The sequence below is a fragment of the Silene latifolia genome, chromosome 1, assembly GCF_048544455.1.
Source record: "Silene latifolia isolate original U9 population chromosome 1, ASM4854445v1, whole genome shotgun sequence".
Classification (NCBI taxonomy): Eukaryota; Viridiplantae; Streptophyta; class Magnoliopsida; order Caryophyllales; family Caryophyllaceae; genus Silene; species Silene latifolia.
In genome coordinates, this window is record NC_133526.1 from 95,617,823 (window position 1) to 95,689,911 (window position 72,089).

Consider the following 72,089-nt stretch of genomic DNA (forward strand, 5'->3'; position numbering starts at 1 on the left):
GTTTAGCAATCTAGGTCTAAGGTCAAGCAAATAGATTTAAGGGGTAACGAACGTCACCTTTCGGTCCTTAATTCGCCCTAAAACACAAATAGCTTAGCTCTCGCCCTCACTACCGTGCCCTAATATATCGCTACGATTCTCACCATATCCAATCTTTCGATCTAGGACGAGGTTTACTAAGGTTTATAATCTAATTGCGTCGACTCAATTAAACTATAGCAATTAAATGTAGCGACAACAACATAAATCATACGAGCATTATCATAATAAATTGATTACTAATCTAACAAGATCATGGATCCCCTATTGTCTTAGCAAGAGAATTAGCAATGCATAATTAAAGAATAAAGCATAAAAGAATGGGAAGAAAATACCGAAATGAATTAAGAATAGAATAGAGTTTCAAGATCCGGAATAAGAAAGGGTCGAAACTGGAGAAGAGCTTCAGTCCCGTCTGTGTATCCCCCATGTGTTTGGCGTGCAAGCCTATTTATAACAAAATAATGACTTGCTAAACCTAAATAACAAAACAGGCCAAGCCCATCAAAGATTGTTGCTCGATCGAGCAAATGGGCTCTCGATCGAATAGAAATAGTTCTCGATCGAGCACTTCTCAGCGCGTAATTCCTGCTTCGCGCACTGAACTTCAAACGGCTGCCATTTCTTCGTTACTTGTCCGAATCAAGCGATTTTTGTGGCGTTGGAAAGCTAAGAGGATAAGCTTTCATCTATAATTCGAATCACCTGAATATCAGTTTTAGAACTCGAGATATGGCTCTTTGAATTAAGCACTCGTAATTTGGAGTTCTTATTTTGCTCGCCTAGCTTCTTTACTTCCGCGCGCATCTCAAATCAATAGTTCCCAAGCTGCAATTCAACTCATCTCCTAAATGCATGCCTAAGGACATGTTTTAGGCTTGATTTACTCCTTTCTGGCTCATACCTGCAAATATGACAAGAGAACCCAAAGTAGACTATTCGGGGCATATTCGTAGCAAATTACTACTAAAATAGCATAGAAATGTGTGCATAAATGGCCTATAAAGACTATGTAAAATGCACACATCAAACTTCCCCAAACCAAACCTTTGCTTGTCCTCAAGCAAGCTAAATGCAACTAACTAATGAGCTAAATGGAAAGGAACAAAAACTAGGACAAGCTGAAACCGTTTACTCAAACCGATTTAATGCAAAAGAGTCAACTACTAATAGCGCAATAACAAAGCAAACGAATTTATACATATCTCTTAAATAGTTGAACTTTTGACCTTGCAAGACTTTCAAAATTGGACTCTCCCGGGTCACTCTCTCTCAATTAAGCACAAGGTAAGCATTATATGTAAGAGAGAAAGAAAAATAGACGCTCACCTAAACTACGACCCACATAAACATGCATACAACTAATATGATAGACAATTCTAGCTACTGTACACATACATTCCAACCAAACGAGGTCCGTCACAGCCGAGAGCTTACAAAATTATGGTAAAGTGAGGCAATGGGTATGAATAGGCAAAACATTTTTTGGAAATGTGAAGGTATAGGTGATCAAGCTAGCACCCTAACAGAACCAAATGGAACATATCCATCTCTTATCCATCAAAATTAAGCAGAGGTGTTCTTCATTTGGCACAAAACTCATTGAAAATACTCCTCATATGATTATAATAAAGCATAGGAGTGAAACATCTTTCTCTTTTTTTTTTCTTTTTTTCTTTTTTCTTTTCTTTTTCGATTTTTTTTCTTCTTTTGATTTTTTTCATTTTTTCCTCCTTTCCTTCATAAATTACCAACTCCCACAACTTTAGATATAAGACCAAACTTGGCACAATAAATAATATACCACAAAACAATCTAAACTAGCTTGACAGGGCAGGCTAAATTTGGATGTAGTTAAGGGACAAAAGGCAAATTTGGCTAAATGTGGAGTTATATGGGTAAAAATGAAAGAAAAGGTAATGTAAGCATCTCCCTGCATGTGACACCAACCACTAACCCGAATGTATGTAGGCAATAAGCAATTGAATTTCATAAATGTGCAAATTGATGATACATGATATGCAAGGAGTACTACTCTCAATTCCTATATGAAACTGGTCATAGATGTCACCAGTTTATAAAGCTCTAAACCTCAGAAAGTTATTGTAGTTTGCCAAAATTTCAAGTCAAGTCTAATTGTTCAACATATTTAGAAACGAAATTCGAGAAATTGCTTTGAAAAATTACTAAAAGTCGTGAGAAATTTGCAAGGCTTAAGTGAAAACAATTCTAGCATAGAAATGTTCCATTCCGACACAACCTAAATGCAAAATTAAACGTGATTTTTTTTTTTGAATTTTTGTGAAATTTTTAAGTTTTTATGGGTTTAATAATTTTTCGAAATTAAGTGCAATGCATACGGAAATTCAAGAAATATGAATGCAAAACGAATGCAAATGCAGACTCAAAAGGATGCAAATACCCTCCTCAAACCAAAACAGACAATGTCCTCATTGTCTTCACAGCTAAGCAACAGCAGCAAAAAGGGAGATGGGGTACGCAAACCTAATGTTCCTAAAATACAGTAAATGAGATGGAAAAGCAAGGGAAGTCGGTACTCACAGGACGCCTTCCCCAAACCAGCATCAAACTAAGGAAGCGAGTAGCCAGCGTACTACTCAGTAAGCGCGCATGAGACAAAAGCATAGCAGAAGAGGTGGCTACGGCAACAGCAGGGTCCGTAGTCCTATTTGGTATTTTCTGGGCTAATATAAACAGATAGAAAATTAAGGAGGAGGGGGTGCACGAAATTTGGAAGTAACAAGAGGAGGAAATAAGGTGAAAAGAAATAAGAATAGTCGAAAACTCCCCTATCTTCTCGATCGAGATGTTCTTCCTCCATAATCCTCTCGATCGATTAACAAAGTTACTCGATCGAGCCTTCACTAAGGTCTGCTTCCTCGATCGACCAGAATGGCCTTTCGATCGAGGCCTTGACTTTCCAATTTCCCCTCGATCGAGTAAAAACTACTCGACCAAATCCTTTATCAGCTACCTGCAAAACTAAACACAAAAATACATCCAAATACCAAATAATTGTTTCAAGCAAAACATTGTCTAAAACTAATAGTCTAAGAAATGTCTAAAGAGCAAAAGAGGTTTTAAGTATAAAATTTATTCCGAATTGCACGAGGTTGCAAACCCGGCTTAATAATTAATGAAATAAACCGCCCCGCCTTGGGGCTTTTGACTGAACGCGGTTATCTCAGCCATTAATAGCTTCACTACCGTCCTCCATAGTACAGCAGCAATAAGACGCTGGCTCTTCACAGCATTTAGCACAACTCTTTTGACCCCTATTGCTTTCTTCTTTGGCGGGGTAGAATCTGTTGATCCCTTTTCCGAGTCCCAGCTTTTTAGACCTGTATAAGAAGAAATAGCGCGATTTTCCTCCAAATTGCTCCCGAGTTGGGGCGGAGGCGTCAATTCAAAAACAGCATATGAATCAACGGAAGGACTAAAACTAGTCGTACTAAGGTCAATAAAAGGAATGATAGTACCTTCTATTGGAGCGGTATGACCTTCGTTAGCCTTCACATCATTAATTGGGACAGAATCGGATAAATAACCATTGATGTCCGCAGCTACTGTGGTCGATCGAGAGGTTGCAGCACTCGATCGAGACTCTTCTTCACCTAATCTGCTCTATCGATCAGTGGTAGCAGGTCGATCGAACAACTTCTCCCCACCAGCAGTCGATCGAGAGCTTTGAGGAGCTCGATCGACCAATTTTTCTGCTGGTATTCCCTTGTCAAATATCGCAATGAAATAATCGTCCTCGGAGTCTGAGTCGTACACATCAAAGTCTGGCTCGATTGTTACTTGAGCGACCTGGTGCGTAAGACTCTCAATTGAGGCATTCCTCGTTTGTTCCACTTGAAGAGTGAGTGTCGCTAATAGCGATTTTAACTCATCGAACTCTTCATTGTTGACAGCGGGAGCGGGGGTTGGTTGCTGCGGTGAAAAAGGATAGGAGGGCTCTTGGAAGCCACTTTGATAGTACGGATGTGGCGTATAACTGCGCGGTGGGAGCGAGGCAAAATGACTTTGTTTATACTGTCGATAAGCATAAACATCGTCAAGATCTGCAAGGCAACAAATCGCATCGTGTCCCACGACACCACATCTCTTACAAAATACCTCCTGAAGCATCGCCAATAGAACCTGTCAGACCTATCAAACAACACTAGAGAAGGAATAAGAACTATCTCAGGAAATAAAATTCCCTGAGACGAAGGTGAAATAAACGAAACAAAAACAAACAAATAGGGCAATTGCCTCCCCGGCAACGGCGCCAAAATTTGATACCGTCGTTTTAGTATTAAAAATAATATTTATAAAACCAAATTACTAAAAGGTAGTAATAAGGGTCGATCCGCAGGGAGGCAAGATATCTGTTTTAACGGTTCGTTTATTCGGTCACAAGTGGGGGTTTTATATAATTGGTTTTCTAAACTACGAGTTCGAGAGAGTAAGAGAAAAGCAAGGGAAGAGGGATAGCTAAGACAGTTGGTTCACCATGATTAATCAGTTTAGCAATCTAGGTCTAAGATCAAGCAAATAGATTTAAGGGGTAACGAACGTCACCTTTCGGTCCTTAATTCGCCCTAAAACACAAATAGCTTAGCTCTCGCCCTCACTACCGTGCCCTAATGTATCGCTACGAGTCTCACCATATCCAATCTTTCGATCTAGGATGAGGTTTACTAAGGTTTATAATCTAATTGCGTCGACTCAATTAAACTATAGCAATTAAATGTAGCGACAACAACATAAATCATACGAGCATTATCATAATAAATTGATTACTAATCTAACAAGATCATGGATCCCCTATTGTCTTAGCAAGAGAATTAGCAATGCATAATTAAAGAATAAAGCATAAAAGAAGGGGAAGAAAATACCGAAATGAATTAAGAATAGAATAGAGTTTCAAGATCCGGAATAAGAAAGGGTCGAAACTGGAGAAGAGCTCCAGTCCCGTCTGTGTATCCCCCATGTGTTTGGCGTGCAAGCCTATTTATAACAAAATAATGACTTGCTAAACCTAAATAACAAAACAGGCCAAGCCCGTCAAAGATTGTTGCTCGATCGAGCAAATGGGCTCTCGATCGAATAGAAATAGTTCTCGATCGAGCACTTCTCAGCGCGTAATTCCTGCTTCGCGCACTGAACTTCAAACGGCTGCCATTTCTTCGTTACTTGTCCGAATCAAGCGATTTTTGTGGCGTTGGAAATCTAAGAGGATAAGCTTTCATCAACAATTCGAATCACCTGAATATAAGTTATATAACTCGAGATATGGCTCTTTGAATTAAGCACTCGTAATTTGGAGTTCGTGTTTTGCTCGCCTAGCTTCTTTACTTCCGCGCGCATCTCAAATCAATAGTTCCCAAGCTCCAATTCAACTCATCTCCTAAATGCATGCCTAGGGACATGTTTTAGGCTTGATTAACTTCTTTCTGGCTCATACCTGCAAATATGACAAGAGAACCCAAAGTAGACTATTCGGGGCATATTCGTAACAAATTACTACTAAAATAGCATAGAAATGTGTGCATAAATGGCCTATAAAGACTATGTAAAATGCACACATCAGGTAGGATGTATGTACCGAGAGTAGCCGAGTTGAGGAAGAAGATCCTTGATGAAGCCCACCTTTCTCCTTACTCTATTCATCCTGGTGGTGACAAGATGTATAAAGACTTGAGATTACAGTTTTGGTGGCCTAGGATGAAGATTGATGTCCTAGAGTATGTTAGCAAGTGTCTTACCTGTCAGAAAGTGAAGATTGAGCATCATAAACCCTGGGGTTTGCTAAAACCTTTGGATGTTCCCCTTTGGAAATGGGAGTCCATCTCCATGGACTTTGTGATGGCTTTACCTAAGACTGCTAGCGGAAAAGATGCGGTTTGGGTGGTTGTAGATCGATTGACCAAATGTGCTAGGTTTATACCTATCAAGGAGACATGGAAATTAGATGTCCTAGCTGGTGCCTACGTGAAAGAGATAGTACGCTACCATGGAGTGCCTAAGGAGGTAGTTTCAGATCGTGACCCTAGATTATGTTCCCGTTTCTGGACTGCTTTGCAAGAAGCCATGGGTAGTAAGCTACTGATGAGTACCGCTTTTCATGCCGCTACAGATGGGCAGACTGAGAGGACTATCCAGACTTTAGAGGACCTCCTCCGTGCTTGTGCTTTAGACTTCCACACTTCTTGGGAGAAATGTTTACCTCTTGTCGAATTCTCCTACAACGATAGCTATCATTTCTCTATCAAAATGTCACCTTATGAGGCTTTGTACGGTAGGAAGCGTCGTAGTCCTGTTTGTTGGGATCAAGTCCAAGATGCTCATGTGTTGGGACCCGATTTGGTGACTGAGACCATCAATCAGGTTCAGATCATTCGAGAGCGTATGAAAACCGCTCAAGACCGACAGAAATCTTATGCCGATGTCCGTCGTCGACCACTTACCTTTGAGGTTGATGATCGAGTGTTCCTTAAGGTATCACCTATGAAAGGGGTGAAACGGTTTGGTGTGAAAGGAAAGCTGACTCCCAAATACATTGGACCTTTCCGTGTGCTTGAGAAGATTGGCCCCGTTGCTTACCGTTTAGAGTTGCCCCCGAATTTGAGCAAGGTTCATAATGTCTTCCATGTATCTCAGTTGAGGAAGTACATTAGTGATCCGAGCCATGTTATTCAAGAAGAAATCCCAGATTTGGAACCCAACTTGGCATTCGAAGAAAGGCCGATCCGAATCCTCGAAAGGGCAAACAAGCAACTTAGAAACAAAGTGGTGCCCCTAGTTTGTATACTTTGGCGTTGTGGAAATGTCGAAGAAGAAACTTGGGAGTCTGAATCCTCTATGTTAGCTAAATATCCCGAACTTTTCTCATGAGGTAATCCTCTTTCCTTTATCTAATTCTTGTGAGTTTTAGCTATCCTTTCAAGTGTTCCTCTCCTTCTCTTAAATACCCTCCGCGTTAGTAGTCCTTGCTTAGTTGTTTAAAAGCCGTAGTTAGAGTTTGGTCATAGCTAGTGGAGTTATTATCCTTTTTATAGAGTTTCGAACTAAAGATTTTTGAAAATGTTTTACTGTTTTCCACTGGTTTTAACGTCAATGAGTGGTAAAGCTCGTTATTGGAGACGTCCGATAATTGGTTTTCTCATTTGTTGGTGTAAAAATATATATTTTTGTGTCTTTGATTTGGAATGTTGATGTTCATGAACGGCCGACGAGAATATTCCGTTCCATTGAAAAGACACTTATATTTCATACGTTCATATTTCGAAGATTTTGTTTACTTGATTTTAAAGAGATAGACCTACATATATACAATGTTCCTTCTTCTAAGTTTCGGGGACGAAACTTCCTAAAAGGAGGGATGATTGTAACACCCCATAAATTTGAAGACCTTTATTATATTTTAAAAGTAATATTTTAATCTATTTTAATTTTATATTAATTTATTTGAAATAAAATTTATTTGATAAAATATAATCTTATTTTATTTTGAAGAAATGTAATTATTTTTGATAGTTTAGAAATGTTTAAAAGTGATTTAAACTATATTTAAACCTTTTCCTTTGATAAAATAGATTTCGGATAAAAGTCGTAAAATTGGGATTTTCCCATTTCTTACGGTCGTTGGGTAAACGAGTTTGGATATTGGGCATATGAGTACTTAATCTTTTAGTAAAATCGTGTTTAAGAACTTTAATTTTCTCGGAAATCGCGTTCGACGAATATTTCTAATTTCCGTCGAAACGAACCAAAACGTAAACAAATGACCCATCTCCCCATGCCTTTGGCTGGCCACCTACCCTCCATTTGTCCCCTCTTTTAATCTTCATTTCCTCAATTCTCATTCTATCACTTCCTTCTCTCAAACACCAAATTCCTCTCAAAATAATCTCCTTACAATCCCTAAATCCACCATAACTTCTTCATTTCTCCACCAAATCGCATAAAAATTATATATTTGGAATCCTCTCTTCAATCCTCATCTACTAGTAAGCTTTATTTTCATTTCCCCCAAATTTTGTTTAAGACACTTTTTTTGGGGTTTCGAATTTAAGCTTAATAATTGTGTTTTTTTTTGTTCTTATAGGTGAAGAATTTGAAGATGAGTTAGGTGACTCATATATTTTAGAAGATGATGCATAATTTTGGGTTTTAGAAGCTTTCTCAAGTTATTACTTGTCTCTTTGCTAGCTTAAGGTAACTATTCCGAGCTACTCGACGAATTAATGTCACATTAGTAGTTGTGTTTGTTGTTTGTTGTTGTTTGTTGTTGTTTGAGACGATCTTGTTGATAAATGAATGAATGGAGTAAGATGAGTATGCTTATGTTTAATTTATGTTACCCATTTGTATATTATTGTTTGGAACAACTTTGGATGAGGAATTATGTGTTGTGACAAGTCCGCGTGTTGGCTGGAACGCGTCAGTACCGGACCGAGACGGTTTCCAATGTTTCCAAAAATATGACAGATTGAACGGCATCGAAAAATTAGGTGGTTTAGCCACTTGAATCACTCAATTCGGAGTCCGTATGAGTAAATGGCGTCGTTTTATCGATTAAAATTTATAGAAAAGTTTACCCTTGTGTGAGACGGTTATTTATGCTATTTTACTATGCGAGAATTTAATTAAATTGGATATTTTGTAAGTTGGAATATATTTCCTTATGTTGATAGTTTTTCACATGATAGAAATTGGAAATAGCATGAGAATGATATTGTGATGAATTTTGTGATTTGGGCCAAAGTAGGCCAAGACTCTGAGCTGGGCCAGATTGACCGAACGAGTTTGGTCAAACTAGGTTTAAACCGGTCAGCCTCAATGTAACATTTTGTTTTATGGGCCTAAGTTCTTGAGTTCTTATACTAGAAAATCTGTTTTGGTACCCACGGTGATGCTTCGAGGTTTGATAGATGAGCGAACTTCGGGACGAAGCTCATTTTAAGGGGGGAAGACTGTAATACTCCGTATTTTATATTACTATTTAAGTCGGGTTAATTGTTTAATCGATAATTACGTTATGTTATTTTACTTGACTCGTGTTGTATCGTAAGATCGAGTTGTTTCGTAAGTTAATTGAGACGGGTTTACATGGAATTCGAAATGTGAGCTAACCCATTTACCCTCGACCCATTGGAGTTTACCCAATAACATGTTTAACCCAACACCCAACATCATGTTTTAACCTAATTCTTAACCTAATTTTTACCCTAACACTACACAACCCTCATCTCACCCGCCTCCCTCTTTTCGACGCACACCAACACACACACACACGATCCTTTCATTTGATTGAAGATTGCTCATCGATTCCAACCTAATTCGATTCCCTGTTTGTAAGTCGATTTCATTCCATTGTTTATACTGTTTTAAAGTCGTCTTTTTCGAAACGTTTGAAAAGAGAGTCCTGTTTATTTGATGTCTAGTTTATGCATATAAAATCTCATAGTCAAATTCTTTGTGGTTTGTCCTAGGTGATTTATTTATGAACATGTCGCTGAAAAGTCCGCGAATCTGATTTGGTTGTGGAAAATGATTTGAAACCTTAATTTTTATGTGGATTCAGTTATGAGGCTTCTTCATACATAATATTTGTATAGTCTAGATGATAATAGGATTTGGAATTTCTGAAAAATAATGTTTTAAACTCGTTTTATGAATCAATACTTTTTATGCGACGGTTTCTGTCAGTTTTTGGAAATCAGTCTGGAAACCCTTGATAAGTATGGAATTTGGGAAACCCACGTTAGATATAATTTGTAGCTAAGACTCATGGGGTTCCAATTCAATTGGCCTTGTATCAATTTGATTTTTTTGGAATTAGTTATGTATTTTATTCCGAGTCTGTCATGTGCTGGAAAATCAGGAAAAATCGTGTTTGTTCTTTAAGTTGATATTCCTATTAAGTTATGATGAGTCTAGGTTATGTGCATGATTATTTGATTGAGTAGGTGGTAATTATATATAATTATGTTATGTAGGTGATGGATATGTGAAGGTTCATAATTGATTGCTTGTGTGAGCTTGGATTGCGAAAAGGTAGGGAAATACACTTGACTTATCAGCGTTGTTGTTAAGTTGTGTTGACTCGTTGTGTTTCATATGACCAAACTGTGAACGTTGACTTGTTTCGTGGTTGTTGATTTATGTTATGATTTATGTCTTTGGAATGTGGTTGATCGAATCGATCGTGTTGAGTATGTTATCACAACATTTTTGGTAGTCGGCATGATTTCATTCATTGATATACATATTGTGTTGCATTGATTACTTTTGCATTCATATGCATTGGAGATGGAGGATGTTGTGGTGATGTGGTGTAGTGATGATGATGTTGTGATAAGGCCCGGGCGGGTTGCGGATTTGCCCTGGTGTCCTCAAATGGAAATGGGCGGATCGGCTACGGTCGATATATATAGTCTACCGGGGATCGGTATGGCTGGGTTGTCCGGGTTATGAGTTATGAGATATGAGTTATGAAATATGAGTTGAGATGGAGATGGAGGTGACGGAGGAGCATGCATATCATATTTTTGTTGTTTCATTGTTTTCCCTACTCAACCTCGTGGTTGACCCCGTGTATTCGTGAACACCGTGATGAACCTTTTAATGGGGAGCAGATTGACAGTACCTCGAGACCGATAGGAGCCGGATGGGAAGAGAGCTTGGATTGCCCGACTTAGAGCTAGCCCACTTTTATTTCTCGTTTAGTTATCGACTTTACTTTCGATTTGAGACTTGTTTCATTTCAGATGTATAATTATACAAATTGCCTTGGAGTTTAATTTGTTATTCACTACCTCGGGAAACCGAGATGGTAACAGTCTGGTTTATTAGGGAATGTCTTGCTAAAGGCTTCTTCATAAATCGGGGTGTTACAAAGTGGTATCAGAGCGAACGATCCTCAGGCCTAAACCAATGAACCCAATAAACGTAGGATGTGTCTAAATAAAATGAACCCCTGGGAATAAACTGTTAGGAGCTCACAGTGTGGTTAAGAAGGCGCCCTTAATACGTGCTCTTTTGCCCTCTCAGTTTTGAACCAGGTAACCCGAGAGAAATTGAGTGAATGGGGGTAGTTAGAAGGAAAACCTTGGATATAATCGAGTGGATGTACACCTTGAGACCCATATATTCTAACCATGCTGCAGGACAACGTTACGGTAAGTATTTTGTATGAATGATGGCGTGATCATGTGATGTTGTGGAGATGAGAATTAAAATTTTCGTGTTCAGGTTGATAATTGTTGGATTGTGGTAATCGTGAGCGTGAAAATAATTGCGAATTGATGATATTTATCTGGATGGATGTCGAATGACGTGTTGATAGTGCTATTATGTCTCGTGATATGCGGTTATGTGATTCCGAAGCCATGCTAGGATAGTATTGTGATAGTAATGAGAAACACTATTGAATTGCATGTTTCTAGTCATAGCAATCGTGATTAGATGTAAGGAGTAGATCGAGATGCTTAGGGATGCTATGGGATAGATGTTTACGTAAGTACAAAGTGTGAGATTTAAGTTAGGTTGGGTTAGTACCGATAGTGTGGTTGTAAGAGCTTGGAACATAGTAAATGAATGACCTAGTGCAGAAACACGTTTTGTTTGATTTTACTCTCTAATTGATCTTACTGCCATTCGTTTTCTGTTTGTCTCCTATGGATAAAAATTTTCTGAGAGATAGCCTCGTGAATTATTGTTCATTTGGCGTTGGTTTCATACTTATAGGATATACGGATTAGGAGTAATAAATATTTTAGTAGGCTGTGGTCAGGAAGTTCCTGTGCAGTGATGTTTTGACCAACGATTTTGTAAAAATCCTCATTTAAATTGTATTAATAATTTTTGCATAATTCCAACTCCATCTATCAGAAGATTCGCATATGTTTTCAAATTGATAAGCCACGAAAATCCTTGATGTCTCTATATTAAATGGTAAGTTTTGCAAACTGACCTAAGTTTCGGACCAATTGCTGTCACATACTTGTTTGGACCAACTGAGTTGTAAAATTCTTTAAAAATTGAATTCTTGAGCTTTGGACCTCATTCTTTTTCTCACGAATTATTAACTCTCTGTATGTTATAAAAAGTAATATAACTCAAGTTTTCGTTGAACGGTTATTTATTCGTTATTTTTGGAAGTTACCACGCGAATCATAACTTTTAAAATGTGAATTCTATGTTGAGTTTTCATACAGTTGTTCGATTATTTCATGAGCCTTATTAATGTGAAATTATAGTGTCCTTATATGATGATAGTAGCACACATATTCATTGGTTATGTATCTTAACAAGTGATAAAAAAAATTAAAGTTTAGTTTATAACATTGTTGGCATGATAGTATGAGTGAAATTGAATAGCTTAATTTGATTCTTAATCGAGGGTGAAATATTTTTATACGAGTCCAGTTGTTGCATATTTTATATATGTTTGGCATGTTGTAATATCTCTGGTGTGTTCATCATATTTGTATAGTGGTCGGATATATATAAATATAAAACTATATTGTCATATCTTGGTAAAGTTGGTGGCGTTAAACGTTAACTTGATTGTTCTAATATACTCGCGTGAATAATTATAATAATTATGTTTAAATGTTTACACATGGATGGTAGTAATGAGTATGTCTAAATGTTCACATGTAGGATGTCATCTGGGTTCTAATGTCTTTTATGTGAGTCTGTGTGCCTATAGTTGTACTTATTACTTTCATTGCATTAAATTATTTTAGTTGAACCTAAACTATGACATGATAATAAACAGTGTTGTTACTCCTTATTGCATATGTTCGTTGTTATTTTGTCATAAAATGCTAAAGTGATTCTTGCAATGGTATGGGCGTGATATAAAGGAAACTGTTTGAGGTAGCACGACATTTGACATATCTATATTCTCGAGTGGTTGCTATCAATTATATTCTAAGGGAGATTGTTTATGATAACTACGTTGGCAATTATAATGGGATAACCCTTTGATGATTCACGTGATATGCGTTGGTTTAAATAATAGTCGTTATGGTTACGTTTAATTGAGCCTACGCGTTGCCTAATTATTCAAATCGTACTAATCAGAGAAGTTGTTCAAGTTGCTAATCTTTTATCATAGATAATGTCCTACAAAGTATATGAAGGCAAATGTGTATGTTTAAGCTAATTATGCGATATCTTTTGTTTTTTGAAAATGAGTTATACTACGTTCTTTGGACACAATTGAACGATAAGGTTGCTAAAATGTTAAACACATGTGTGATATGGAAGTAATGTTGTTGTTGTCATGGATCATATGTTGTTACTTTTATTGGGAAATATGTTTTCAGAATTGATATTATGCAAACTGACTAATTCGTGTTGCATAGCTGATGAGTCAAATGGTTTTGATTACATGTTATGTTTTCTGTGGTTTCAAAGTGTTTAAGTAGTGCATATGTGCAGCATGTTTTAATACTCCTGGTGATTGTTAGTAGTAAGGCGGAATGAATGCGCATATGGATCAATTGTTCGGAATTAGTAGTAGTTTTGACTTGAGAGAGGAATTTGGTGGGGTCAATGTTAAAATTGTATGCTGGTATACGTATATCCTTATGGTTGATCTTTCTAAGGTTGTTGTTCTCACGGTAGATAATGCGAATCGTGATAATCTTGAGTTGACCAAAACCCTGGGTCTACAACAGCTACTCTGAAAACTTGTTATATGACTTTCGCACACTTAAACCTCGTGAATGAATCCTTATCTTAACATCCTTCTACGGTATCACCCGTGTGTCCTAATTTGTTTAGCTTTCAACTCTGTAGGATGGATCCCTACAATGTACACCCGCGAGACTGTTACATGTCACTTGATGCGACTTCAATGAGCATTGTGAGAAACTTTGTCTTTGCCATGGACAAGTATGGCCATAATGGGCACCCCGAGTACTTAACTAATACTCGATTAAGAGCGTATACCCTTATCGATATTATCCCTACTGCATACTAAAGGACAACAAACACTTCTATATGAGAGAGTTGTCCACCCATTGCATGAGGTTATGCCGTGACCCCAATTCATCGCGGCGGGGCCGATTACCCGCCCGAGCATACCTTTGACTTTATATCAAAGCGACACGAGATACGAATTTTATGCTAATGTACCCGATGCCGAAAGTACGATCGAACCGCCCAAACCAGACTTTGGAGAAGAGGTGAACCAGGTAGGGAATGACATAGAAGTCACCAGAAGCAGAATAAGCGCGACCTAGGACGGTTAGGTTAGAGCTAGTAACACCATGATCGGTCTGTTATGAAACCGTGTAAACCTTTAGCTCCTTTCTTGCTGTTCTTTTAGTTTGATGTTGTGTTTTAAGTTAAGCATGAGCTAAGTAATAAGTGTTACTTGTTGACAATCAATTAATTCCATAAATAAAACCTTGTTTTCGACTTTAATGTTAATGCGCAATCTCTTATCATGTGTTCTTTCCTGTTACATGTGGTTGACATGATTTTGCTTTGCATATGTATATGAAAGTTGAAAAGAGGTTACGAGGACGTAACCATGTTTCTAGTTGGGTAGGATTGCAAAATCTTAAGGTTTACGTTGCACTTGTTTGTAGATTGTAGTTTTGATCAAGTTGATGTTTCGTTGTGGGGTACCTATGCAAATGAGTTCTATATGTTTTGTTCCTACTCCTGTTAGTTGGTTGATGTGTAAAGGAGAGTGTGGTTAAACTACTGGTAATGAGTTATGAGTTATGGGGCCTATGAGCCGAGTTATGTTTACGGGAGTTATGTTCACGGTCTAATGTGACCATGGTTATTGAGTTACTTGAGTTTGAGATCGAAATTTAGATGGAAGATGACGGTGTTCTCAGGTGATTATTTAGTTGTTATACACTTGTGTTCTCAGGTAGTTATTGGTTGTAGTTAGTTGGGTTAAGGGCGGATGAGTTAAACTTCGGGGCGAAGTTTATATTTAGGAGGGTAGAATGTAACATTTTGTTTTATGGGCCTAAGTTCTTGAGTTCTTATACTAGAAAATCTGTTTTGGTACCCACGGTGATGCTTCGAGGTTTGATAGATGAGCGAACTTCGGGACGAAGCTCATTTTAAGGGGGGAAGACTGTAATACTCCGTATTTTATATTACTATTTAAGTCGGGTTAATTGTTTAATCGATAATTACGTTATGTTATTTTACTTGACTCGTGTTGTATCGTAAGATCGAGTTGTTTCGTAAGTTAATTGAGACGGGTTTACATGGAATTCGAGATGTGAGCTAACCCATTTACCCTCGACCCATTGGAGTTTACCCAATAACATGTTTAACCCAACACCCAACATCATGTTTTAACCTAATTCTTAACCTAATTTTTACCCTAACACTACACAACCCTCATCTCACCCGCCTCCCTCTTTTCGACGCACACCAACACACACACACACGATCCTTTCATTTGATTGAAGATTGCTCATCGATTCCAACCTAATTCGATTCCCTGTTTGTAAGTCGATTTCATTCCATTGTTTATACTGTTTTAAAGTCGTCTTTTTCGAAACGTTTGAAAAGAGAGTCCTGTTTATTTGATGTCTAGTTTATGCATATAAAATCTCATAGTCAAATTCTTTGTGGTTTGTCCTAGGTGATTTATTTATGAACATGTCGCTGAAAAGTCCGCGAATCTGATTTGGTTGTGGAAAATGATTTGAAACCTTAATTTTTATGTGGATTCAGTTATGAGGCTTCTTCATAAATAATATTTGTATAGTCTAGATGATAATAGGATTTGGAATTTCTGAAAAATAATGTTTTAAACTCGTTTTATGAATCAATACTTTTTATGCGACGGTTTCTGTCAGTTAATGGAAATCAGTCTGGAAACCCTTGATAAGTATGGAATTTGGGAAACCCACGTTAGATATAATTTGTAGCTAAGACTCATGGGGTTCCAATTCAATTGGCCTTGTATCAATTTGATTTTTCTGGAATTAGTTATGTATTTTATTCCGAGTCTGTCATGTGCTGGAAAATCAGGAAAAATCGTGTTTGTTCTTTAAGTTGATATTCCTATTAAGTTATGATGAGTCTAGGTTATGTGCATGATTATTTGATTGAGTAGGTGGTAATTATATATAATTATGTTATGTTGGTGATGGATATGTGAAGGTTCATAATTGATTGCTTGTGTGAGCTTGGATTGCGAAAAGGTAGGGAAATACACTTGACTTATCAGCGTTGTTGTTAAGTTGTGTTGACTTGTTGTGTTTCATATGACCAAACTGTGAACGTTGACTTGTTTCGTGGTTGTTGATTTATGTTATGATTTATGTACTGGAATGTGGTTGACTGAACTGATCGTGTTGAGTATGTTATCACAACATTTTTGGTAGCTGGCATGATTTCATTCATTGATATACATATTGTGTTGCATTGATTACTATTGCGCATTCATATGCATTGGAGATGGAGGATGTTGTGGTGATGTGGTGTAGTGATGATGATGTTGTGATAAGGCCCAGGCGGGTTCTGCAGGATTTGCCCTGGTGTCCTCAGCTGCGAGCTGGCAGATCGGCTACGATCGATATATATAGTCTACCAGGGATCGGTATGACTGGGTTGTCCGGGTTATGAGTTATGAGATATGAGTTATGAAATATGAGTTGAGATGGAGATGGAGGTGACGGAGGAGCATGCATATCATATTTTTGTTGTTTCATTGTTTTCCCTACTCAACCTCGTGGTTGACCCTGTGTATTCGTGAACACCTGTGATGAACCTTTTAATGGGGAGCAGATTGACAGGTACCTCAGAGACTGATAGGAGCTGGATGGGAAGAGAGCTTGGATTGCCTGACTTAGAGCTAGCCCACTTTTATTTCTATTTAGTTATCAGACTTTACTTTCAGTTTGAGACTTGTTTCATTTCAGATGTATAATTATACAAATTGCCTTGGAGTTTAATTTGTTATTCACTACCTCGGGAAACCGAGATGGTAACAGTCTGGTTTATTAGGGAATGTCTTGCTAAAGGCTTCTTCATAAATCGGGGTGTTACACTCGATTTGACTGATGACCCGTCGCGGGACTAGGGTCGAGGGTTTGTCTTTGAGGTGAGATTGGTTGTTATTGGATGTTTTATGTTATGCCTTGATATTTGTAATTATCATTTCACATGTTGGTTGTTGGATGATTTGGATGCCTTATGCTTGAGTCTTGTTGCCTCTTTGCCATTTTAGCTTGTTCTCATGGATTATGGTACTATTGGTTACCTGGAAGTTGGATTATTATTGATATTGGAGATATTGTTGGATTGTCAGCTGAATATGCTCTTGCGTAACCTTTCATATGCTAGGGTGTGTATGATCATTTGTGTGTGCAAGTTTGGACACTTTGCCCCTCTTATGGTTAATTGGGTGTCCTACTTGTCTTGTGTGGAGTGGGCTAAAGTATTCAAGCTGGGACTAGGTCCTAGGTGAGTATTTCGGCCTTCGTCATAGATAGGCCCTTATAGTATTTGACGAGTGTATGTTTGCGGCTTAATAGCCTTTGTGTCTTAGCTTGGTGGGCTTATATCCAAGTTAGGGCATGACCTCCTGACGTACTCTTAGAAGTATGTGGTCAGCTTAAGTACTAGCCAACCCTTTGGTGGACTCCTTAGGGGTACTCATGTGTGTGATCATGGGTCTTGGATGCGGTATTTTCCGCATGTCGCTAGGTCTGCGTAGGTTTAGGACTAGGGTGTTTACCTTACCTCGTGGTATAGACTCGAGTTACAGATTGACTATTGACTGTACTAGGAACTTATGCCTGTCTCTAGATATATTGTCCTTTCTTGTTTGGTGATTCTATGAATCATAGAAGGTGAGATGCAAGCCGGCTATGGTTGATAGATTTTGGATTCCTGGATGTTATGTGATTCATATGATAGTGTAGTATGAGTCGGTCTAGTATTCACATGCTAGGACTATGTGTTGTTATATTGTTGTTCACATGATAAGCACGATTGTCTAGCATCTATATGCTAAGGCTATGTGTTATTCATATTCATATTCTTATGTTTACATGTTATATTAATTATGACATTTCGTGGCTGGGAGAACTCGGAGTTACTCTCCACTGACTGTGGCTTTCGTATTTGTATAAAATGCGATTGACAGGTAGGTGATGCATATATGGGGTACATGGACGAGCTAGCGAGCAAAGTAACCTTGGGACCTAGATTGGCTTTATTTTATTGTGACCCTTGAACACTTTTTATGTCATATACTTTTTAGGGACATATGTCTCCCTTTTTCATACTTGGGTTGTATAACTTTATTTCGCGACTTTAGCAATGTTTTATTTATGAGGTTTATTTTGGACCTTGCATGTTTGACACCTTCCCATTTGGATATTTTTATAACAGGTTCAGGTTTTAAAAATTACAGGTTTTTACCCAAATGAACCTATTACAAACATATCCATGCAGTTTTTATCTAGAATTATGTGTTTACTTTTCCGCAATAAATGATCACAAGATGTGGTTATGAGTACCTTTCTCGTTCACTCTTTATCTGCTTTTGTTCTTTTTGATACGGGTGCGTCGATGTCTTTCGTATCCGAATCCTTTTCCATCCCAGCTGTACTCACTTCCTCATCATCCGTTCGTACCTCTATATCCCTTCCTACGGGTGAGATTATTTCTTGCTCCGTTCTTTTAAAGGACGTACCTGTCAGTATTACAGGGGCGATCCTTCCTGCGGACCTTGTCCAATTCAAACTAGGAGAGTTTGATGTGATTTTGGGCATGGTCTGGCTATCTCGCTATGACTCTAGGTTCATGTGTCGTGATCAGAAGATCGTGCTTAAGAGTCCTACGGGTTCGAGGTTATCTTATCAGGGTGTTAGGGTTACACCTACGGTCAAATGGGTTTCTGCTTTGAAGATGGTTAACATGGGTAGAAAGGGTCATCAGATATATATGTGCAGTGTTCAGGATGTTTTAGTTGAGCCTAAGTTAGAGGATATCCTTGTGGTTAAGGAGTTTCCCGGTGTCTTTCCTGAGGATCTACCTGGTGTCCCTCCTGAGCGAGATGTGGAGTTCTCGATTGAGTTATTGCCTGGAACTGTTCCCATTTCGAAAGCTCCATATCGTATGGCACCAGCTGAGTTACAGGAACTCAAGAAGCAACTTGAGGAGATGATCGATAAGGGTTTTGTCCGACCAAGTGCTTCGCCGTGGGGTGCTCCTGTTTTGTTCGTTAAGAAGAAGGATGGTAGTATGCGGCTGTGCATCGACTATCGTGAGCTGAACAAGGTTACTATCAAGAATCAGTATCCTTTGCCGAGGATCGAGGATTTGTTTGATCAACTCCGGGGTGCGAGTGTGTTCTCGAAGATCGATCTGAGGTCTGTTTACCATCAGATTCCAGTTAGGAATGAGGATATTCCTAAGGCTGCGTTTCGTTCAAGATATGGCCACTATGAGTTCATGGTGATGCCGTTTGGTTTGACGAATGCACCTGCTGCTTTTATGGATTAGATGAACCGCACCTTTAGCGAGTATTTGGATAAGTGTGTCGTGGTGTTCATAGACAACATGCTGATTTACTCGAGAAATGAGGTTGAACACGAGAGTCATCTTCGTGTTATCTTGGAGACTCTACGTAAGCAGAAGTGGTATGCTAAGTTCTCGAAGTGCAAGTTTTGGCTAAGGGAAGTTACCTTCTTGGGTCATGTGATATCTGGCGAGGGAGTTATGGTTGATCCATCGAAGATTCGAGCTGTGGTCGAGTGGGAGAGTCCCACGAATGTGAACGAGGTTCGGAGTTTCCTTGGTCTAGCTGGGTATTATCGTCGGTTCATGCATGACTTCTCTAACATCGCGAGACCGATGACTCAGTTAATGAAGAAGGAATCCAAGTTCATTTGGACTGAGGCTTGTGAAGCTATTTTTCAGGAGTTGAAGAAGAGGTTGACTACCGCTCCTGTGTTGACTCTACCAGAAGAGGACGTTGAATTCGATATCTTCTGCGATGCGTCTAAGTTTGGGTTGGGATGTGTCTTGATGCAGAAGGGTAAGGTTGTGGCTTATGCTTCCCGTCATTTGAAAGTTCACGAGATGAACTATCCGACTCATGATCTTGAGTTAGCCGCGGTGGTCTTTGCACTTAAGTTGTGGCGACACTACTTGTATGGAGTCTCTTGCAACATTTATACGGATCATAAGAGCTTGAAGTATATCTTCACGCAGAGAGATCTTAACATGAGACAGAGACGTTGGTTGGAGCTGCTTAGCGACTACAAGGTTGAGCTGTAGTATCATGAGGGTAAGGCAAACGTGGTTGCTGATGCTTTGAGTCGCAAGGCGTATCATGCTATGAGATATGTGTTGGTGTTACCTGAAGACTTGAGTCGCGAGTTCCAGAAGATGAGCCTTGAGGTAGTTCTTCCTGGTACTTTAGATTTGAGCGCGATGGTTGCTGAACTCGAGATTCTTCATGAGATCCAAGTTAAGCAAAGAGAGGATGAATACTTAAAAGGAGTTTGAGTCGCTATAAGCGAAGGGCGCGCCAGAGACTTCGACGTTGGACCTGATGATGGTGTACGATTCCAAGGTCGTTGGTGTGTGCCTAGCTGTGAGGTCTTAAAATGTAAGATTCTCAAGGAGGCTCATAGTACTCCCTATTCGGTTCATCCTGGTGGTGATAAGATGTATAAGGATCTGAAGCTACGGTTTTGGTGGCCGGGTATGAAGAGAGCGATCGTCGAGTTTGTGAGCTGTTGCTTGATCTGTCAGAAGGTCAAGTTCGAATATCAGAGACCTGGTGGTCTACTACAACCTTTGGAGATTCCCACATGGAAATGAAATTCGATTTCGATGGATTTTGTTATGGGTTTGCCGAGGTCGACGAGAGGAATGAATGCGATTTGGGTCGTGGTTGATCGTTTGACTAAGGTCGCACATTTCATTCCGATGAAGGAGACTTGGAGTCTCGAGGAACTAGCAAATGCTTATCAGCGTGAGATCATTCATCTTCATGGGGTTCCCAAGGATATCATTTCTGACCGTGATCCGAGGTTTAGTTCTCAGTTTTGGAAGAAGCTTCAGTTGGCTTTAGGCAGTGAGCTTAAGATGAGTACGGCTTTTCATGCCGCAACTGATTGTCAGACGGAGCGTACGATTCAGACGCTTGAGGATATGTTGCGAGCTTGTGCTTTGGAGTTTCAAGTGAGTTGGGAGAAGAGTTTACCGCTTGTGGAATTCTCCTATAACAACAGTTACCAAGCTAGTATTCAGATGGATCCGTTTGAGGCACTTTATGGAAGAAGTGTCGTAGTCCTTTGTGTTGGGACGATTCTAGTGAGGCTGTCATTCTTGGTCCAGAGTTGGTTCAGGAATCGATTGAGCAAGTGAGGTTGATCCGTGAGAAGCTTAAGGCAGCCCAGGATCGACAGAAGACGTATGCAGACTTGCGGCGTAGGCCGATTGAGTTTGAGGTTGGCGATAAGGTTTTCCTTAAGGTTTCGCCGATGAAAGGTGTTAAGAGATTTGGGCTTAAGGGCAAGCTTAGTCCTAAGTACATTGGACCTTATGAGGTGCTCGAGAGAGTTGGCGAGGTAGCCTATAGGTTGGCTTTACCTCCGAATCTATCGAAAGTTCACGATGTTTTCCATGTGTCGCAGTTACGTCGTTATCGTAGTGATCCTTCCCATGTTCTACAGGCTGATGTTATCGAGGTTGAGCCTAACCTGACTTATGAGGAACGACCCGTTCGTATTTTGGAACGTCAGGAGAAAAGGTTAAGGAATAAGGTTATACCTTTGGTTCGGGCTCTGTGGAGGAGTCAAAAGTTCGAGCAAGAGACTTGGGAAACCGAAGCGTCTATGCGAGAGAAGCATCCGCATCTTTTCGAGTGAGGTAGTTCTCTTATCAAGTTTCGAGGACGAAACTTCTTTTTAGGGGGTTGGATTGTAACACCCCTAATTTCCGTAATATAATTCTTTAATTTTATTTTCCCATATTTCATATTTTACTTTCCGGGAAAATATCCGTCTCTTGTCTTTTTTTAGCCGTTGGGTTCGAAAACGGTGAAGACCCATTCTTTTCTTGGGTTTCACGTGTGGTTTAGTGTTTATGGGTGAATTTTGGGCCCAAGCTTAGAATAAACCCATGAGCTTTTCTATAAATAAGAAGGGAAACCAAACCCTTGCTTTTCTTTTCTCAAAACCCTAAACCTAATTCTCTCCTCCTCTTTCCTCCTTTGTTGCCGTGAGATCCCCTCCTCCCTAGGGTTTCGTGCCGCGCCTCCTTCCTCATCCCTTCATCATCTTTCGTGCTTGGATCAATCCTACTTCTTGGATTTATCTATCTTCTTCGTAAGTTTTATGCTTTTCGCGTAGTTTATATAGTTTTTATAGTTTATATATATTAGTATATTTATTAGATTCGTTATCCTTGGCACGTGGATGATTTTCAATAAAGGCGTGGAGACCGCACCTGGAGAAGACATCTATATCGTTGAAGACGATCTCTAGGATTATTTGCTTAATAAGGTAACTAGGTGTTTTCCTTTAATTGTGTTTATGCCAATTGATGTAATCTACATGATTTAATAATTGACTTGTGTAATTAGGACGTGTTTGATTGTTTATTTTCATGTTTAATTGTGTTTGTGTGTTTACGTATATGTTTTATTGTTTACTTTGCATCACGTGTCTTGCCTATGCCTCGTTTTAGGGTGTTTTGAGCGTGAGGCTAGGGTTCCCCATGGAAACCCTAGTGGTGGCTTGGTGGGTGTTGGTGAGAAGGCCTAGAGTTATAGCTAAACTAGTATAACCTTGAGATTATGGCTCAATGTTATAGCTGATTTGGTACAACTCTGGGGTCGTGATAAAGTTATAGGTGAAGCCGTATAACTTTGAGATTATAGCTCAATGTTATAGCTGGGCTACTATAACTTAAATCACATGTCGATGTTATAGCTAATGCTAATGTAACATTAGGCTAATGAAGTCAATGTTATAGCTGAGCAAATATAACGTTTAGTTACAAGGTAAGGATATTGTTGAAGTTATAGTTGGGGTACTATAACATTGAATGGTTAATGTTAAAGTTATAGTTGGAGTACTATAACATTGTATGGTTGATACTTGTTCACATGTTGTGTTGTGTTCAGTTATTTAATGACATTGTGTTTGCATATATCTTTGGTTACTCTTGTTCATGTGATAAGTAGGATAGTCAGTTATACCATCCTATGAGTTGAGTCGTGATGTTGTTCACGCATGTTAGTACAGTTAGTTATACTGTGCATTTGTGGTTGGCTAGTTTGAATAGATGACGGTAGTATCAGTTATATACTATCGAAACGAACTAACGTCACCCGTCGATGCGGGATTTGTTTGGTCTATGTTCGGGGGGGTAGCATAGGCAGTGGTTATACGCTATGTTCCCCGATTGTCGTTCGGTTTACCGAGAGTCTGGCCAGGTCTTAGACATATAGGCAGTGGTTATACGCTATACATAGTACCGTGGAGGCAATGGTTATACGCTCCACACCGATGGAGGCAGTGGTTATATGCTCCGTCAGCTAGAGGCAGTGGTTATACGCTCTGGCAAGTTAGAGGCAGTGGTTATACGCTCTAACGGGCGTTCGCTCTATTCGCTACGCTTGATTGCTAGCTTTGTGCCTTCTGTTGCTGTGGATTGTGTGTTACCGTGTTTGCTATGCTTTAATGCTAGCTTTGTGCCTTAGGTTGTTGTGGGTCGTTTGACGCTACTAGTCTTGTAAGTATTCATGGTCTAGTGGTTGCATATGGTCTAGGTTTGCATGTTTGCATCCATCTAAGATTGATAAGTCTTGGTAATTTGGTGTTGGGTTTCATGAGTATAGATGATCTCACATGTTTACTGTTTATGCCTTTCAATTGTTATTGATTGTTGATTATATTCAATTGTTGTAAACATGACTGGGAGAGCATCTAGTTACTCCCGACTGATTGTCGACTCCCTTCTCAGGTTGTTCAGATTGTTGCTGGTTGGTTGATGCTTGCTTGGGGAATGTGCGAAGCGAGCTTAATAATAAATTAGGAGTTTGCCTTATGTTTTAAGAACCTTCGAATAATGTATTAGTTGTTTTGGATTTAGTAGCGAACCGGATTGGTCAGGTGTTTCCGCCACCTTGACCCTTTTATCAGTATCGTACTCTGATATTTACTTTATATTACGTTTTTCTTTTGTTTTATAATCCGAGTTGTTACACAAAGTCATTAACCCGTACGAAGTACCAGCTTTCAAACTACTAATACAATAAACTCAGAAGACGTGATCTGACCTAAACTCAACTAAACTGAATTTATAAAACTTGTTTTAAACTAAACTACAGTTAAATCCTAAAAAACTGGGTCTGAATACTATTCTTGACTGGATTTTGGTTTGGCCTTAATAAATAAACGGAATTACTTTTTCACATACGGATTTTACTCTTTCACATACACTTTGTCATTAACTTTCCATCTAATACCCCTTTAATCACAAACCTAATCAAATTATAACTCTTTTTTCTAAAACCTTATTTAATTGTTCTAAGGTTTTCAACAATCAATCTTAATTCACTAATCAATAAAGTAACTTAATTGTTTATCAAATATTAATATATTGGTTATAATTTGTTATTAATTATTGACAATTGCTTAATGTAATTATTCCCTACGGCGTCGATGAATAAATAAACTACATCAGGGAAAGGCATACCCACAAATGATTTGGGGACATATTCTGCAATTGATGATAGCAAGTACAGAAATCATGTGCATCTATGATGCAGTAATAATTATATTATAGTTGGTTCATTTGCGTTGTTCGCCTAGTTTGCCATATATCGCCTTTTTTAGGCACAACTGCGGTATCGGAACTGGAAAAGACGGGGCCAAAGGGAGGGAGGGATGGGATGAGCGGTGTGGGGGCAAGGGAAGCCGGAGCAAGGAAGGGGCGGGGTGGGGCTGGGGTAGTGGTTAATGGGAGTTTTATTTGCTTGAGATGTTGAGTGATGGGTGAGAAAAAAAATAATAAGGGTAAAATAGTAAATATTGTATGTGAAAAAAGTAAAGTTTGTATGTGAAAAAGCACGACCTTAAATAAAAGCTTCCAACAATGCACGTACTAATGAGTTTTTCTACATGATAATCCCTTGTTTTTTTCCGATTCTACATTAACCTTACATTTCCAAAACATACACGTGGTAGCCCTCTGTTCTATTAGTACGTATTAGTATGACACTAAATTTGTATTCCGTTAATTTTTCCGTTAAGTATATAACGAAAAGTGACGTGGCTAATTTAATTTTGAGTTTTTTCTACAAGTTAACCCTGTGTTTTAAAAAATTTCTACATGGTAACCTTACGTTTTAAAAAATTTCTAGTGTAATCGAGTGAAAACGAGAGAAAAATGATTAATTGAATGAGTATTTTTGCAAGCGTGTGTTTTGTACAAAAATAAGGTTATCGTATAGAATATTTTAAAACATGGGATTATCATGTAAAAACAAGATCAAGGTCATGCTAATATATGTATTAATAAAATAGAGGGTCGCGTGCCGGGGAGGATCCAACCTCCTCGTTATCAAAAAAAAAAAAAAAAAAAAAAACAGAGGGTCACCACGTGTGTTTTGAAAAAGTAAGGTTATCAGGTAGAATCTGAAAAAACACAGGATTACCACGTAGATAAACCATGTACCAATAATTGCAGATGTGTTAAATCTCGATACTCCTTTAATAGCAATGGTATGCAGATCAAATATGGTCGTAAATTCTTCATTAATTTCCCTTGCAACACCTATTTATGGCGTAATAATAGACTCACGAAAAGTCATATAATCACAAACTTATTTTCCTCATTCAACTTCGAAATATGGTCGTAAATTCTTCATTAATTTCCCTTGCACCACCTATTTATGGCGTACTAATAGACTCACGAAAAGTCATATAATCACAAACTTATTTTCCTCATTCAACTTCGCTGGTGAAAATATTTTTGTATAATGAATAGTATGGGAAAATATTAGTCAAAACTGATTTCGCCTTGCCACAACCATCAAATGGGGACTAAATACATTAGGCAATGAAATCGTCTATCGACTTGATAGGGAGTAGAGGAATGCTAAATGAAGCACAAGCGATGCTAGACGCAGCATAATGCTACAATGTCGCATATAAAAGTTAACTTGCCCTCCCAATGAGTAGTTTAGCTTCACTTTGTGCATTCAACTTACAATGCATAATATCAATTCGGAATTACTTTTTTCACATACGGACTTTATTCTTTTACGTACATTTTTTCATTATTTTTCCATCTAATACCCTTTTTTACCTAAAACTAAGCAAATTTCTTAAAACCTAATCTAATTACTCCAATTAGATTGAACGATTCAATTAATCAAACTAGCCCATACAAATACTCAATTAGCTGAATAGATTATTTCATGTTCATCACCAAATTTAATATTAACCATAAAAATTAACCGACGAAGCAGCACAAGTATGCAGATAATTCTCAATTTTTTTGGTCATAGGGTCATTTTCCCACGTTAAAGCCGTGCAATGATGACCCACCTGTGCCATACATCATGGCATGTGCCGTTCAAATGGTTTGATCTTCTTCCGATGTAAATGGGCATGTGCTATATTTGGGTCAAGTTGGGTTTTCGTTTATGAATCGGAGTTGGTGAACGAAGAGGGGAGTGCAGGCGAGGGAGGGAGAGTGCGGGGACAGAGGGAGGTCGGTGTGATGTCGGCCTAAGCGTGGTCGTCCGGAGCATGGTCAGCCGGAGCAAAGAGCGGCACAGGAGGTGGTGCCTTGTGGTGGTGAAAGGAAGTGGTGATGGCCTGATGGGAGACGAGGGAAGAGAGGAGAAAATAATTGGGTAAGGGAATGAAAAAATGACGAGTAATAGTGGAAAAGTCGTATGTGAAAGAGTAAAATTCGTATGTGAAAAAGCACGTCCCTATTAATTTTGATTTGGCTTTGTAATTTACAACCCGATCTCGATCACTATTCCATAAAGGTGGATGATGCCACTTCAAAATACAGATATAGGAAACTGTAAAATCTTTACATACAATTACAGGTGAAAACACATTCCAGATAATGGATAAATATGATGATGAATCCGAAGGAGGTGTAGCCAGCATTCAGATTTATCAGAAAGCGGTGAGGCTTAAAGAGACATCCGGAACAAACAAAAACAAAATGCAAACTCAGCAATACTGAGATGTTACCATCCGTATATAGATCACAATTATCGAAACCATTTTAAAAATCTCACAAAACAGAGTTTCTTTGTTTAAGATGACTAACAATCTTCAAAAATTAGGCAGAGAATTTGACACCTTCATCATCAGTGGAAGATCCTTTAAAGATAGCAAGCTTGCCCTTGTTCTCTAGAAGCTTCAGCGCTCGCATTAGGACGGTGCGGTCCATCCCATGGAGCTCTGACATACATAATACAAATATAAGCAAGACATCACAAACACAGATTTAGAGGCCATATACTTATAGCAGTACAATAAAATATCACCCCCTAAAAGTGATCTATCATATACTCAAACATCAAAAGGATTCGTTGTTGTTTACCTGTCTCCTGGGACTCCACCCCAGTTCGCAACTCTTCAACTGTCATGACACTGTCCTCTAATCCATTATCCTTCACCTGGAATGACACAATATGTGACCCTCTACAAAGTTGCACAAAACGGGATATAAAGCCAAAAAGAATAAATTGTTCACTCACAAAATGTAAGATAATTTCTGGCCAGTCTTGAATTCGATGCCAAAGAACTAGACACTTCCTATGGCCTTTGTCCATCCATTCTGCATGACCTATGTAAAATAGATCAGAGAAAGGTTACAGCTCCAACCAAAATAACCAGTAAAGCTGTTTCAGGCCAGCATAAAAATTTATAATTACAAACAGCAATACATATAGAAACCTTCTGCAACTAAGGCTGACAAAAATGCTTCCCTTGCTTCATGGCTAAGAGATCCTGCACTAACCAACCGAAAAAGATAGGTCAATTGTCACTGAGAAGTCCCAGAGGGGAAAAAAACATATTAAATGATCCTCCCCTTACCCCTCGGTCCTCCAAAAACAAGTAAAAAAACCCACCTGATTTAATAATGGGGAACGGAGGGGTCAGGTTATTTGTGGTTCTTGATACTAGAGTCCAATCACAACGGAGAAGGATGGTTCGTGCAGTTAATTCAAATACATGATGCATAAGAAAATAAACCATACAAGAGCAGTGCTATGCTAAGTCAGCTGCAAGGTGTAAAAAGAATTATGTAAATTTTGTTCCAGCTGCTATAAAAGAGTGGAGTAAGGCATTCACCACATATCTTTGCTCTTTCATTACTAAGAACCTACACAATTTATGACCAGCTTCTTTATGGTGCAAGTCAGTGGCATTAAGAAGGCAAAAAGTAAAAGAACACCTAAGACAAGTGATGATTTGCTCAAGAGGTTGATATGCAACGTTTGATTGATCTACAAACTGAAATGAGTGAACATTGGTCAGATGACTGATGTAGCTTCATTTTCTATCTTCCCTCAAGTACCCACGTTGAACACTCACACTCAACAAAGGTAGGGCACTCGGCACCAAGACGCTTCATTTTAAGAAAAGTAGTTAAGTCGGTCCCAAACACAGGCGCCTGCATGGGCCTTGTAGGGCAATTGTAACCGAACGCAAGTAACATAGACCACAAGTTGGTAAAAGTATGTTTTTCCCAAGCAAAAAATGAAATCGACCTAGGAAAATACCTAAAACTCATGACATCAATGATCTCATTGCCCGAAATCACTTAGTTTTAAGTTTTTATCTCTAGGACCAAAACTTATCAAAGAATTCCTCACGATATCCCTACATCAAAGCAGACTAAGGACATCATTTAATTACAGATATCTCACAGAAACTGCAAACAAACTACGCTTTTCCCCATCCGGTGTAGGTAGAAACTCAAATGAAGATAGAAGCACATCAATCTAAGAAAAATATATAGCCTAAGAAAAAATACGGAGCCTTGAAGGGCGATAAATTTTACTCCTCAGGTGACGTCAGAGTATTTCAATAAAGGCATGTGAATAAAAATAGTCCACCAAAGTGGAGCAAACTTGTAAATCTGCAACTACTTGAATGGATAATCTCTAAGTGCACATGTCAAAAAATTAGAAAGATGAAATTGAATATATGGGAAGGAAGAAATCTTACTCTCAATAATAGAATTTGAGAACAATGGAAAGTCTTCTTCAAGGGTGATAACAAATATTTTCTGTGTTTTGCAGAATTCAACAATTAATTCCTTCCAGAGCTGTATCTGCTTTTCTCTGGTCTCTCTTACTGGCTGCAAACTGAAATCTCCACCGCAAATTATGAGAAACCAATTAAATTATGTAAATATGGTACGTGTTAAAAATGAAGTTATCAGTTGTTTATGAAAGAGTAGTTGTGTCTATATTCAACTTAATCATGCATTTTCTTCCAATATGAAGTTATGGGATAGTTTAAGGACGAAGAAAATATCTTACACGACGCTGATATGGCCTCTTTGTCAACATGTCAAGGATACTTGCAAAATGTTCATGAAAATACCAAATAAAAACATAATGCTTTAACAATGAAAGAAAGCTCACACAGAAACAAAAGAATAAAATATCTTCCCTCATTTTCAGAAATGTGACGTTCAATCTACGCAGTGTACTTTATAAAACCCACATTGTAGCATGCTCCTTACTCTCAATCTCCCAACTCCCACCAAATGACTCAATTCTATGTGCCTTACCATGCTATTTTGTGTGTTAACCGAAACCATCATTTTGATTGTGTTGTGCATCACTACGCAACACACAATCCCAAAGGGTCTGAAGTCTGAACTAATTCATCACACAAACCAAACATAAAAGGAAATTATGGGAGTTATGAAGTGAAATAACATGATAAGTTCGTGAAGACGTGAAGTTAAGTGAAGTTCTCCTAGATTCACCAAATTAGATCTACTCCGGTAAGAAAAGTTGTAACAATTATCAAGACCATCTATACAAATAACAAATTATGCTCCAGTATAAACTAGTCATGAGTCATATTCGAGGTACAGAGATACCTCCATACCTCCTACAGAGACCTATGAAAAAGATACAGTAGAGAATAATCAATAAGAAGCCTTGTAATTAGCAACATAAAGCAATTTGGATAATTCAATGAAAGTTTAAGAAAGGAGAATCAACACTTGCAGCCTACTCCAAGACACTCAAAATATCAACTCACACAACTTAAAACATAGAGGCACCCATGTAACCATATACATGAGTACATGGGTTACTCACAACTGAACACTGCTCTTGTGGGTAAAGTCTACGGTCACACACAGTTATACAGTGGCATAGCCAAACGTACGTAGTCCACCCATAGCTTTAGTGCAATACCGCAAAAGTACTGCAAATATATTTAAAGATCACTAATTTTACTATATGAGGCCACCTTATCTCATAGAAGAAGATACCTGGACAAAATATTTTATTAAATGTTTACGTTGTTTGAGACACATATCCCAATCTTTCTAACTACGCCACTGGTCACACAATTAGAAGTTCGTGTGTATGAGGGATGACTTTTAGTGTTTAAGGTTTCTGGGTTAGCTTCAAGACTATTAAATAAACGACTCCCTCTGTTCCAGACATTTGTTTACCTTTTTTACTCTTTGTAGGAGATATTTTTATCAAAGCTAAACAAATGACTGGAACGGAGCAATGTTAGAACCTATACAATTAACCCCAGTTCATTATGAGGCCATTTCACTAAGTTTTTGCTCTTTAAAAAGCTAAGTTGCTAACTTTATCTAACAATACTCACTTCTTAACCGTCGCAAATAATCTAAAAGTTAAAACAAATGATTGGGACTACGGAGTAAATTTTATCAATCAAACCTTGAGTAAATTAAAAAGGGTTAAAATACAAAGACAAGAAGAAATTACGTGAAGTATGGTGGGTAATTGAAGAAATTGGGCAGCTTGAAATCCCCCAATTTCTGCATCTGTACCTGAACTCAGAACAAAAATTAAAGTCAAACCCATTAACCATAAAACCTAAAAGAACAGTAAAAAAAAAAAAAGAGAGAGAAAGAAAAGCTAAATGGGTGAATACTGAATAGAAACAGTTGCAGATTGTAGTTTAACCCGTAAGATGTAGCTTGATTTTTTCTATTGAAAATAGTGTTGAGTGCAAGTTTAGGACTTAAATCTTTGCGATGTTTTGGGTTCAATGTTCAAGGATTCCAATTATGTTACTTTATGGTTATATTCAGGTTTCTAACTCCATTCCCCTTCCATATAATTTTAGAGTGAACCAAACAATAAATAATAGGTATGGGGTTCTAAATCCATCCCCTCATCGTATCTCATTCCATTCCAACCTTTTGAACCAAACGGCCCCTAAATTAGTGTAAGACATATCCAATTATTGGTTATTCTATGCTCTACTCGCACTTACCTTTTTTCCAAATTATACGTTGTAAACTTGTAACCCAAACTCTTTTAATGACTCCAAATACAAGACGAATTATGATGATGAAATAAACGAGTACAATACATGCAGTAACACCATATATGAGTTAGAAAGGTACGAGGACCTTACAGAAAGGTATAAACTCCAGAACATATTGACAATACCTCAATTTCTAATTGTGTATATAAAAAGGTGTAAGCAGAAAAAAGTGCAAACATTCAGTGATGGACCCAGGAATTACACATATAAAATTTCATCACATAAATTGATCGTCAACATTACATATCAAAATAACGTCAATGAAAACACAAAATCTAAGAGTGAATCTAAGATATCAAGTTTTGGAAGCGCTTAATGATATCATCAATCTACTAATCTACCAAGACAAAAGACAAGTACTAGCAAACTGAATGCCATGCCCAGGGAATATGGAAGTAGAACAAAACCAAAACTTCTCTATCCTCATTGCTAAATCACAGAAAAACTGGAAAATCAATCAAAACCATCATATTATCACAATATAGAGTAATTAAACACAGTTGCATGGCTGTCGCAATAGTTTTCACCTAACTACAAATCCTAATTACGTTACTAATTAAACTGCACTAAATTTACAAATTAAATGATAAAAACATAAAAATTGAATTGGGGATTTAGGGTTTGAGAGTTAAGAGTTGGGAAAATTGACAAATAATGAAATAACCACTTACAAAAAAGAGATGAAGGTAACTGCGTGAGACGACGCGCGGCTGGTGGGCGGAGGTGAACGAGGATGAGCGGCAGTGGTGGTCTGTTAGACCAAATTTCGTTTACTTTTCTACTGTAAGTGATCCTTTTATTTTTCAGTAATTCCGGTAGTTGTACGATTTTGTAAGGATTATTTCATAATAATAAGGAAAAATTCAAAATTACACCCTTATATGTGCACTTTTTTCAAAGTTACTACCTTTTAAAATAAAATTTCAAAATTACTCCCTTATAAAAGAGTTCCGATCAAAAATTGCTACCAAAACCCAACTCTGGTCATAATTAAACCAAATTTCCGACTAAATTCAAATTTCTTATAATTTTCTTCCCATTTTACCCTCTTCTTTTTACTTTAATACGTCCCTCATCTCTTTGTGGCTTACCTCCTTTTTCTCTGCCTAGCTACACTCTCTTCTCTTCCTCCATCTCACTTGTTACCTCCTTTCTCTCTCTTGTATTCCTCCATCTCTTGCCCCATTTCCCTTTTATTTACCGTGGCATATGAAATCAATGTCAAGTTCTAACTCGCGCTCAAATTCTCATTGTAGTTGTGATGGTCCAAGGTTGTGCTTTTGTGGTCTTGTAGTTTCTAAGCTAACTTCTTGGACAAATTAAAAGATAATTTGGGTAGAAGATTTGAAGTATGCCAAATTTACAATCAAGTGACTAAGGGTCGCGAATGTAAGTATTTTTGTTGGTTGGATCAATCTCAAACCAATTGGCAAAGGAAGGTGACTAATGAACAAAATAAACAATTTACAAAGTAAAATAGAAGAAATAAGAATAACTTACCTAGCTAGCAATGATCAAAAGAGGACTTGAAATCAACAAATTAAGGTTAATTGCTTTTAAAGAGTAATTTTTGTTGAGAATATTTGAGAGTGAATCAATAGTAAATTAAGGTAAACTATAATAAGGTTTGAGTTCTAAACAAGGGTAATTTCATCAATTCCTTCTAATTATGACCTGAGTTAGGTCTTGGTAGCAATTTTTAATCGGAACTCTCTTATAAGGGAGTAATTTTGAAATTTTATTTTAAAAGGGAGTAACTTTGAAAAAAGTATACATATAAGGGTGTAATTTTGAATTTTTCCTAACAATAATCCATCCTATTATTGGTGGTCTGCAATAATTACTCCATTCTATAAATAATCCCAATTAAATCCAACCTAAGCATCATATTTTCTAATAATGAACCAACTGATATTTTTTTAAGTTTATGTTGGAATATTTGATAGTTTTTTTTTTTTTTTTTTTTGAGAAAAGATCATTATCATTAATAAAAAGTCATACGACATCTACAATATATGTCAAGCTTAATCGGATACAAATCGATTACAACCATAGGAAATAAATTCTTGTTCAAAGAATGAAACACTGCAACAGAGTCTCTATCATCGATTCGCGGCAAAAGGCTTTCATCCATAAGAGGGTCTCCGAATCTTCCATGACGAGTATCCATTTCTTCTGACGTGATTGATTGTAGCCATGAATCGGACATAATATGTAAAACCATATAACGATCTATAACAACGTTGATCTTCTGCTGACTTATTAGAAAACTGCAAACGAACCAGAAAACGAAAGCTCTCAAACTGAGAGAAGGACACCACCGATAGACGGGGACAGAACCCTCAAAAAGAGAGACGAAACAAAAACGAAAGCGAAAATTAAACAAAAGCATAAAGGAAACAAAGCGGAACACAGGAAAAAAAACGGAAGCCACCACCTCCCTACCAACCCACAACACCGCCAGATCCAAGCACCACCCTGCCACACCACCTCAAAAAACTCGTCCGATGAGACCCGAACAGCCCACATACACCACGCAGACCGAGAGGAACGGGCAGACCCGTATGATCCAGAACCGGGTGTGGGTAAGAAAGGGGATGAGGGTTAATCGGAAGAGAGGAGACGGGTCGTCGGAGAAAGGTCTTGAGAGACCCCATCCCCGGCGACATGGTAAGGGGTTGATGGGTGGCGGTGGGAGGAAGGAGGAGTACGGCGGCTGCAAAGGGGAAGGATTTAGGGTTTTGTTTTTTAGAGAGAAGGGGGAGAGAAAACTAGAGAGAGAATTATGTAACTAAATGAATGGTCTCCCCATTTTGTGTAATATTTGATAGTTTTTGGACAACCTAGATGGTATATGTGAAGTTTATGGGTAATATTTCAAGTGATGAATCAAGAACTTGATTTATTTGATACTCATAAACATCTCAAAATATGAGTTGGTTCGTTATTAGAAGGTATGGTGTTTAGGTTGGATTTAATTGAGATTATTGATAGGATGTAGTGATTATTGCAGACCACCAATAGGATGGATTATTGTTATGAAATAACCTTTTTTTTTAAGGTGAGGTTATTTTGCAACATATTTCACAATTTAGGGTCGAGTTTAAACTATTTCTTCTTGCTGAGTCTACGTTATCACTTTTTTTTATTTTTATTTTGGACCGATTTTATGTAAATCGCTACCCCACCTTTTTACGATAAATCGCTACTCTAAATAGCGAATTTATCCTCTTAAACTTATAATCATTATGTCAAAACAGGAAAGGAAATCGCTAGTTAATCTAACGATCATCACTCTAAACAAGACAAAAGCATGGATGACCTCCCTCAAGACTATCATCTTCTTTTTCCATTAATGACTTCAATTTCTTGACTCTTCCATAATCACCCTTTATCCTTCATCTACATATCCCCCACTATTATTTGAAATATGGGAGTAAAGTATCCTTACTCGGTACTTAAACGGAGGTGTCTACCATTACTACGGACGTGTCGGACGATTTGAAACCTATGCTAGTGTGTAGCTTACCGCAAGAGCAATCCAACAGTGCAAAAATAACCTGAAACGATGGAAAGACAAAAGAGAACGACGGTTGAATCAAAGATGCGACGTGTGAATGGCAAAGAGAAAAGGAAACAACATATTTGATGCAAATTGCTAGATGATCTAGCGATTTTGCCTACTCTTGCATATCAATACTATATATATTTGATACAAGAATGTCAATTTGCTACTTGGAGTAGTGATTTACCGTAAAAAGGTGAAATCGCTATTTTAAGTAGAGATTTACGTAAATCTGTAATTAAAAAAAAAAGATTACGTGAACCCATTAATAAGGAGAAATGGTTTGAAACCGATCCTAAAACGTGCAATAGTTTGCAAAATAAAGAAATTCTTTATCCCAGTTGACTTTGTGGTACTAGATACGGCTGAAGATTACCGAGTTCCTATTATTCTAGGACGACCATCCCTACACACAGCGGGGCGGTCATAAATGTTAAGAATGGGAGTCTTACACTAGCAGTTGGGGATGATACAATTACTTTTACTATTGACAATGCATTGAGGGATCCCATGTTAGAAGCTACTTGTAACATGAGATTCAACGGTTGATCTATGGAGAAGAGCCTCATCTTGAGACGGTTTACAACCTTGTTGACAGTGACAATTGGGAAGCTGAGCTCGATGATTTGGAAGTTGAAATATTTAGAGAAGAACCCGTCAACATGGTTAGCAGTATAGTGTATGGAGACGTGATTCCTAGTATGGGTGAGGTAGTGTACTCTTTTCCTATGGGTACCGAGTTGGAAGGTAGTGAACATTCATGTCTACCTTTTATTTTGAATTTTGAGTTTATTGAGCCTAGACAATGTTTTTTGTTGATTTTCTATGCCTGCATTGTATCTTGGTGCTACTTATGTAACACCCCGACAAACCAAGGTGCCTTACCAAGACCACCCTAGCATATGAGGATGCTACCATCTCGGTTGCCCGAGATAATGTATATCACAAGTGACCATAAAAGAACATAATTTAAAGTTCAACTGTTTAAATGTAAACAACTGAGAAACTGAAACCAAAAGTACTACAACTGGCAAAACCAATGTTGAACCATATAGAATATATGTTTATGTTTTGATGATGTCAAGAATACTTTATATTATATATACTCGTTGCGCGTAATTGTTTGTTTAGTCTTTTAGATTGGACTTACTAATCGCAAGCATTAAAGAATTATGATGGAAGTATACAAGAACATATTGTGATAAAGCCCTCAATCACGAATCAAGATATTACAAGATAGTGAAAGAGTTATTCAAGCGTCATGAGAAGATAAAGCTCATCTAAAGATTGATCAAGCTTGAATAATGAAGTAGCCTACACTCGAAGATCTCCTAACGAAGATTAGAATAGCGTAGGTGATTATCTCGTAATGGTAACGTAAGAATGGACTTGTTACATTGGTAAAGTTATGCCTCACAGCTATAACATTACTTATATAAGAGCTCAATGTTATAGCTCTTCTACTATAACATTGAGATGTGAAGTTTATAAAACACACGACAAAATAGTTTTTAAATTGTTTTTGGAAAACCGTTTTAAATGTTTTAGTAAAAGTATTTGTTTTACAAGGGAGCTTATTTTAATATTGAGTATGGTTCTACTATGAGCTTATAATTAGTAATTATGATTGAATCAACTTATGAGTTGAGGCATCTTGCTAATTAGGGTTTCTAGTTTCTACATACTCTAAAAAACCTTAAACCTAATTTATCTTACCTAGGGTTTTCGTGAAAGAGAATTGGGCTTATGAGTCGTTTCTTTCTCATACACGGTTACTCTTTGTACAAGTTAGGGCTTTATGTAAATCATTAAAATATTTGATTAGAGATTTAATATCTCTTTTATATTATTTTGATTTATTCTTTCCTAACGTATAAGATATTATTTTTGCAAAGATAGAAGGAAAAGATTGAGTAAGTCTTTAAAATAATATTTGATTAGAGATTTGTTATCTCTTTATTATTTGATTTATTCTTTTCTATCTTATAAAATTATTAGGGATGAATAGTGCTGCGTGAACAGTGCCGTGAATAGTTGCATCCACGTAAGGCACTACCTATGAAAAGAAAGAAGAAGACTATTTCGAGGCCGACTACAAGAAAGCCGAAAAGAACTCTAAAACAATGAGTCTACTGCAAAACGGCATGACTTCTACAGAGTTCGATCGGTTTTCTTCGTGTTCAACGGCCAAGGAGATATGGGATGGGCTTGAACTAGCTTATGAAGATAATTCCATTGTTAGGAAGCACCGTATAGATTTGCTAATGCAAAAATATGAGCTTTTCATAATGGAGCCTAATGAGTCGTTGGATAGTATGTCCGCAAGGTTTTCAAGCAGTATAAATGAACTGAAAAACCTAGGTAGGAAGTTCAGTACCGAGGACATTGCAAGGAAGGTTCTTAGGAGCCTGACTAAAAAGTGGCGTGCCAAAGTCACAGCAATAGAGGAATCACGAGATCTTGAAAACCTATCCTACCAAGAACTCATTGGTGCTCTCATGGCCCATGAAATTACTCTTAATAAAGATGATGCTGAACCAAGTAGAAATAAGAGTATGGCTCTAAAAAGTGAAGATGTTAGCTCCGACATAGAAGATGAAACCGTCTTGTTTGCACGCCGTTTTAAAAATAGGATCTTTCGAAACAAACAAGCTAAATCATCTTACAACAACAACAACAAGTCATCCAACAAGAAAGTGACACAATCAAAATTATCATTTGCAAACAGAGGTTGCTTCAAGTGTGGAGAATCCGATCACATGATCAAGGATTGTCCAACTTGGGAGAAAATCAAGGACAAGGCGAAACGCGAGAAGATAAAGAAAGAGTTCAAACAAGTAATGATGGCTTCGTGCTGGGGAGATCTCGATTCAGAAGATGATGAAGGATCCGAAGATGACGAAGTAGCCAACCTTTGTCTCAGCAGCATCAGTCTTGACCTAATCTCCGACAGCGACGATGAAAGCACCAACTCTCATTCAAACTATTGCTTTCTTGGAGAATCAGACGAAGATGACGATGAAGAGGTAAGTTATCTTGAACTCAAAAAACGTGTTAAGAAATTGTCTAAAAGTGTCTTGATAGAATTTTTTGAGCAATCCCTCAATAAATGTCACGAACAGGACTTGGAGTTAAAATATCTGAAGGAACAGATTCTTGATATTGCAGAGGAGAATCATACTCTAAAGGCCAAAGCTAAGAAGTTGAAATCTAAGGTTATAGCTGATAAAGCTACAACATTAGATTCTGCTATGGCAGAAAAGAAGGAATTAGAGTCCAAAGTTATAGCTAATGAAGCTATAACTTCAGACCTAAAGCTTAATATTAAGCACCTTCAAGCGAAAGTTATAGCTAATGAGGCTATAACTTTAGAACTTAGAAAAGCCAGAGAACTTTTAGAGACTAACGTCACATCTAATGAAGCAGTGATCTTAAACCAAAAGAAACAGATAGATTCCCTCACAAAGCAATTAAAGGAATCTAAGACCGATATGATCAATGTTAAGAAACAACATTCAGACGTTGTATTCATTCTTAACAAAAGATTCCAAGACTTTCGTGATAATTTTAAGAAGGATAATGATGTAGATCACACGAAATGTCTAGAAGAAATCAAAACCCTAAAGGATCTACTCTTACATGCTAGGAAAGTCCATGATAAGTGGGAGGGTAGCACAAAAGTCCTAAACTTCCTAACCGAACAATCTGATAATAATATGAAGATGGGGTTAGGACATGAGTGCTACAGCCGTAGAGATCACGCTAAATGCAAATCAACACCTTCGGACTTTGATTTCGAGAAAAGGAAGTATCTTGATCTTCCCGAATATCGATTTGCAATTACTGTGGTCATACGGGTCACATCCAAAACAATTGTGTCAAAAGAGCACATGATATACGGAAAAATACCGACCATGCTAAAACGGTTGACACAACTGTCGAGGATGATGAATCTCCCGTAGATGAACCTAACGAAGAAAGGAATAATAAATTTTGTTGGTTCTATGACATGGCTTTTGACTACACCAAGAAACCTAGCACTTCACAAACTCCTTGTCGACCTAAACCAAGTAAACCTATTCACAAGGAAAACAGTCATGGTAAACCTAGAGAGATTCCTAGACCTAAAGAAACCCCTAGATCAAGAAAAATCCCTAAACCTATAATTCCTCCTAGACAAAATAACCCAAGGTTTAGAAAACCGATCATTAGACAAGTTTGGGTACGAAAGGATTTAGTATATAGAATAACTAACCATAAGGGACCCAACCTAGCTTGGGTACCTAAAAACTGTATCTAATCCTTTCTGCAGGTAGTAGTGAAAGAAAACAATCAATGGTATCTTGACAGTGGATGCTCAAGACACATGACTGGAGATAGAAATTTATTTCTTTCACTCAAGCCTTTCAACGGAGGAAAGGTGACGTTCGGGGACAACAAAAGGGAAAAGTGATCGGCGTTGGCAAAATCGGAATTTCTAAGTCACACGCGATCAGTGATGTCTATCTAGTGGATGGTCTAAAGCATAATTTGCTTAGCATATCTCAACTATGTGACAAAGGTAATAAAGTTGTTTTCCATACTAATAGTTATCGCATTATCATTGAAGGAACTAGCAATGTTATTCTTGAGGGCCACAGGAAAAGGAATGTATACATGGTAGATTTAAATGTTGTGCCTACTAACTCTTTTTCATGCATAAAAGTTACTCTTGACGATCCTTGTTTGTGGCACAAACGGTTCGGTCACATTAGCTCACTAACCTTGAACAAATTCAAGAAGTGGGACTTGGTTGAAGGGTTACCTAAGATCAAGTTCGACCAAGAAAAAATGTGTGACACATGTGCTAGGTGCAAACAAGTGAGACCATCTTTTAAACCTAAAAGAGTAGTAAGCACAAATAAAGCCTTGGAACTAGTACACATGGATCTATGTGGTCCTATGAAGGTAAGGAGTAGAGGAGGATCCAGGTACGTCTTTGTTCTTGTAGATGATTACTCGAGGTATGTATGGCCTATCTTTCTTCATTTAAAAGATGAAACATTTGATGAATTTGATTATCTTATGAAACGTGTTCAAAACAAATATAAGACTAATCTTGTATCCATTCGTACGGATCATGGCACCGAGTTTGATAACCAAGCATTTATAGAATATTGTAGAGTTAATGATGTAGGAATAACTTTTCTGCACCAAGAACTCCTCAACAAAACGGTGTTGTGGAACGCATGAATAGAACACTGGAAGATATGGCTCGTACAATGCTTCTATGTAGTGGTTTACCTCGTAATTTTTGGGCTGAAGCCATTAGTACTTCTTGTTATATCCATAATCGTGCTATGATTAGACCTATTCTAAGAAAACTCCCTATGAACTCCTTAGAGGTCGCAAACCTAATATCTCCCATCTTCGTTGTTTTCGGAGTAAATGTTTCGTTCACAATAATGGTAAAAATAGGTTAAGCAAATTCGACCCTAGGAGTGATGAGGCGATTTTCATAGGATACTCGGATCATAGCAAGGCTTACAAAGTCTTCAATAAGAGAACTCTCTGTATTGAAGAAAGTGTCCACGTTATTTTTGATGAAGATAACGTGTTTGATAAGCCCTTACAGGATGAGAAAGAAGACTTGGATGAACCCGACTTTCGTCTTTCTAGAGACGATCCCCCAGAATTGGAATTGGAGGACAATGAGATTGAAGGAACAAGTGATGAACTTGAACGTTCCTCAAAAGATAAAAAGGAGAAAACCAAAGTTATAGTTGATGATACTATAACATTGACTCAAAATAAGGACTCCCAACCTAATGTTATAGGTGATGTTACTATAACATTGAATCCAAATCAAGGTGTAGAGTCCGAAGTTATAAACGACTCTAATACAACACCTGGATTGGATTAAGGGGGAACTTCCTCCAATTCTGAGCCAAATAAAGTTGGGTCAAGCTCAAATAATGATGAAGAACCAAGTACCTCAACCAAATGGAAATACAAGAGCTCACACCCAATGGACAATATTCTTGGAAATATTAAGAAGGGTGTACAGACAAGACGATCCCTGAATAACTTCTGCTCATTCTACTAATTTCTGTCCATGATCAAACCAGCAAATATCAATGAAGCTCTTGCAGAATCAGATTGGATTATAGCCATGTAAGAAGAACTTCAACAGTTCGAACGAAATAAGGTTTGGCACTTAGTTCCTAGACCTAAGGATCGATCTGTCATTGGTACAAGATGGGTTTTTAGAAACAAACTAGATGATGCCGGAGTCATTATTAGAAACAAAGCAAGATTGGTGGTTCAAGGTTATAATCAACAAGAAGGGATAGATTATGACGAGACTTTCGCACCTGTTGCTCGTCTTGAAGCTATTAGACTTCTGATAGCATTCGCAGCTCATAAATGAATGAAGCTCTTCCAGATGGATGTCAAAACAACATTTCTAAATGGGTATCTACAGGAAGAAGTCTTCGTAGAACAACCCCCTGGATTTAAGAATAGCAAATTTGAAGACCATGTTTTTAAATTAGATAAAGCCCTATATGGATTAAAGCAAGCACCAAGGGCATGGTATGACATGTTATCAAAGTTTCTACTTGACAGTGGATTCAGTAAAGGATCTGTTGATAAAACCTTATTTCTAAAATCCGAGGGTTCTTACCTTTTGGTTGTCCAAATCTACGTTGATGATATTATCTTTGGATCGACCAACCGAAGCTTGTGCAAGTATTTTTCTGAGTTGATGACTTCTGAGTTCGAGATGAGTATGATGGGAGAATTGAAATTCTTCTTAGGTCTGCAAATTCAACAAACTGAGGAAGGCATTAAAATCCATCAACAAAATATATCAAGGAATTGATTCGAAAGTTCGGTATGGAAAATTCTCATGCTATGTCTACTCCAATGGTCGCAGACAAGAAATTAACTTTAGATGAAGACGGTAAGTCAGTTGATGAAACAACTTACCGCGGAATGATTGGGTCATTGCTATATTTGACTGCAAGTAGACCAGATATTATGTTCAGTGTATGCGTTTGTGCGAGATATCAATCATCTCCCAAAGAATCGCATATGATGGCTGTAAAAAGAATCTTACGATATCTTATTGGGACGTCAAAGCTTTATCTATGGTATCCGATGGAATGCAATTTCGATTTGGTCGGATATTCAGATGCCGATTACGCAGGATGCTCCCTAGACAGGAAAAGTACGTCAGGTGTTTCCACGTTTGTTGTACCTTACATTATCACATGGCGTTCAAAGAAGCGAGAATTCGATTGATGCGCTTTCAACAAAGGTTTAAATATATTGCAGCAGGACTGGTATGTACTCAATTATTATGGCTTAAGCAACAGTTATGTGATTATGGTGTTGATGTAGGTTTTATTCCTATTTTATGCGATAACACGAGTGCTATTATTATTTCCAAAAACCCCGCGCAGCACTCGCGTACCAAACACATTGAAATTAGACACCATTTTATACGAGACCATGTTGAGAAAGGGAATATAAAACTTGAATTTTATACTACTGAGAAACAATGGGCAGACATTTTAACAAAACCTTTAGCTAGAGGATGTTTTGAGACTTTACGGTTGGAAATTGGTTTAATCGATGGCCCCTAAACTATCATAATTATTTCCTAACCGTATGACTGACTAGTTAAGACGATATTGTATGTCTGTGTCCGTATTTTCCGCTGCAAGTACATTCTTATATAGTATTTTATTATTTTATGAGAATATTTTGTTTGCTAGTCTGTTATATTTTGTGTTGTATACAAACCACAACTCTTGTTCGTCACATATACATTCTAAGGTTTAGAGCTTCATAAACCAATGACATTCATGATTGGTTTCATTTAGGATGTGAGCAGTACTCCTTACATGGCATGTAACATCAATTTGCATAAGCATGAAATTTGTCTCTTATTACCTGTATACACTCGGGTTTGTGATGGTGACACATGTGGAGAGGCGACCCTTCCTTCACGTTTTACCTACTAACCTCACATTAGCCAAATTTGTCTTGTTTTGACCTATTTACTCAACTACATTCCATATGGCCTACCCTTGTCAAGCTAGTCTTGTTGGTATATTTGGAAGTCTTGTTGTGGTCAATTTGGTTGGTATTGTGATGAATATTGGAAGGAAGGAAGAAAAAGATGAACTGAAAAAAATGAAATGAAAAAAAAAATATACGAAAAAAAAGGAGAAAAATGTTATTATAAAAGATGGAAAAGCAGAAATCTCTTATTACTCCTATTCTTATTCATTTCCATATTACTTGAGGAGAAGTACTTGTTGATGTGAGTGAGTGTGTGCCATACTTGGCATGGTGTATCATCCTTCATGTTGGGTTGGAAAGTGGAATATGGTTACTTTTGGTTGTGATCGGTGCTAGCTTGGCTTTTACCTCCACATATCCAAATTATTTTGCCCCTTCTTACCCAATTACCTCTGCTCACATTCATATGTAAGTCCTTGGCATGTGTTTTGGACTTCGCATGGTTGGAGTGTATATGTACAGTTGCTAGAGATATCTATCATGTTAGATTGCATGCATGCTTTTGTAGGTCGTAGTTAGGTGAGTGACTAATTTCTTTCTCTCTTACAAAATCTTATCTTGGTTTGTTTTACACACTTGATATTTTCAGCTGGCTTGTGTTGAAATCGTTCTTATGCTATAATATATGCTTGGGTTAATATACATTCTTGCCTCGGTTGATATCATTCTAGTTATTTTATGTCTGATCTCGTCTTTTCGATGATGTCAAGAGGGGGAAGAAATGACCATGATTTAGTATTTGTCTAAGCTTGCTCCTTGTCAGAACCAATTGTCTCTTAAAGTCCTTAAAGTTTCGGTCTTGTATATATTCGTTTGATCTTGCGTTGATCTTTATCTATAAAGATGACGGTATTATATTGAGGGGGAACTATATACTTAGTCACAATTTTAGGAGATTTGCCATCATCAAAAAGGGGGAATTTGTTGAACCATATAGAATATATGTTTATGTTTTGATGATGTCAAGAGTACTCTATATTATATATACTCGTTGCGCGTAACTGTTTGTTTAGTCTTTTAGATTGGACTTACTAATCGCAAGCATTAAAGAATTGTGATGGAAATATACAAGAACATATTGTGATCAAGCCCTCAATCACGAATCAAGATATTACAAGATAGTGAAAGATTTATTCAAGCGTCATGAGAAGATAAAGCTCATCTAAAGATTTATCAAGCTTGAATAATGAAGTAGCCTACACTCGAAGATCTCCTAACGAAGATTAGAATAGCGTAGGTGATTATCTCGTAATGGTAACGTAAGAATGGACTTATTACATTGGTAAAGTTATGGCCTCACAGCTATAACATTACTTATATAAGAGCTCAATGTTATAGCTCTTTTACTATAACATTGAGATGTGAAGTTTATAAAACACACGACAAAATAGTTTTTAAATTATTTTTGGAAAACCGTTTTAAATGTTTTAGTAAAAGTATTTGTTTTACAAGGGAGCTTATTTTAATATTGAGTATGGTTCTACTATGAGTTTATAATTAGTAATTATGATTGAATCAACTTATGAGTTGAGGCATCTTGCTAATTAGGGTTTCTAGTTTCTACATACTCTAAAAATCCCTAAACCTAATTTATCTTACCTAGGGTTTTCGTGCAAGAGGATTGGGCTTATGAGTCGTTTCTTTATCATACACGGTTACTCTTTGTACAGGTTAGGGCTTTATGTAAATCTTTATAATATTTGATTAGAGATTTAATATCTCTTTTATATTATTTTGATTTATTCGTTCCTAACGTATAAGATATTATTTTTGCAAAGATAGAAGGAAAAGATTGCGTAAGTCTTTAAAATAATATTTGATTAGAGATTTGTTATCTCTTTATTATTTGGTTTATTCCTTTCTATCTTATAAAAATATTAGGGATGAATAGTGCTGCGTGAACAGTGCCGTGAATAGTGCTGTGAATAGTAAAACGTGAATAGTAATTTCTTTCTTGCACAATAAGTCTTTGCTTGGATAAGGGTTAAGGTATTAGGATAATATTTGATAGAGATTTTTATATCTCCTTATATTATCTTTCCTAATCTCCAAGATATTGGTGAGTTGTTAAGATAGAAAGATATTATTTATTAAGGCAAGTCTTGGAGAAGAATTAAGGAAGATTTAACCTAATTCTTTCTTGCTTTACAAGACTTCCACACGGCACTTAGGGTTTTTAATAAACCGAAACCCTTGCTCCTCTTTTACTATAAATACTCCATACTTTACATCATTAAAAGTTAAGACCTTTGAGCATAACTTTTATATATTTTCAAAATGCAAAAACCGTGTTTTAGAGCAAAAACCATTTTGATATTTTTCGAAAAAGGTCGTGTGATTTATAAACTTGTGCAATCGTTCTTATTGTTATCGTTATAAGATAATAGTGCTTAATTGATTTCTTACTCGTTCATTAACATGAACTTTTTAGTAGAATCATTAGTGCTTTCTTATTAGCGTAAGTTAGTCACTCGAGTATTTAACGGTACTCATTGAGTTACAGCTAGAGTTAGTTGTACGAGTTGGGTTAGTAAATTTGTAATCCGTAGAAAGGTACTAAATTTATTAATCGAGAATAGTGGACGTAGGTTTCGATTTATGAAACTGAACCACTTCAAAAGTCGTGTGTCTCCTTCTCTTTCGTTCGTTTGTTTACTTCGTTCTTACTTGTTCATTAGTTGATTAGTTAAAGTTTAATCAATAAACTTTAAATAATCAATTATACTCATACAATCGAAAAAGCTTTAAAAGTTTTAAATCCTCAATTCACCCCCCCCCCCCCCTCTTGAGTATTTTGGAAATATAGACTCTTCAACCAAAATATCCAAAACTATAACAACTGTCAGCGGAAGACTAAAAACTCCAAAACAAGTGATGACGCCATCCTAGCTAGATCCCGCGAGCTATCCATAGAAGTACCTGCTAATCAACTGCTCACCACCCCCGAATGGATCACCACAGTTTTGTAAAACATAAACGGGGTCAGTTCACTGAATAACCAAGATAAGAAAAACAACAATAAGCATCCAAATAAACCATTCACATTCCTCCAACCTCCAATTCATCGCCAATCACTGACTACACTAAAGTGTGTAGCCCTACCAGATTACCCATCGCAACAGGTAATCCACACCGCCAGTGGGGACCGCAGCCTTACCACCTAAGCCCCGCTCAACACCAAGAGCGAATAACCCATGTCCATTAATGTGCACATCCCCCTTGTGACGGAAACCACAAGGGGCAAATCAAGGGCGTGAAGCCATTCCCGATGATGACTCCACTCATTCGAGGACGCACCTCGAGAACTACAGACAAACAAACAACCAAACTCACAACACCAATATAGACATCTCAAATCCTGTAACTCCCCCATCTACCAAGGAGCCTTAACCAGACCTTCCCTAGCAGATACAGGCATTACCATCTCGGTTGCCCGAGGAATAGTATATCATAAAGTCAATAAAAGAACTATTTAAAGTTTATTACAAACTTAAACTCAACAAAAGAAAGATACAACTGATTAACAAACAACTACGGTGAGACTACTTCATGCCAAGACTCGGTGAAAAACTCGTCCCTCCAACGCACCGAGATAAGCTCCACATATCAACACCTGCTAAGACTGAGTGCTCACCATAATGGATCACGGCAGACACATAACAAGAAAGAAACACGGACAAACCACACAAGGTCAGTAACTGAAGATCAACATACAACACAAGGTACAACACACACACACACACACACACACACACACACACACACACACACACACACACACACACACACACACACACACACACACACACACACACACACACACACACACACACACACACACACTAATCTCCAACTCCAATACTCCATCAATCACCTGACTAACCCGGAGGTAAAGTCCTGCCGGATTACCTATCGCAACCAGTAATCCACGCCGCCATAGAGTGAATAACCCATGTCCATTAATGTGCACATCCCCCTTGTGACGGGAACCACAAGGGGCGAATCAAGGGCGTGAAGCCATTCCCAATGATGACTGCACTCAGCCAGGGACGCACCCCGCACAAAAACACAATGATATTATCACACAATCAACGATGCTGCACACCGCATATAACAACCAATCAACAGTACTGAGTAGGAAAACCTACCTTTAGCAATCAGCAGCAACACCGCATACATCCATATGAAGACAAGACAACCTCCATCAACACCTATCACAACCAGTAGGGAAAACCCTATTACTAACAACCATAACCACAAACAAACCTAGGTATGATGATGATGACTTACCTATGCTCGACATTCCGGCGACAAGACCGCTACCCGACTCAAGTCTCTATCCCCATGGTGTCTCCAAGTGTAAGGGATCTCAAAAGGGTGAAGGTTGGTAAGGAAGAAGGTGTATCATCGATTAGGTTTAGGGAGAAAAGAAATGAAAATTGATTTGGGTTTACGACTTCACGATTTATAACTTATCGCTGAACTCGACGTACTCGATCGAGTATGGGACTTACTCGATCGAGTGACCTCTACTCGATCGAGTCACTAGACTACTCGATCGAGTAGTCTACACTAGATCGAGTTCCCACTTCCCAACGGTTACTATAACGCAAGGTCGCTCGTGTGAAAGGTTCCAGGATTTAACATGTGTCCAGGGTCAGTCAACGGGTCCCTAACGGGGTGGGTATTACAGTCTTCCCCCCTTAAAAATAACTTCGTCCCCGAAGTTCAACTCATCACCTCCCACAAACCGAAAGTGTATCCTAAGCGAAGATAACCAGTAACAACCCAACCCGACAAGAACCATTATAACCATACTCAACCATACCACCCAACCTCCTATGCCGACTAATCATCATCATCCTCTCATGCCGCGAACATACTATCAGACACAACTCTATCACGAGTCATCGTCCAAATGTTAACAATTGAAAATATGCATTCATACAACTATTACTTCCCCTTTTACTACGCACTATACAACACCCAAACACCCCAAACAAGTTCAACACAATTAAATTGCTCAACAAAATTCATATCTCCATGACAATGCAACAACAGAAATTACTCCACTATTGATAAATCATTTAAACAACACTTTGATTATTTCCAAAAGAAACAACAATTAAATTACTAATAAATTACTTTAAAAGACGACGTTTTTGGCATTTTCACGCGCGACATTACTCTTCCCCTCTTAAAAGGAACTTCGTCCTCGAAGTTCACCTTTAAGATGACCTATATCATGATAAAACGAAACTCACAACCTATCTTTTGGCATTACAACTAATCATGGATTTATGTTAACATATAATATGAAAATAACAACACAAAAACAAATTTATCACGCCCACCAATACCACCCGATATATATAGGAATTAGAAGTAATTCATCCATATAACATCATGACACAATGATTACCAAACATAACCATCCCAAAATGATTACCAAACAATTATATAAACTTAACAATCGCATAGAATGATACTTAAAGAAAATTAGTAACCACATAGAATTAAAATCATTGCATACCGTCTTGATACCACTCATACCTAAGTATAAAACACAAGGTAACAATAAACGACCATGATAACAACATATAATGTCAACAAATACTCCCATGATCCCAAGTGACATAAGTAATGTAATACTCCGTATTTATAAGTCTTGGGGTACTCTATCGAGTAGGCCTTACTCTGTCGAGTAAGGGTAAGTTGCGTTTTAGAAAAGTCTCTGACCTGTAGGGTACTCTATCAAGTAGCCTTAGGTACTCGATAGAGTAAGGGGGTACTCTATCAAGTAGCCTTAGGTACTCGATAGAGTAAGGGGGTACTCTATCAAGTAGCCTTAGGTACTCGATAGAGTAAGGGGGTACTCTATCAAGTAGCCTTAGGCACTCGATCGAGTAAGGGGGTACTTGATCGAGTACCTTGGGTACTCGATCGAGTGTCCGGTTTTACGGGGAGTTTTCTCGGGTTTTGTTAATTATGCGATTAAGGTATTTAAGCTTCGTCGTCATTATTCTAAACCACTTTTACAAAACCTAAATTCCTGTTTAAGAGAGAAAGCAAATAAGTCCATCTTCTTAATCGCATTCTTAGCAATTCCCGGAGTTCGACGGTCGCGCTTGTCGTTGTTCGTACCGTTGAGTTCCTTGCGTCGAGGGTAAGATCTATGTACCCTTTTATTGTATTTCCTTTGATTTGGTTAAACCCTAATTTAGGGATTTGGGGGTTTTTGTGTAGATTGTGATTCGGTAGTGTTTGTATGTTTGTATGATAGGAGGAGGTTTTGTAGAAGAGCCTTTTTGATACAGCTGTAGAGACCGTCTGATAATTATGCTTTCCAGGTAGGATTCCCTACTCAGTATTAGTCCCATAATGGGATGATTGTTGATGTGTGAGATTGATTGTTTGATATAGTGATTATATTGTGACGGCTGTGATTGTGATTGTACATTGTTGATAGATTCAAACGGTTGTTGATGTTGTGATTGTGATTGGTTGTCTATGGTTCTCGAGATGCGTTCTCGGCTGAGTGGAGTCACTTGCGGGAGTGACTTCACGCCCTAGTTTCGCCCTTCGTGGAACCCGCCACGGAAGGGGATGTGCACATTAATGGACAGGGTTATCGCTCGGTATGATGAGCGGGGCTTAGGTGGGAACGGCTGCGGTCCCCATCACTGGTAGGGGGTCCAAAGGGGACGTCGGGATTGAGATGATGGGAATTGGTTGGGTGTGTGTGTGTGTGTGACAGCTTAAGTCAGTCTGTTTATCTTATTGTTGATATATGTATTGAATTGTGTGATTAGTACTGACCCGTTTAAATGTTTTAAAAACTGTGGTGATCCATTCGGGGTGGTGAGCGTTATTGAGCGGTATGATATGACGCGTATGGGATAGCCGGGATGAGTCATCACGTGGCGCTTAGAAGTCTTCCACTGTGTCGACGGTGTCTTGTAGCTTTGATAGTTTTAGCAGTAGACCGTCTGAGAATGTTGTATTTCAGTTTATTAGTTTTGGTTTTGATCATGTAATCACTTAAACTATTTACTTTTAAATATGTTTCTTTATTGTCTTATGAATATCATTGCCTCGGGTAACCGAGATGGTAGTATCCTTATACCTGAGTGGTCCTGGTAAGGCACTTGGAGTATGGGGGTGTTACAAATGGTATCAGAGCGACGATCCTGAAACCTGTAACCAATGAATCTAATGAACCTAGGGAGTCTAATTAAAAATGAACCCGGGGTAGAAGTTGTAGGAGCTAATGCAAAGACTTGGGAGACGTCCTAAAGTCGCGAACTCGCCCTACAATTTTGAACCGGTCACATGGGATATGAGTCGGGATCGCTATGTGCATAATTTGTGTGTTGTGTATCTATATAGTAAGGTGTTGTATGAATCAATGGATGTATACATGTGGAGGATGTGAGATGTGTAGTGAAGGATAATGATGATATGATTATAATTGTCATTGATTTAATACATGAATTGCAAGACGGTTGGTTTATAATGTTGTTTTGAATTGGTTGAAAAGATGAGTTAAGGAATTGCATGAGAATATGAAATTCATGTGGAGGACATGTTTATGTGATGGAAGTGGATTTTCTACTTTTGCGATGTTAGTAACATGTGAATAGGGGATTTTATGTCGTATATTATATTATTGTGTACGTAAAGTTATAAAATAAAAGCATGTGGGTAAATCGTGATTGACAAGTGAAATAACCTATGTGCATGATGAATGTTGTTGCTTGGCTTTTGAAAATAGTAACATATGAGTATGAATACTGGTTTTATGAGTTTTGGACTGGTTTTGTCTACCTTGTTGTTGTTCAAGTCGTTTGGAAAGTAAAAATCAATAGTTGTGTTTTTCGATTATAAAGAGGGTGTCTTTAAACTGTTATAACTTGAGATGCATAAATGATTTTGATGTGATTCCAATTGGAGGTGATAGCTTGTCCTTTTACGATTCTAACGATAGGTCACACGCCCAAAACGACCAAGAAATGAGTGAGTTATGACTGTTTTACGAAAACTGGACAGTGCTGAGAATTGGGGTACTCGATCGAGTATCCTTGGTACTCGATCGAGTAAGGGGGCACTCGATCGAGTACGTTAGTTACTCGATCGAGTAGCCCTGGTGATTTATTTTACGTGCTTCTGATCTTGACCTACTCGATCGAGTAAGTCCCTTACTCGATCGAGTGGCTCAGATCGATCTAGTGACCCCTATTTTGGGTCATATGTTTATCTTTTGACTTCGTTGCATATTATGTTTAATTCAAAGGCGTTATTTTGCTTCTTTATGCATTGTTTTACATGTATGTTGGTCTTGACGCGTAAGTTACCCAATTTTGTGGTGTAAAGAGTGGCACCTATGATTAGTATGAGTTCGGTGGGGAGGACATGATTTATAGGTGTTGGGATTAGTAAGACTTAATTGAGGCATAGAGCATGTTGTGTGAGACGAGATGAGTGACATGATTGTATGTTGAGTAATGAAAATGTAAGTGAATGTGGGCAAGGCATGATGTAAGTTTAAGGAACGTGAGAATGAAAAGATTGAAAGAAAGGATGTGGATAGTAGCAACCTGAGATGTATAATAAATTATGGAGGGAGATGGTTAGAAATAGTGTTGAGTAAGAACATATGTAATGAAAGGTCGTTTGGAAATAGTGGTATATAGCGAACTTAATGGGACATGTCGCGACGTGGATTTGCAGGTAGTGACTGAGTTTGGAAATTTGTGTTATCGAGAGACGAAACTACTGTGTGATTTCCTTGGGTAATTAACGGTATTAAATGAATTTTGATTTCTAGAGAGGTACAAAGGAGATGCAATTGTTTGAACAGTGAACGTTGATTTTATGGATAGATTAGTGGCAAGTGTGAGTGATACCATAATAAGAGAAAACCCATGGTAAGAAAGAGTAAGAAGATATCGATATAAAATAATGAGATGTGAGTCTTGGAGCAATGAGAAAGTAACCGGAACACTAAAGAGTTAGGAAGAAGTAATAAGGAGTTTTATGGTTAATTAATTTTGCCGAGAGTAAAAGAAAAGAATGAGGGGAGTAAAACTAGGAAGATGTTGACCGGAGTTATGTGACATAAAAGTGAGGAATTGTCGAGATGTATGATACTATCAAGAGTAAGTAAGTTAATGGTTATACGGGAGTCTCGGGACAACATGATTATTCATGGGCTTTGAGAAATTAAGGGAGTAAGAGGTTGATAGAGTAGCTGCACGATATGAGATATTGGTGGAGAGTTAGATGACGCTACGGTCAAGGATAGTGTTGAAAAGAATGTTGAGGTAATTTTGTTGATGGATTCGACGTTCGTTATTTGGGATGTTAAGTAAAGATAGGAAAGAAATCGTGATGTTTAGAGACGAGTGTAAGAGGTTTGATGTCCGGACAGTGGTAGTGTTATGGTTTGTGACTAGTGATTAAGGGTAACGGTATATTAGAAAAGCAGCAATTCTAAAGAGATTGATTTTGTAGGGACAAGATTGATAAGTATGGTTATGAAAGAGTATCAGATGTGGTTATATGAGGCGGTTGTTAGTAGTTGAGTATTAATGGTGTGGCTATATTTGGCAGAGGGTGATGGATATGCGAAGGGGAGACTATGTTATGAGGTGTATACGAGTTAAGCTCGGGTGAGAGGTAACTTTTAACAGGTGGTAACTTACGTGATCAGGATTGACTGGTGGGATTTGATTATGGGTCTATGTCATATATAAATGTTTGTGTGAGGTTCTGACCTCACAAGAAATGGTATGGTGTGATAATTATAAGTTGTTATCTGAATTTTCTGTAATACATGTTGGATACGAGAACGTAAGGGAAGGATGTTTAAAAAGGTAATAATTTGACTGTTTTGGCATGACTAGTTATGCCTGTGTGTATTCATGGTACATGTCAATCCGTGATATGGTAAGGGGATGATATTCACGAGGTTATTATCTATTTAATTCATATAATATGTTGCGATGTGATTTAGTAAAGTGGATTTGAATAAGTTTTTCTTGTCTGAGAAGTTATTTTGAGTCAGTGTTTGTGGGAATTGTATGTAGCTGTGATGTCTATCGATGTGGTTGTGGTGCCTCCGGTGGTGATCCGGGCACGGTATTTAGTATTGTGATGCGGGTATTTTTGCACTGTGGTGTGGCTGTTGGTGGCGGTGTCGCGATGACGTCACCGGTTGTGGTGGAGTAGGCGGGATGATTATGATACGAGTTTTCAAAAGTACATATCAGCCATATATAGATTGTTATTTTGTTTGATGTTGCTTCCTGTGAGTTTCGGTTTTGTACGGATAGACAGTTGTTTTGTTTATTGATGTTTCTTAGCGATTAGGTTTTGGTATGAGGGTAGAGTATGATATGAAAGAGAGTTGTCTATGTTTTCGTTGTTGTCATGGTATAGTGACATTCTGTTGATGGGACACGATTGTCGAAGTTGTTCTGATACTTTTGATCTTGTTTTAAGATGAGGCTTTGGACATAGTCATGGTAATTGATTGGTGGAACATGTGTTGTATTGATCTGGACGCTGCAGGTGGTTCATAATTAGATTTTGGGACAGTGAGTGTAGGGTGTTGGGGATTAGTGTCATGTTAAGTTTTGTATGAGTTTTGCGGTAATTAAGAAAAGAACTTGAGGATCTAGTGTGAGTATACGTAACGAGTGTGGATCGTGAGTTATGCTTTTGGGAGATAGGTGCTTTACATAGAGAGGTATGTTGTTTTGCAGAAATAATGGAGAGTTAGTATGGTGATTTTGCTACGAGCCTTATGGTATAGGTTAGAGGTGTGCCGAATGAGTGAGTTATGAGAAATGTTTAAGTAAGAGAGCCTTGGATATGTGCATGGCGAGTGTTTAGGTCCTAGGTGGTTATCTTTGACATGTGATGATGATGAGAATAACGAGAAGATATAACTAAGGATATAGTATTAGTAGGTTACGAGGACGTAACATTTATCTTAAGAGGAGTAGGATGCGATAAAAGAGAGTTTCATGGTGGTGCATGTTGTAATATAATTGGAAGTAGAGTGTTAGCGTAGCGTAAAGGAGGGATTTGTTTTCTGGACGATACTTATAAAAGGCCATGGCCGTGCTTGTAGTACTGTGATGCTTCGGAGTATGAGAATATTTTATATAATGTTGACAGTTGGAGGATGATGTATGAGTCTGAGTAAACTTCGAGGACGAAGTTCCTTTTAAGGGTGGTAGAATGTAACATTCCGTTTGATGTCTAGGAGTGTCTTGATTTTGGATTTGATAGTGGATGATATTATGGAGCTAGCAGTGTTAGTAAATGGTGGTTGGTTATGTATGAAGTTGGTGTCGTGAGAGATATATATGTGGTGGATGCGATATCTTGAGTCATGTTAAGGAAGTAAACATAGTTGGTGGAGTGGGTGTTAAGAGTTCATGTTTTATGTTTGGTCGAGTTTTTGAGTTCTTAGTTACGTTGTTGTGTCTTGGTCGAGTTAGTATGGTTGTTTTTAGAGTATGGGTTGAACTTCGGGGACGAAGTTCTTTTTAAGGAGGGAAGACTGTAATACTCCGTATTTATAAGTCTTGGGGTACTCTATCGAGTAGGCCTTACTCTGTCGAGTAAGGGTAAGTTGCGTTTTAGAAAAGTCTCTGACCTGTAGGGTACTCTATCAAGTAGCCTTAGGTACTCGATAGAGTAAGGGGGTACTCTATCAAGTAGCCTTAGGTACTCGATAGAGTAAGGGGGTACTCTATCAAGTAGCCTTAGGTACTCGATAGAGTAAGGGGGTACTCTATCAAGTAGCCTTAGGCACTCGATCGAGTAAGGGGGTACTCGATCGAGTACCTTGGGTACTCGATCGAGTGTCCTGGTTTTGGGGGAGTTTTCTCGGGTTTTGTTAATTATGCGATTAAGGTATTTAAGCTTCGTCGTCATTATTCTAAACCACTTTTACAAAACCTAAATTTCTGTTTAAGAGAGAAAGCAAACAAGTCCATCTTCTTAATCGCATTCTTAGCAATTCCCCGAGTTCGACGGTCGTTCTTGTCGTTGTTCGTACCGTTGAGTTCCTTGCGTCGAGGGTAAGATCTATGTACCCTTTTTATTGTATTTCCTTTGATTTGGTTAAACCCTAATTTAGGGATTTGGGGGTTTTTGTGTAGATTGTGATTCGGTAGTGTTTGTATGTTTGTATGATAGGAGGAGGTTTTGTAGAAGAGCCTTTTTGATACAAAATTTGTAGAGACCGTCGATAATTATGCTTTCCGGTAGGATTCCCTACTCGCATTAGTCCCATAATGGGATGATTGTTGATGTGTGAGATTGATTGTTTGATATAGTGATTATATTGTGACTACTGTGATTGTGATTGTACATTGTTGATAGATTCAAACGGTTGTTGATGTTGTGATTGTGATTGGTTGTCTATGGTTCTCGAGATGCGTTCTCGGCTGAGTGGAGTCACTTGCGGGAGTGACTTCACGCCCTAGTTTGGCCCTTCGTGGAACCCGCCACGGAAGGGGATGTGCACATTAATGGACAGGGTTATCGCTCGGTATGATGAGCGGGGCTTAGGTGGGAACGGCTGCGGTCCCCCATCGCGGTAGTCCAAAGGGACGATCGGGATTGAGATGATGGGAATTGGTTGGTTGTGTGTGTGTGTGTGTGTGTTAAGTCATTAAGTCTGTTTATCTTATTGTTGATATATTGAATTGTGTGATTAGTACTCGACCCGTTTAAATGTTTTAAAAACGTGGTGATCCATTCGGGGTGGTGAGCGATTATTGAGCGGTATGATATGACGCGTATGGGATAGCCGGGATGAGTCATCACGTGGCGATTAGAAGTCTTCCGTGTGTCGACGGTGTCTTGTAGCTTTGATAGTTTTAGCGATGAGACCGTCCGAGAATGTTGTATTTCAGTTTATTAGTTTTGGTTTTGATCATGTAATCACTTAAACTATTTACTTTTAAATATGTTTCTTTATTGTCTTATGAATATCATTGCCTTGGGTAACCGAGATGGTAGTATCCTTATACCTGAGTGGTCCTGGTAAGGCACTTGGAGTATGGGGGTGTTACAAGTAAAATGGTCTCTATATATACAAGGAGAGGTACTCGATCGAGTTAGGTGTACTCGATCGAGTACGGAGTAGGTTACTCGATCGAGTTAGACATACTCGATCGAGTATGTACAGGTCATAATGCTCATTAAAACGACATATACATGGTACTCGATCGAGTTGAGGGCACTCGATCGAGTATCTGCAAGTCAGAATGTCCTCAAATGTGTGACAAGCAAAGAAACATACCCAAGTTCGGGGTTTCATCCCCGATATCATTGTACCTAAACCACGTTTAGAAAATCCAGACACAAGGTATGCTTACAAACCAAATAAAAATCCTAATACCAAGGTAAAAGTAACAATCCAACATAAGTCCGCTAAAACAAGCATAAACAAGAAAGATCACTCGAGCTCACCGCCTCGATCCTCCTCCATCTCATCACATCCTCCTGCTCCTGACGTACCTCCTCCAAACCCTCCTCCAGTAGTTGCTCCCGATCCTGGGTCTCCACCACTCCTCCAGGGCGCTAGGCATCAGTAAGAGTAGTTCTCAGGGGCTCCCCATGTAGTCAGATCTACCCCGTAGGATTGAAAGATACCACTAACGTTCCCTACGCCGCGCCACCATACCGATTGGGCCAAGTTGGTCCCTACACCTTGAATATAGGCCATCTCGTGAAGGTTCCGGATCACCAAGACGTTTAACACCCTCTTTGTGAGCTCGCTCACCTGCATCTGTGGGCTGAAAGAAGAAGGGTAACCGAGGTACTAGTACTGGGGTGGTCCCGGCTGAACAGGCGATGACTCCCCAACAACCTCTCTAGCTCTCCGGGGTCCTCTACCCTCCCGAGGCACCTGGTCCTCTCTCCTTGCATGGTCTCCCCCAAACGGCTCATGCATCTCATCCCGAAGGTCATCAATGATCAACTACATCTGATCAGGAAGGCTAGCCTCCGCACTCCCAGGGGCAGCCTCAATGATAGGCTGTGTCGCACACCTAACAAAGATAATTACCCTTGACAGAAATTAATGTAGTACGAGGGGTCGAACACAAGGAGACGGGAATTGCGCTATGAAATGCTATAAGTAGACTTCTATCAAGGTCGGTAATGATTGATTGGTTTGTTTTGGTTTGATGATTAGCAAATAAAATGATATAACAATATATGATTAAAGAAGTCTAGGGAAGTCGGGTCACACATGCAATTGTAAATATATATTCATGCTAAACTCGGAATAAATAACATTGTCAATTGTTTAGGCTTAAAGACACCCACCTCTCGATAATAGTGTCAACCATAGACCGAGTCCTAGACTCTCGTCATGACTAGGTCGTCCTACTGCACATGCTTAGTCTAATCCGATTCCGTGCCTCTCGACTTATAGAACGAATTAATAAACTTAATCGATGAATATGGCCACTAAACAAAGATTAATCGTGACGATACAAACATGTAATAGAAACAATTAGACAATATTATATCAGCCTAATTTAATATTTTACATATATTAGTTATTGCATGGCTTCCCTAGTCCCTAGACTAAGGAAATTTAGCTACTCATATTGAAATGTAAACTACAAACTATGATGTATGAAATGCTAAACATGATTATAGAAATGATATAGCCTAAAAGATGAATTATGAAACATGAGAATAAACTATGTGATGGAATTAAAATACTAATGATAAAACTATGTGATAACTAAAATAGAAATGTAAACTAAATAAACTAGAATTAGAATTATCGAATACGAAATGGAACTTGAACTAGGAACTTGCAATGAAGAACAAATGAGAACCAAAAAGCTTGAATAAATAGAACCAAATGTTTAACAATAACCAAATGCTTAACAAATTAAAACTAAAATGAAAACTATCAGAGAATTTTTGTGTGCTTAAGAATACAAGAAATATGAGATTGTATGGTGAAAATAAGATGCTAATTAGGTCGGACCTAGCTCTTTATTTATAGGGAGCTAGGGATGAAACATATGCACGTAGAACAAGGAAACCCCGATCGGGGTTCCCAAGCTCCGATCGGGGTCGTGGGATTCTAGCTCATTCATCTTAATTCCCCTAGTTAATGCTCATGGAATCTAATGCTTAGCGATAAATGCCCTATTAAGCGTCCGATCGCGTCCGATAATGATCTTTAAGCATGGCATCCAATGTACTCTAGCATCCTAAGCTTCCACCTTAGTTGGACTTCAAATCTTGGGCTTAACTTTGCATAAGACTTTGTTTTGCATTTCTCATTTTAATCCATATCTTTATGCATTCAAATCCATGTAATACTTCAAGGTTGGTCCAATGTTAGCTTTGCTTCTAGTTACTTGCACAAGTGATGGAATAAGCTTCTAAAAGCTCAACTTCCTACAAAATGTGACGAAACATGCAAAGACAACTAGAATACAATATTAGCTCATAAAAACACTAAGGTTAGTGCAATAATCATATAAATTTGAGATAAAATATGGGGTAAAAGTATATATATAATGAACGCATCAAACTCTCCCAATCTAAACTCTTGCTTGTCCCTAAGCAAGAAACCATATCCCATCAATTGAAATATCCTAAAACAAGCTAAGGATAATGATTCAAAACCCGGGACAACATGGGCATATGGACTAATGCAAAAACATGGATGAGATTTACATGACGGCGTAGCATGAAAGACTTTGAATGAACCTTTAAGCTCTTGCGTGATCTTTTCACTAATGGACTCTCACGATGCACTCAAACTCATTTGTATGTGAAAGGACATTTTGTGTGAAAATACTCACCTATCCTCGACTCATGAGAATGTGCCCGCAATATAATATGGTAATCATTTCAAAACCACAAGTCAAAACATTCAAATGCAAGCATGAAAAAAAAGCCATATGGGTAAGAAGGCAAATAAGTAATGGGTAAGAAAGGGGAACAAATGATTTATGGTATGTGGAGCTAAGTCAAGCTAGTAACAACCATATGCAAGGATGCTCAATTCCTAAAACAATTCCCAAAAATTTCGATACAAATCATAAGAATGCTCTCCAAAATATATGAATAAGACATGAGAGATTCTTACATCAACTTCTTCTTCTTCTTCTTCAAAATACAAACCATGCTTCTCTTTTTCACATCATGCTTTTTTTTCTTTCTGTCTCATCTTTTCTTTTCTTTATTTTTCATCATTTTTCTTTTTCTTTCATTTTTCTTTTTCTTTTCTTATTTTTTTTTCCAAGAACATTAAGACCAAGCTCACAATGATATTTCAAGATATAACAAATCCCAAATGAGCACCCAAATACAACTAATCAAAGCTATTAGCTCAACAAGGTAGACAATTTTTATATGTAGCTAAGGATAAATTTTGTGAAGGGCTTCAAAAAGGGCAAATTTAATCATGTGAATGACTCCAAAATGCTAACAACAAATGAGTGCATGCTTATAAAGAGATGAAATCAAGACCATACTTGTGCGTTATTGATATAACACACTCCATAAAGAGACCTACACTCACCTAAGAGAGACCGGATATGGATGCATCGGTCTAAGAAGGTTTTACCTTACCAATTTTATAGCTTGCCAATAGTCAAGATCAAGCCTATTCGGTTCCTTTTCCATCTCCCACCTACTATGTCAAGACATCCCCATGTAGCAATTATCCATCAAATAAGAATAAATCATTAGCTATAAGCTATCATTAAGATAAGCGAGAGGGAAAGTAGGCTAAAAGCAAGTAAAAACACAATTTTCTAAAAATTTTCAAAATTTTTCTACATGCAACCTACACTACAATGCAAATGCACCCCCCCCCCCCTCCCCCCCAGCTAAACACAACATTGTCCTCAATGTGCTAACATATAAATCACCCAACTAAACCATAAAAATGGCTCAAAGCACGTAAATAAGAAGTAAAAGGGGTCATATTTAATGGGTTGCGAGAAAATAAACTAAAGTGCAAAGCAAAGAAAACTTACTAGACTAGCTAGCCTCCCCCCAAACTAGTATATATACGGGGGACTCTTCCTTTCATCATTCATTCAAGAAAAGGGACAAAAGTTGAACCCCTTCCTACCTTTCTTCTTACCACTACCACTTACGGATGTTTCACCACTTCCACTTGGTTCATCACTTTGGAGAGGAGTGACATATTCAGCAATGTTTTGCCCACTTCCAAGTCCATCTCCATAGCTACTATAACCACCATAGCCACCACCATATCCGCCACCATATCCTCCATTAAATGCCTCAACTCCATAATCCGAACCACAAAAATCCGGACCGGGAGCATAAGTAGTATAAGTACCTGCATCATGGTTAGAAGGGGGAGGAGGAGGAGGAGGAAATCCACCCGGGGGATAGTTATAAAATGATGGGTGCGGTCCCTTGGGTCGGATAACTCCTTGCCTAGCAAAATGATCATAAATGGGATGCAATCCAAGTCTTTGATAATCATGAATAACATTAATATTAAGACTAAGATCACGCATCATGTCCATCATATCTAGGCTAGAGGTAGAATGGCGTGCTTGAGAGGGTTCACCTCTTGCACGACACTCAACAGTGGAGGGTGTCTCTTCTCTAAGAGGCAAGTTGTAAGTGGGTCGAGTAAAGGGGGCATGCCCACTACGGGATTTGGTATGGACTAAGGCATTTAGTTCACTTTTCTCTTCCGGTAGTCTAATAGAATCATGACCACCAATCTTCCAAACCATATGTGGATGAGAATTGCGAAACCAATTACAAGATAAGAAATAGTCATAGTCAAGTCCATCCCCCTTTTCCTTACTAACCAAAGGTCTCAAGTCGGTGGTCTCTTGGTTAAAGTGGCATAAGTGATGTGCAATTCTAGTAACCAACCCACCCATGACAATTGAACTATTTTTAGCATTACATTGCTTGGTCTAGTTGTTTGCAAAGTTGTAGGGGATATTGATCCCCCACTTTTCATCACCATTCACATTAAGAAAGGTACCCAAAATTTCAACCTCAATACTCCTCACCGAGTGAGGCTCATTCCTCCCAAATAAAGTCCACCCCATAAACCTTTGCCAAATATGTATCTCGAGGTAGTGTATGAATTGGTGGGGGCCATGATCCCAACCATTAAATGGGTAGTGAGAAATGGCTTCCCAAGTCAATTTGGGGTTGTAATCATCAGGTGCGTCCACATGCAAGCCTTCATGTTTTAATTCAAAGCGGCAAAATCCGCTTAATCCAAATTATAATCATTGTTAAACAACCGGAAAGTTACAAAATGAACAAAACCTTGCTTTTTTGATTTGTGAAACTCGAAAGAACTCAAGAACTCAAGGGTGAGTTCGGGAAAGGTTTTGTAATTCATATTGTAACAAGTTTTCATATCAAGGTTCTTGAACAAATTCTTAACACTCTTCTCAATTCCAATATGCTTTAAAGAAGCTTGATTGATAAACTTAGTGGCTTTCATACCTTTGTTGCGTAAGATGACCCAATTATCCCATTGTTTCTTAAAATTGAAGATGACTCAGGGAAAGGTAGGACCATGCCACTCCAGTACCTCTTGCATTTGAACATCCTCCGCAATTTCCTAAATGGGGGTAACTCAAGATCAAATTTGATGGGTATTGTTTCCCTTTTCCTTGATCGGAACCGCAAAACAATGGTTGAAGAGCCTAGACAAGGCCACTCTTGGAATCGATTCGTGGAAGAAGTTAGCACTTGCCTTTTACAAGAAGTTCTACCCTCCGGAGAAAACCAACATGTTAAGAGCCCAAATCATTGGGTTCAAGCAAAGAGATGAAGAGTCTCTATATGAGGCATGGGAAAGATTCAAAGATACATATCGCTCCTGTCCTCATCATGGACTAAGCGAATGGTTTCTAGTCCAACAATTTTGGAAAGGGTTGTATGAAGATTCAAGCAATGTGCTCAACATGGGTTCTAATGGAAGATTCACCGAGGTAGATGACAACCAAACTTGGGGAAAGATAGAGGAGATGTCGGTTCACAACTCTCAATATAGTAGGCCAATAAAAGCTACTAGGGGAGGGAGACATGAAGTTGACTCAGTCACACATGTGAGTGCCGATTTGGGTGCCCAACTAAGCTCCCATATTGACACAAAGAACTTGAAATTTGAGAAGGCCATAGCCAAGATGAATAAGGCTTCTCAAACACCCAAGCAACATCAACAAGTCAATGCCATGGTGGCAACATCTTCTATTCCAAATGGAATATGTGAGAATTGTGGAACTTTGGGACATGATCAACAAGAGTGTAGGGGGACAAATGAGCAAGTGAATGCTTTCCAAGCATACAAGAATGACACCCCTTACTCCAACTTGTACAATAAAAACACCAAATTTCACCCAAACTTCCCATATAAAAGCCAAAATGTTCAAAATCCTCAACCAACATACACCCCACCTCCAATGAGAAATCCTACTCAAAGACCCTTTTTCAACCAAAATCAAGGATTCTAAAACCAACCCTCTTACAATCAATCCAATGACCACGCTTTTGATGTTCAAAAAGCGGTCCTTCAAATGCAAAAGAACCAACAAGATTTCTTTGCTCAAATGCAAAGAGATAGTCAAGCCAAAGACACTACCATCAACAATATCCTTTCTCATACCAAGATGTTGGAAACACAAATGTCCCAATTGGCCACTTCAAGTTCCCAAAGGAAAAAAGGACAATTACCTCCTCAAGGTAATCCTCCTACAAGACATGAAACTATCAACGCAATCCACTTAAGGAGTGGTACACGATATGAGAGACCTAAGGAGCCAATTGAAGAGGATGTTATTGAGGAAAGTGTCAAGACAAGAGATGTGATGGAATCATTGAGGAGAAATCTTAGGGTAGTAGAACCAACTACCAATGACTCATTGAAGAAGAGAAATGAAGAGAAGGCCAAAGAGGTTGAAAAAGAACCTATTGTGATTAGACTTCCGTTTCCAAGTCGCCAAGCCAAGCCCAAGCTTGATGAGCAACTTGTAAAGTTCATGGAGATTGAGAAGAACCTAGAGGTTTCCATCCCATTCACGGAGTTGATCAACCATGTGCCGGCCTATGAAAAATATATGAAAGATATCCATACCAAGAAGAAGTCCATTAGGAAGTTGGAGACCATCGCATTCACAAAGATAACACCACTATAGATTTAGCCAACAACAACGATTAAAAACCATTTTTATTAAAAAAAAGCGGACGTTGTTGTTCGGGCCGTTGTTAAAACTTTTAACAACGGTTACGTTTTTTTATTAATAACCGTTGTCAAAGGTTCTAACAACGGTTTAGAACCGTTGTCGTTATTAATTATCTGTTGTGAAAAGAAGTCCCTGTATTGAATAATTTTTTGGTGGGAAAGTAATAACAACGGTTTCATGACATAAAACCGTTGTTGATAGTAATGGCGCGCTTAATAGTTTATTGTAGGGATGTTAATAACAACGGTTTTTTTTATTATAATCGTTGTTATTACTTAATAACAACGGTTTTGTTTTAATAACCGTTGTTATTGTAGTTATTTTATAAAAAAAAAATTTAATTTAATTCATTAATTCTTGGCATATGAAACGAAAACATATTAATTAAAAAACAACTCTTGGCATACGAAAGGACACATATACACTAATTATAAATTCATTCCAATATATATATATATATATATATATATATCTCAACCAATCCATTATCTTATTTTTCTTCAATCTCCCCAAAACCCTAAATCTTCAAAACATAAACTCCAAACTTCCTTCAATAATGAATCAAAACATTCGTTTAACATTAATAACGATCGAGTACAACAAATGTTTCATACGCCGCTTAGAGGAAATCGAGAGGAAGAACAGGCTTTTCCTTGATGATGTTCAGATCCCACTCAAGGAGGCCACCCTTCGTGGCTAGGTGCCGGAGTTGGAGCAGCTGCATGCAGATATTGCATCTGCTTTACGAGACCTCCAAATAGCAAAGGAGGAGAGAATCATTCTCATGGAAGATAATGCCTTCCTAAAAACCGTTCTAAGTAGTAGTTTAGTTTAGTTTTTTATTTTATTTTGTATATCAATTAACTAAGTTTATGAATATTAAATGTGGATTTGTTTTACTATCCTCTTCATCATGCATCTTCTTTGTTTTATTTTATTTGATTTATTTTACTAATAAATGCAGAAAAACTAATCGGATAATTAGAGAAAGAACAAGAACATTGACGGAGAAAAACACACAAAAAAATAATTAGAGAAAGAACAATAATGACGGAGATGACAAAACCTAAAACCATTAAGAGATAGATATATACCTGATAATTAGAGAAAGAATAGTGACAGAGACAATGAGAAAGACACGACGACGGCAACAGTGAAGGGAGATGACAGAGCGACGACGAGGGAGAGTTTTGACAGTGAGGGAGAGTGTGTTTGTGTTTGTGTATGTGTATGTGTATGTGTTTGTGTATGTGCAGTGTCTGTGTATGTGTTTGTGTTTGTGTTTGTGTTTGTGTGGTATTGCGGTGTTTGTTTTTATTTTTCTATACACTGAAAGTATTGACAACGGTTATTTAAATTATAAACCGTTGTCATTACTAATAACAAAGGTTGTCACAAATTAACCGTTGTTATTATTTTTCACCGATTTGCGCCAAAATAATATAATCCAATTAACAACGTTATTATATATTACATGATCAACCATTGTTATTATTTTATGAATGACAACGGTTATTATTTGTATAACCGTTGTTATAGGTAATGACAACGGTTATGGTTCTAGTAACCGTTGTTATTAATTTCCGCGAAAATAAAATAATACAGTTAACAACGTTATTACCAATTCGCATTAATATGCGTTATTAAAGGGCCATTGTTATTGCCTATATTTGTAGTGGTATAAGTAGTGCAATAGTTCAAGGAGATTCCCCACATAAGCTCAATGATCCGGGAAGTTTCTCCATTCCATGTACCATTGGTGACACCACAATCAACAAAGCACTATGTGATCTAGGTGCAAGTGTGAGTGTCATGCCATATTCGGTATGTGAAAGGGTAAGAGTGGGAGAACTCAAGAGCACTAATATGACTCTACAAATGGAGGACCGAACAACAAAGAAACCACTTGGGGTAAGGGAAGATATGCCCGTGAGAATTGGAAAGTTTTTCATACTGGTGGACTTTGTTATTGTTGATATGGAGGAAGATTCCAATATACCGATCATTCTGGAAAGACCATTCCTACACACCGTCGAAGCGGTGATTGATGTAAAGCACGGGATGCTCACACTTGAAGTTGGTGATGAAACAATCACCTTTAATCTTGATAAGACTATGAGAGCTCCCAACTTGCTTGAGCCATGCTTTATGGTTGATCACTATAGCCGGGAAGGTGACAAGAAGAAAGTGGAATCCCCATTCAAAGGTCACTGATATGCCGTATTTAGTACGGGTTTAAGAGTCGTGAGTTATGTGAATAATCATGGAATAAGCGAAGTTTTAGGAGTGTAATTGCATTATATCACATTTCATGATTATTGATTTAATTGTGGAGTAATTGGATGGAAATATGGATTAATGAGGTATAGGAGTGTGCTTGGATTGGTGCTGAGACATGGTAGAAATAAGTCCTTTATGTTGGGCTCAAATAAGTAACAATAAGTTGTTGAAGAGCACATGGGCCGTTTACAAGTGAAGCCCAGCGAAGACGGAAGGGAAAGAAGATTAGCAGCGTTTTTGGACCAGCCTTTGGCGCGGGTCAGGCCGTGGGTCGCCCGTGGTGCGGATTTCAAGAGTCGAGTTTTTTATGTTTGCAGCTTTTGGTTTCCTATTTTCGGTTTTTGTTTTGTTATTATTATTTTAGGAATAATTATTATTAGGTTAAGTACTTGGTTAGACTCTATCATTCACGTTATGTATTATTTTGGAGACAAGAACCCTAAGTATTTTGCTAGTAAGAAAGACATGAGCAACTAATCCTTTCATCTCGGATTAAGATTTAAAGCATCTGATTTATTCAAATTGTGAGACTATTATTCATCTTCCTTTTATCTCTTGAGTATTGTTAATTCTTTGTTTTAATTTTATGGTTGTTGAATGTTTAGATTAAAGTAGCTAATTAATCTTCACAATTATCAATCTATTGTTATTCTAGTGAATGAATCCGTAATTGTTCAAACTTGCTAGATAAAGTAACAATCTTTACCCTTTGTAATGGATGCGTTTCATCATATGTAGGTTAAAGAGAGAATTAACTTGTGATTCGAACTAATAATCGCGTGTTTTATTGGTCGTCACTTCTATCGTTCCTTATTCATTCATGCTGTTGTTGAATTAAACTTAATCGCATGTATTAGGTTGTTTGATAATTAGGTTATTTGATTATCGCGTTTTGAGTCAAATAATATTATAGAGGAATTGGGAAATTGATCCCACGATAGTTTGCTCAAGAATCAATTGGAAGTTATTTGTCTATGATCAATTTAATAATCAGTTTGTGGAAATTCTTACCCGAGACCATTTAAACCATCTGAATTCATATTTATTATTCTTCATTCAATTGCTTATTTAATCTCCACTTTAGTTACTCAATCGTTTAAAATCCCCCACCCCCCCCCCCCCCCATATTGGTTTCTTATTTTCTATACTTTAATTCATATAAATTACATCGCCTTTTCTGTGGATCGATCCTTATTACCATATACTATCATTTAGTTAGAGGTTTTAAGTGTTATAAATATTATCTTTGGGAGCATACGACTTCGGCTCACCAAATTTTGGCGCCGTAGCCGGGGAGGGCAATAGTTAATTTTTGTGTTTCTTTAGTGTAGATTTTATTTTATTGTTTTAGTTTATGCCTAGTACTCGTTCTTCTTACCAACAACTCGAGCCTTACGACTCAGAGATTGAATGCACACTTTTCAGGTTAAGGCAAATTGGAGAAGGTTCGTTAGTTGTTTTCGAGCACCCAGATTCCGAGAAGGATATACACTCTGATTCAGATACTTCGGAAATTCCTATTACTACTGAGAATATGGCTAGGGAGACTCGAACATTAAGGGAGACCACAGCTCCAAATCTTAACGTTCAACCATTGTGCATCACTTTTTCAGCATTGGATGATGAAGTTACTTTTGAACTGAAATCTGGTTTGATACATCAATTACCAAGTTTCAGTGGGATGAGCATTGAGGATCCAAATAATCATCTTTCGGACTTTCATATTGTGTGCACTGGTATGAAGCCTTTTGCTATTACTGATGAGCAGTTGAAATTGAGAGCATTTCCTTTCTCCTTGAAGGACAATGCGAGAGACTGGTTAAACTATCTACCACCGGGAAGTATCACTACTTGGGTAGGAATGAAGAAGGCATTCTTGGAGAAATATTTTGCTCCTTCTCGATCATATCAACTTAAAAGAGCCATTAGTAATGTTGAACAGCAAGACGGAGAAACTATGTATGAGTATCTTGAGAAATTGAAGAAGCTCTGTGCTAGTTGCCCTTACCATGGTTACTCTGACCAGGATCTCATTATGTATTTTTGTGGAGGACTGAACCAAGATGACCGTCGTATGATTCACTCTGCTTGTGGAGGAAATATAGCCAATAAGAATCCAGATGAAGCTTGGGAGGTTATCACAGAGCTAGCTGAGACCTCTAGACAGTTTGAGAGGAGACCATCACGAAGAGGAGTGAGTGCTATGGGTGTTATTCCTGGCTTGGAGGAAAAGGTTGATAACATTGTTTCCACTCTCCGTGATATGTTATCTGGGAGACATATGGCTACTGTTTGTGGCATATGCGCTACTGAGGGTCACCCTAACGACTTGTGCCCTTACTTGCAAGAAAGTGGTCAAGAAGAGGTGAATGGTGTTTGGGAGAGTACTACAAATAAAAGGAAGTGGGATCCATATTCCAAGACCTATAATGAAGGATGGAAGGCTCACCCTAACTTTTGTTGGGGAAACTCTTAACCCGGTCCATCATCTGGCCCTACCAGAGGTTAGTTTCTCTAGCGACCACAAGGACAACAATTTACTCAACAAGTGCCACAACAAGCAGCTGAGCAAGCACCACCGAGCTCATCAATGTCCACGGAGGATATGATTCGGGCTCTTACTCTCAGTGTTACTCAAGATAGAGCAGATAATAAGCAAAATTTTAAGAATCTTGAAAACCAGGTGAGTCAACTGGCTACTGCTGTCAATCGGTTGGAAGCTAAATAGTCGGGTGCTCTACCATCTCAAACGGTAGAGAATCCGAGGAAGAATGTGAGTGCGGTGTCTTTGAGAAATGGAAGACAATTGGTAGAAGCAGAGAAGCCTAAAGCTAAATCTAAAGCAGCTGCAATCCAAGAGGAAGAGGAAATTGTGATAAAAGAAGGGAGTTCACAAGTGATTGAGGAAGATATTGTGGTGCCTGGTTCGATTTATAAGGATCCACCGGTCCAGATTTATAAGCCCACACCACCTTTTCCCGAAGCATTAAAGGATACTCACAAGAAGGAGCATGACAACGATGTTTACGAGACCTTTCGTAAATGTGAGGTAAATATTCCCCTTCTAGAGTTGCTTAAAAGTGTCCCTCGATATGCAAAGTTTTTAAAAGAACTTTGTACTATAAAGAGGAATAATAGGCTTAAGGGAGTCAAAAAGGTGAAGGTAAGTGAACATGTCTCGGCAATGTTTCAACAAAAATTGCCCACTAAATGTGGAGACCCGGGAATGTTCACAATACCTTGCACTATTGGAGACACCAAAATTCATAATGTTATGTTAGATTTGGGTGCCTCTATTAATGTAATTCCCCATTCCATCTATCAATCATTAAAACTTGGACCTATGAGTAAAACAAATGTTGTCATTCAATTGGCGGATCGGTCCAATGTTTATCCAAAGGGAATAGTTGAGGATGTGTTAGTTATGGTAGATAAGTTGATTTTTCCTGCTGAATTTTATGTGCTAGACATGGAGCATGATAGACAAGCTTCCCCTATACTGTTAGGGAGACCATTTATGAAAACTCCAAAAACTAAGATTGGTGTTTTTAGCAGTTCTCTTACTATGGAGTTTGAAGGTCAAGTGGTGGAGTATAATATTTTTGATGCTATGAAATTCCCCACTGATGACCATTCTTTATGTCTTATTAATGCGTTTGAGCCATTAGTGCAGGATACCTTTGATTTTGACAATCCAGATAAGTACCAGGTTGTGATTGAGAAGGGTATGGTAGAAGATGATTTTGATGATTTATTGCCTACTAACCTGCAGACATTCAAAAGATGAGTGTGGCGGAGATGCGCATGTAGAGGTGGATGTGCGGACATACAAGGAAAGATCGGTTAAGGAATGAGGTGATTAGGGAAAAGGTAAAAATGGCGCCAATAGAGAACAAGATGATGGAAAACCGACTAAGATGGTTTGGCCATGTGAGAAGGAGACCTATGGACGCACCAGTTAGGAGGCTGGAGACTTGGAGAACAGAAAAGGTCCCTAGAGGTAGAGGAAGACCGAGACAGACATGGTTGAGAGTGATAGAGCACGATATGAGATTTCTGGGGCTTGAGGAGAGTATGGTGACGGAGAGGGCACAATGGAGGGAAAGGATACATGTGGATTTTTAGTATTTGATGTTTTTTTTGACATATTTAGTGTTTTTATTTAATTTAAAGAAATTAAATTATTTATTCTTCCCTCCTTTATTACACTTTTTTACCAACCACTTTCTTATAGATTTTACTTGGTTCATTCCGGATCCTTAATTCTATTTCGGTTTTTAAAAATCGTTTTAATCCTTTCTCTCGATTTAAATTTTAAGTTTTTATAAAAGAAATCCGGAATTCGATTTTAAACCCCCTAAGTTTACCTTGACTTTCCACTACATTTTCGTTCTTCCTTTTTGTTTTTCATTTTCCCTTTTTTTATTCGCATTTTGAGGCATGCGTTCACCCATGGACGGTTCGAAAGGATGATTCATGTCAGCCGACCCCAAATCATTTTGGGATTAAGGCTCTGATGTTGTTGTTGTTGTTGTTGTTGGTTGTTATTGTTGTATTGCCTACTAACCTGCAGGAAAGAGCTACTGAGTTGACGGGGGTGTCATTCATACACACAGAGCCACCGCCTTTAAAACTAACCGTGCGCATCTATTTTGCGGGCACCTGTCGTAGAGTTGAAACCACTCCCAGATCACTTGAAGTATATGTTTCTTGGCGAGGGAGATATATTGCCTGCAATTATCTCTAGTAAGCTCACCATGGAACAAGAAGATAGGTTGGTTGAGGTGTTGAAGGAGCACAAACAAGCAATAGGTTGGACTATTACCGATATCAAAGGCATAAGTCCATCAACTTGTATGCATCGAATTCTATTGGAGGATGAGGCAAAACCGGTAAGGCAACCGCAGCGGCGGTTGAATCCTCCTATGATGGATGTTGTGAAAAAGGAGGTATTGAAACTTCTCCAAGTAGATATGTGACACGTCTGTCGCGTACCTGTCAAAAATAACCAACTGGCCAACTAACTAATATAGCTAGGGAAGTCGGGTCGAATCCACAGAGAGGTAGGAAATTGACTGCTAAAACTAGGCTCGTCTATGTAACCAATTTGGGGGTTTATAATTTGTGATTTCTAAACTAAAAGAGTAAGGAAAAGAGAAATAAAAGGAGGAGTTAACAGATAAAAGGGAATAGCTAAGACAAGCGGTTCACCATAATCATCTGGTCGAGTAATCTAGGTCCCAGATCAATGCAGTACGGTCTAAGGGGTAGCGAACGTCACCTTTCGGTCCTTAATTCACCCTAAAGTGTAAACAGTTTAACTTTCGCCCTCGCTGCAATACTCTATTGTTCGCTACTAGTCTCCCTCTTCCAACCTTTCGGTCCAGGTCAAGGTCCACCAAGGATAAGGGTCTAATTGCGTCGACTCAATTAGGCAATTACAATTATTTGTAGCATTTAAACAACAAAGACGGTACCGGCATTGATCTAGTAATTCGATTACTCTCCCTTCAAATCATGGGTCCCCTATAGTCTTAGCATAGGGAATTAGCTACTCATAATCATCGTACTAACAATAACGATAATCAAACAATTTAAACTAAACATGATGAATAATCTAATTGATTGAACAGTTATAAAATAAGAGAGAAAAGGAATTAAAAGCAATAAATACGATAAGGGATTAAATTGAATTGATAATACCGAACTCGAGTAGCAAGGTAGAGAGTAGAATTCCAAGAACAGTGACAAGAGTAACAGATGAAATGTACGTAGTAAAAGAGATCTGAGTAACGTAGTGTTCCCTCAGTCTTATACTGTAAAAACATCTTAAACCTAATCTATGGACTGATTACAAAAGCCCATAAAAGGTTAGGCGGAAATAAACCAAAAACACACGAAATCCCCTCGATCGAGTAAGATGATTACTCGATCGACGTCCAAGTCACTCGATCGAGCTAGGACATCCTCTCGATCGAGCACTGCCTGCTGAACCTCCTCGATCGACTCCACGAACTGGTCGATCGACCAATATTGAGTGTATAAAGCATTCGATCGAGCACTAAAGCACTCGATCGAGCTATATGGGCGCATCAGGACTTGAATATCTTCCTTAACTCAGCTCATACGTCCTCCAAGTGTAAGATTCCTAAACTCCGGCTCCTTATTTCCCATGAATGCATACAATCAGGACAATTAAGGCTCGATTTAGCTCCTCCTCGGTCAATTCCTGCAAATTACAATAAACGGACCAAAGTAGAATATTCGGGGGTATTTGTAGCCAGATGCTACATAAAA

General features: G+C 38.1%; 3 protein-coding genes and 1 non-coding gene across 6 annotated transcripts; 2 read left to right on the plus strand and 2 right to left on the minus strand.

Annotated features, from left to right (window-relative positions):
* Nucleotides 1-27,038: 27,038 nt before the first annotated feature.
* On the minus strand, nucleotides 27,039-32,440 carry LOC141607975 (vacuolar protein sorting-associated protein 25-like). Of its 3 annotated transcripts, none has more exons than XM_074427326.1 (7): nucleotides 32,288-32,440; nucleotides 31,049-31,113; nucleotides 29,289-29,428; nucleotides 28,011-28,064; nucleotides 27,812-27,900; nucleotides 27,655-27,730; nucleotides 27,039-27,512 (listed from the first exon to the last, which is right to left on the minus strand). In XM_074427326.1, exons 2-7 carry the CDS (start codon nucleotides 31,105-31,107, stop codon nucleotides 27,391-27,393), a joined length of 540 nt encoding a protein of 179 aa, XP_074283427.1. In that variant the 5' UTR covers nucleotides 31,108-31,113; nucleotides 32,288-32,440; the 3' UTR covers nucleotides 27,039-27,390. The 3 variants fall into 3 exon arrangements, with proteins under 3 accessions (XP_074283427.1, XP_074283436.1, XP_074283432.1); XM_074427335.1 differs by lacking the exon at nucleotides 32,288-32,440 and adding an exon at nucleotides 31,250-31,345; XM_074427331.1 differs by lacking the exon at nucleotides 32,288-32,440 and adding an exon at nucleotides 31,218-31,340.
* A 29,620-nt stretch (nucleotides 32,441-62,060) lies between these two features.
* Nucleotides 62,061-62,167, minus strand: LOC141620590 (small nucleolar RNA R71). Its single transcript, XR_012532000.1, has one exon. It is a non-coding gene; the product is annotated as a small nucleolar RNA R71 (small nucleolar RNA).
* A 4,979-nt stretch (nucleotides 62,168-67,146) lies between these two features.
* LOC141651262 (uncharacterized) lies at nucleotides 67,147-68,268 on the plus strand. Its single transcript, XM_074458983.1, has one exon. It carries the CDS (start codon nucleotides 67,147-67,149, stop codon nucleotides 68,266-68,268), a length of 1,122 nt encoding a protein of 373 aa, XP_074315084.1.
* Nucleotides 68,269-68,382: 114 nt separating this feature from the next.
* Nucleotides 68,383-69,579, plus strand: LOC141651268 (uncharacterized). Its single transcript, XM_074458989.1, has 2 exons — nucleotides 68,383-68,475; nucleotides 68,521-69,579. Exons 1-2 carry the CDS (start codon nucleotides 68,383-68,385, stop codon nucleotides 69,577-69,579), a joined length of 1,152 nt encoding a protein of 383 aa, XP_074315090.1.
* Nucleotides 69,580-72,089: the final 2,510 nt, after the last annotated feature.

Excerpts from the sequence above, each read along its gene's own strand:
- LOC141607975 (XM_074427326.1), bottom strand. The coding sequence starts at position 31,107 with ATGCAGAAATTGGGGGATTTCAAGCTGCCCAATTTCTTCAATTACCCA. Across the intron at positions 29,429-31,048 it reads AATTACCCACCATACTTCAC|TTTGCAGCCAGTAAGAGAGA; the intron begins GTAATTTCTTCT and ends TGGAGATTTCAG. Across the intron at positions 28,065-29,288 it reads CTCAAATTCTATTATTGAGA|GATCTCTTAGCCATGAAGCA; the intron begins GTAAGATTTCTT and ends TGGTTAGTGCAG.
- LOC141651262 (XM_074458983.1), top strand. The coding sequence starts at position 67,147 with ATGCCTAGTACTCGTTCTTCTTACCAACAACTCGAGCCTTACGACTCA.
- LOC141651268 (XM_074458989.1), top strand. The coding sequence starts at position 68,383 with ATGTCCACGGAGGATATGATTCGGGCTCTTACTCTCAGTGTTACTCAA. Across the intron at positions 68,476-68,520 it reads TTAAGAATCTTGAAAACCAG|TCGGGTGCTCTACCATCTCA; the intron begins GTGAGTCAACTG and ends GAAGCTAAATAG.